The sequence below is a fragment of the Rutilus rutilus genome (genome assembly GCF_951802725.1).
Source record: "Rutilus rutilus genome assembly, chromosome: 11".
Classification (NCBI taxonomy): domain Eukaryota; kingdom Metazoa; phylum Chordata; class Actinopteri; order Cypriniformes; family Leuciscidae; genus Rutilus; species Rutilus rutilus.
This window is the reverse complement of record NC_140216.1, coordinates 13,812,460-13,873,407: the sequence shown is the minus strand read 5'-3', so window position 1 is coordinate 13,873,407 and position 60,948 is coordinate 13,812,460. Positions and strand designations below refer to the sequence as shown.

Genomic DNA, 60,948 nt, shown 5'->3' with positions numbered 1-60,948 from the left:
GTAGAAATCCTACCTGAGAGGCTTGCTGTGAAAATTCTGTCATCATTTTTTAAGAATATCCATAAATATTAAGAATGTACATTGACAGAAAAGGTATATTAAAGAAAATCTATTGTGTTTTTTACTTTTTCAACTTTCTTTAGTGTGGAATGTTGTTATTTGAGCATGAAAAAGTACAAGGCATAGTTGAGTTGCATTATAGTAGTGTTGAAACTTAGGGTTATGGTAAGGGGCGCGACATTTCCGGAACAAGCTCAAAGCGGTTGACCAATCACAACACACTGATCCAGCCGACCAATCAGAGCACATTGCACTTTTCAGAAGGAGGGGCTTCATTGAGACAGGAAATCAAAAGAGTGTTACTGACAGACTGAGCAGAGAGGTGCTGCAATAATGTAAAATATGTTAAAAAAAAAAAAAAAGAAGAGAAAAAAAAGAAGTGTTTTTTTGAACATTCAAGCATGATTCTAGTATACCCATTCATTGTAGGGCATAATATAGCCTTTTTAACATAAAAAACTACATTTTCACCTTAAAAAAATAATAATTTATAGAGGGACAGGCCTATATGGAGGAAATAAGCTCTATCTACAAAGGATGGGGTATTTTTCCATGAATTCTGTTGTTTACATTCACATTTGTGAATGAAAAGCATGCACTAGGTCACGATGACAAACTTCAAAAACAAGCCCCCACGTGCCAGATGAATCCGGTGACCCAGTCACAAATTAACCTGATTCATATTAGCTATCAGAGAAACTCAGTTTGCTGCCATGTGGTGTGGTTGAAGGCGAGTGTTGTTGCCGGGGGAATAGTTATTTTTGCCTGTGACTCGATCTGCTCTAGAAACATGACTAATGAGATTGAGGAAAACAAACACTGACCTAAAAAAAGAGCTTCTAAGACCCTTCGCTTTATTTTCAGACTCTGATTGACACTGGTTTTGGGTACTTTTCAACACTCTTAAGGGTTCTTCGGTGGATCTTTGGAGAGAGATAACCACATACTTTCATCAAGAACTTTACATCAGTGAACATTTTGAGATGTTTTCAAGCAGAAAGCGGCCCCACTACTCTTGATCATTGGATTCTTTAAAGCACTAGTTTTCCTAAAATGTTTTGCCATGTTGCCAAAATGTTCTTCTACATCAGGCTTTTGTTTCCAATAGGAACATTAACTTTTTTTTTTTTTTTGACAGTAGATAAAATGTCCATGCTTCATAGGTTTTAATGCTGCTTATATATTTATGTGCTGTAATTGCTTTCACCATTTTCTTTTTTTCTTCCTCACAATTTTAATGAAACTGTCTTGCAATTCACTTAAAAAGATTACTTTAATTCAATATATTTTTTTTAAAGTACAAACATCCCAGGCAATTTCGAAATTAAAATGAAATCATGTATGATAATTATATAAACCTGTCATTTGAAATAATTTTTGATGTAACAGAATGCCGTTGCTTGACGTTTCATGTCAAATACACAAAAAGTAAACTGACAACAGAGTAGAGAAAGTGAAAAAGTACATTTTTGGACATTCAATAACCATTGATTCTCATGACACATTGAGAAATAAACAGAGTTCAGTGTCAAAAGCAGACAGGTGCATGCAAAGTAGCATAAAAAAATCACAAAGACAAAAAATGAAAACACAAGGATGTCAGAACGGATGAAAGATGCTCGCAGCAGGGGAGTGGAAAGCAGGACAAAGAAAACAGTGACAGTAAGGCAACCTGTCACTATTGAGAATCTTCAGTGCCGAGAAAAACACACACACACACACACACACACACACACACACACACACACACACACACACACACACACACACACACACACACACACACACACACACACACACACACACACACACACACACACACACACACACACACACACACACACACACACACACACACACACACACACACACACACACACACCTTTGTGTAATGAGAGTCCAAACCATAAACAGTTTAAAAACTGCATTAAACACACTGCATAAAAAAACGATGCAAAAAAAAAAAAAAAAACACACAATCATTGCATGTAGCATTTAATATAACAATATCATAAAGCTCTCAAATTATTTGATTACAGCATACTTGCTGTTTTTAAGCAATTTAAAGATGACAGAGTTGAATAAGCATTAACACACTCCTCTGTGTATACATTTACTACTACAGCGCAGTAACAATTGTACGGTTTGATCTGAGGTGTTGTAAACCTTGGTTAAATACGTCTGTGTACCACGGAACTCAAATGAAAATACATTAATTTTCACACATGAAATACTCTTGGTTACATCTCCACAGTTAAATGTAGCCTACACCCTGTCCCAGTACACCTTGTCCCTGAGAAAATAAAATAAATTCATAATAAACGTAAAAATATACTCTACATATGTTATGAAAAGTGCAAAGGCCATATCAACAGAACGTTCCCTCTGAAATGTACATAAATAATAAAATAGCATTGTTACATGATCCAACTACAATTCAAAAAACATGACAACACTTTATGGCTAATTCATGTGCAAAAATAAAAACAGAGGAGGGACGGCAGAATCATTTATGCTGCGTATTTTCTTTTCAACCACATGATCTACACACTAACACTAACTAGTTTAGATGTTTCGTCACAGAGGACTATAGGATTTTTTTAAGGCCAATTCCTGTAAACAAGTTGCGCTTCAGGTTCTATCGTCCCAAAGTCAATAGGTTTTTGGTTAAATGCCAGAAACGAGGTCTTTGGTGAACACAAGCTCAAGATATTTTCATGTTTTAATCTACGACATAAAATAGATCACGCTAATCCCTCTTGTGATTTTTTTAAAGCTTTCACTTGTCTATCTCTGTAGTCCCATTTAGACACTTGTCTAACAAGTGTCTAAATGTGTCTAACAAGTGTCTAAATGGGACTAGAGATTGTCGGGAACATTAAACATCATCAGCCGAAGAGATGAAATCATTTACTCAACGTTGTGTTCATATTCTTGTTCTTGCAAACTTTCTTAACTCGAAGACAAAAATAGTTAACTGAAGCTTAATGGCGTGGACGTTGAAATCATGCAACCAATGTGTAGTTCGTTTACACCCTACATTTAGCTTTTTACTTCTGCAGATTACATTTAGTCTTCAAAATTCATAAAGCTTGTGTTAATTTGTGAAGATTATCATGACGAACAACACGAGCAAGAATCATAAACCTTTGTTGGTCACAGAGCTTATTTCTGCAATAATCCAAAAGCGAATAAAAACAATCGTATTGGGTTTTTGTCGAGGGAACCAGGGTGATTTATCTCACTGCAGCACTCTATTAAAACAACAAAGTGCATTGCTTAACAAGAAATTCTCTTCCACTTATATAGGCCTAATAAACAATCCAATCGTGTTTGATATGATGGGGAATCCATATGATATGAGTTTTTGATATGTGTTTGATATGGAAAAGATATCAATCTTCTTTGATAGATTTGACAAAATATCTAGATTTGTATCTCTGACTGAATGGGTGAATACTGTTTTATGTCATGTCCTGTGAAGCCTTGGCTTTACTGATGGGGCAGCAGTAAGGCGAATCCTGTTCGACTCTTCTTGAAGTCTGCGATGGTCTGGCCGGGTTTGGTCTCTACGGTGATACTCTTAGGTTTGCCGCTCATATGTACCTGGACTGCTGAGGGGCACACTTTCACCGACAGAGGGGTGTTCTTCACTCTGCAATAAACAGATGACATGACATAATTAGTCTTGATTCTAGACAATGCTGCTGAATACATCCCCAAAATAGCTTGTGACAGCTCCCTGTGGCCTATAAAAAGCAGGCAAAGATTAGCACTCAGTTGTGTTTAAGCTTGGTTTTTAGCGGTTCATGACGAGAATCCAATGTAGGAGCTTTATTATGGGTTCAGTATGTTACACAGCTGTACAGATACAGTGACTCAGCCCTGCCACATTAAACAATAAACCAACTCATCACTCCAGATGCCTTAATAAAATGGTCTCTGATAATAGATATTACATATGACAAGTAAGTTTTAAACGTACACTACCATTCAAATGTTTTTGTTTCTTATGTTCACCAATGCTGCATTTATTTAGTCAAAAATGCAATAAAAATAGTAATATTGTGAACTATTATTACAGTTTAAAATAACAGCATTTTTTTTTTTGTAACACTAGTTTTCACTATCACTTTTGATCAGTTTAATATGTTCATGCCGAATAAAAGTATTTCTGTCATGACAACTCTCAAAGTGTTTGGCATGTTAATAGATACAACAATGTTGATATGTTTGGTCTTGGCGGAATAGATCTGATACGCTGCATGGGACTTGCTACTGCCAATGCATACATAACACTCTGTAGTGAGCATGTAAGAAATGCTGCTGCTGTACAATATAGTGTACATGAATTACTCGTAGCAGATCTATACAGGTGGAGCTGGGGAAGGTGGAGGGTTTCTGAAAGTGCACTGCACTGCTACAGCAAATGCTGACCAAGTATTTGAAGGTTGAGCAGCCAGCTCATTGGCTAATGATACAGCAGGAAACAATCACCCTATAGAGAATGATGTGAGTGCAAACAGACTGAATTAAGGATCTATGAGCCTGCGCCATCTAGAGTTCCATGACAGAACTTTGTATTTATTTATTTCCAAAAAACAAAACTTTTGAATGGTAGTGTACTAAAAATAATCCTTCACAAAATGCACATTTTATGGAATGTAGAACTAACTTCTTATGCTCTATGACAAAAATGACAAATAATTATGTATGCAATACATAAAAGAAAAGAAAAGCTAAAGTATAGGCTATGTATTGTAGCTAATTACACCTAAAACATTGTTTTAAAGACATCCAGGATTCATCAGGCTATTATATAAGTGGTTCAGAGGCAGTAAAGTGGGGCTCAAAAAGTTTCATTTGATGGAGTCAAAAATAATGTTCTATGTAGGACAGAAAAGATGAGAAGGGACACCTTCGCTGTCTGATCCTGTCCCTGTTCCCTAAACGCACAGACGTCTCACTTCCTCAGAGTATTTAAAAATGATCACCAATTCTCAGAGTGAAAAGACAGCTATGGCACACAAAGTCTCTTTTATTCAGATGTCTATTAACACAAATTAAATGGTTCATAAATGCACATCAATTTAATATAGATATAAATGATCAAGGGGCCATATTACACACTTTTGTAGCATTTCATCTTTTCCACTTACTTTCCAAGTCCACTTATAACTTTTTTTGCACCCATGTTGAACTCACTCTCTGATCTCAGAATTAAACAGGCTGTTTTTGATATTGTACCTTTAAGACTTCTAGAAGTAAATGACCTCGGATATCCTTGTGCAACGGTGTAGTTTGAAATGTTGTTCAATTTGATGAATACTGCGAAGTTATTTTACTAATCAATAAGGTAGAAAAGGCAATGATATATTGTGAATTTGGTCACAGCTGAAAGGTGTGACATCATACATTCCCATTCAGAATTTTGGGGTTGGTAAGATGTTGTAATGGTTTTTTTTTTTGCATTTATTTGATCAAAAATACAGTAAAATTGTAATATTGTGCAAAAGCTGAATTTTCAGCATTCATTACTTTAGTCTTGAGTGTCACATGATCCTTCAGAAATCATTTTAATATGCTGATTTGCTGCTCAAGAAACATTACTTATTATTACCAATACTGAAACCAGTTGTGCTGCCAAATATTTTTGTAGAAACAGTGATGCTTTTTTTTCAGGATTCTTTGATAAATAAAAAGTTAAAAAGGACAGCATTTATTTGAAATAGAAATAGATTTTTTTTTATGTAAGTCACTTGCTGAATAAAAGTATTATTATTATTATTATTATTTTTTAAATACAGATCCCAAATTTTGAACAGTAATTTACCATAACCATGCTGATTTTTTTAATTACTAATTTTGCAGCTTAGGGCCTACATTTTTGCAAAATGAACACGTACAATTTATTTCAAAAGCAAAAAAAAAAATCCTATTTTCCATGATAAGCTTCCTTTAAAAATGGATTATATTTAGTTTTTGGTCTTTTTTAAACATATATTCCTGGTTGGCACCTACTATAGCATGGAGCAGAATCAGATGGTCTCAGGTTTTCTGTTTCCTACCCACTGCAAACCATGCGAACAACTCAAACTTCAACAGGTGGACGGCAGTCCGCCATGAAAAAGGCCGGTTGTGGGTCACGCAACTTATCACTTCTCTTGTTCCCTTTCCGCTCAGCTGTTCCCATCAGGGCTCAAAGCCATGCTCTGCACCCACCCATCAACCCACTGACCTGCTAATTCACCAACTCACCGAAAGAAGGTCAGTGAAACATGGCACTGGAGGGCATTAACCGCTATGAATCTATGATAAGATTTAAGTTAAAGAAACAGTTTACACCCCACCCCAAAAATGAAAATTGTGTCATCATTCTGTCATGAAGAAAAGCTGTTTGTGTAGAAAAGCTGTATAAAGAGTCGTAGGGCCAGATTTACCACAGCTTGTGCCAGCACAAACCCTCTGTCAGGATTCATTAAAGATGTGCAGTGAAAAATGAGCTAAGAAAAGGCGTGGACAGTTATTTTTGCGATTGACCTTATCGCATATGCATTTGTAGGAGTTTCCCTTTCAAACACAACATTTACGGGAAAAGCGCATTTAAATAAATTAGAAAGCAACTTGATTTACTAATGTGGTTTGCGGTAGTCAATTTACTGGTATTTGCGCCATTAACACAGAAAAAAAGCATCTGCATCCGAAACTGCACACTTCCCTGCTATATAGTAGGCGAAAAACAGTATGCGTCAAAAGAAGTATGTCCGAGTTCATAGTGCTCATAAAAGAGTAGGTAAAAAGTACCTGGATGACCTACCACTTCCAACAAGATTCTGAAGTGAATGTAAATCTGGCCCTTAAAGGTATAGTTTAGTCAAAAATGAAAATTCTGTCAGCTTTTACTTTCAGCTTTTTTCCAAACACATAAGACTTTGGTTAATCTTCGAAACACAAATTAAAATATTTTTAAAGTCCCTCCATTTAAAGTCCAGGTAACCAAAACTTAAAATGGTTATGTTCTATAAACAAAAAACAACATATTGGATTGGAATGTGGTAGTAAATTAGCCTGGGTGCCAGCCCGAACCCCGCCCACAATATTTTTTGGTCGGGAAGTTCGGTCTGGACTCGCTCCATTGAGGAGCTATTATGCCCGAACAAAAATTGTTCGGACCAATCAAATTGTCAGGGCGGGCTTTATACGATGATGGACAGATAAGCAACGGTAACGTCATCATCCACGTCATCAACGAGCGCTTGGGTTGAATTCAAATGACTGCCGCTGAAGAATTGAGATTTCACGAGTTCACGCTTACAAATAAGTCAGATAGAATAAATGCATATTTGGCGTGCTGTCTGAGGAGAGGCTTCGGGCTCGGTATTCGGCCCGAACCCAAAGTACTCCCCCCGTATTCCTGGCTGTGGAAGAACAAGCCAAGAGTGAGTGCAGGGATGCTGAAAACTGTCATGTTAGGTGAGTTGACCGAGTGAATAAATATATGCTTTCCTCTCATGCTGATAGACGGTTGATTGGATTGATTATTTGAATGTGCTCCTCCTGAAATTTGTTTATAAAACATCATGTGTAGATTCCGCCATCGCATCTGTTATAGAAGATATCGACAGCGCATTAATTTTAAAAGAGGAACAGAGAACCGCGATCGGAAACATGAATGAAAAACATACGTCACTTACTCCGTTGCTCTGATTGGTTGTAGGTCTATCCAATTGAGTGCAGAGGAATTTTTTTTCCTGGTTCGGTTGAAACACGCCCCATAATCAAAGCTCAATGGAGAAGTATCAGACTCACATTCTGACTAGAATTGAGTATGACGACGTCAGGCTAGTAGTAAATGATGACAGAATTTAAATGTTTAGGTGAACTTTAAATGTTTAGGAGTCAGTTTCTATTGGCTTAGACCAGTTGCATAAGTGATGCAGAACTTTTCGCAATTCCTTTAAAAACTTTGGGAGTTGTAGGTTTCCTAAATGGTGCAGGTTTGCGATTGAGTTGCCCTGTTTTTTCCAGGGACATGGCGTCCAAACCAATGAGAAGATGAAGCAGTTGGGCTGCATTATTTATTGCCATGGAAACCGTACGACAGAACTGGGACGCAGCAGCAGCTCCGTATGGTTCTTGTGTGCCCCGCCTTCCTTCCTCCATGAGAACTTCTTTTATTTCGCGTGTGACTGTACATCTCCATGTCATTAAAGTGAATCACTGACAACTCTTGTTTTGGGCCATGCCTGAAAAAAACACTTCATTACACATTCTAGTGCCTTCCAGATCCGTTATTCCTGCAAGCCAGTCCCTAAGAGTGGAAACCAACTCAAGAATACACATGCAACCACGGCAGTCTGCGTCCTCGGGGCTCGGCTGTCACTGCGCATAAATTTTGTTTACCATCACACCTTGAGTTTGGGCCCCTGTGGGCTCTGACTGCATGCGTTTGTTTGCAGTCTCCTCCTAATGGCTTGTTGAGTACATCACATGTAACAATGTTCCCATTCAGATACAACGTTCAATTTTGCATTATTTTTATTAGAAATATGTTTTTGTCCTTGTACAAATAAAGGTTCCAAAAGGCATTTTTTGCAGCTGTGCCATAGAACCCTCGTTGGTTCCAAAAGAACCTTACAGTGAACATTTCTTAAAAGAACCATTTTCTTCTTAGTGTGAAAAAGATTTTAATAATCTAAAGAACCTTTTTTTCATTATTAAGAACCTTTTGTGCAATGGAAAGGTTCCATGGATGTTAAATGTTCTTCGTGGAACCATAGATGCCAAAATTTTTAAAAGTGTATGGTGATGAAATTATGGTCACTTTAGATTAGGGTCCAGTTCTCACTATTAACTAACTATTAACTATGACTTTTGCCTCAATGAACTCCTAATTACTGCTTATTAAACGTTATTAAGGTAGTTCTTAAGTTTAGGAATTGGGATTAAGGGATGTACAATATGATCTTGCAGAATAAGGCATTAATATGTACTTTATAAGTACTAAAAAACAGCCAATATCCTAGTAATATGCATGCTAATAAGCAACTAGTTATTAGTGAGAATTGGACCCTAAACTAAAGTGTTACCAACTTTTATTCAGCAAGGACACATTTAATTGATCAAAAGTGACAGTAAATTCATTTTGAATGTTACAAAAGATTTCTATTTAAAAAAAAAAAAAACTTTCTATTTTTCAAAGAATCCTTAAAAAAGTTATTTTCTTTTTACATTCTTTTAAATCACAATAATATTTTACTATACTACTGTTTTTTTTGTTTTTTAACTGTATTTATGATCCAATAAATGCATCCTCGTAAGCATAAGAGACTTTGTAAAAAAAAACATTGGAAAATCTTACCAATGCCAAACTTTTGAACAGTAGTGTAAATATAATATAAAATATAAAAATAGTGTAAATATAATGCTTGTTGGTGAAGACTCACCATGACATAGCGTTATTAATAAACCATAAAGTGATAAAAAAGTGCAAAGGCATCTGAGGTCAGTGGAATCTAGCTCTCTTCCACCTTTCACTGTCACTTTTAGTCAGTTAGTTTCATCCTGAACTAAACAAACTTCTGCATCTTTGTTGCTAAAATCATTCTCAGCAATATCAGTAAACACAAAATCACTTCTTTCTCTCTCTCTCAAACTGTCAGCCATTTTCCCAAAGGCAAAGGGTCTCAGGGCAGGAGCTGAGAATGCACATCTGTCAACAACGAGACAGAAGTGACAAACTCTCTCAGAGAGACAAAAGGTGAAAGACAGATAGATACAGAAAGACTACAGGGACAGATATGAGATTGATAGAGAGAGAGAGAGAGAGAGAGAGAGAGAGAGAGAGAGAGAGAGAGAGAGAGAGAGAGAGAGAGAGAGAGACCTATTAATAATGGAAACCTATTAAATCATTATTCTTGCAATTTTGAAAATCACACATTTCACCGTTAAATGGCAACCTAGCATTCAAAGGTTTGAGGTCTGTAAGATTTATTTAGTCTTTTATACTCACCAAGGCTGCATTTATTTGATCAAAAATACAGTAAAACCTGTAATATTGTAGAATACAGTTAAAATTAAAATAATGGTTTTCTATTTTAATACATTATAAAATATAATTTATTCCTGTGATGTCAAAGATGAACTTTCAGCTGCCGTTACTCCAGTCTTCTAGGGATACTCCACTTTTTTTGGAAATAGGCTCATTTTACAACTCCCCCAGAGTTAAACAGTTGAGTTTTACCGTTTTCGAATCCATTAAGCCGAACTCCGGGTCTGGCGTTACCACTTTTAGCATAGCTTAGCATAGATCATTGAATCGGACATGACCATTAGCATCTCTCTCAAAAAAATGACGATAACGATATTTTTCCTATTTAAAACTTGACTCTTCTGTAGTTACATCGTGTACTAAGACCGACGGAAAATGTAAAGTTGAGATTTTCTAGGCTGATATGGCTAGGAACTATACTCTCATTCCTGCGTAATAATCAAGAAACTTTGCTGCCGTACCATGAGTTCAACTTTACATTTTCTGTCGGTCTTAGTACACGATGTAACTACAGAAGAGTCAAGTTTTAAATAGGAAAAATATCGAAACTCTTTGGTCATTTTTTTGAGAGAGATGCTAATGGTCTTGTGCGATTCAATGATCTATGCTAAGCTATGGTAAAAGTGGTACCGCCAGACCCGGAGATCGGCTGAATGAATTCAAAAACGATAAAACTCAACTGTTTAACTCTGGAGGAGTTGTAAAATGAGCCTATTTCCAAAAAAAGTGGAGTATCCCTTTCAGTGTCACATGATCCTTCATAAATCATTCTAATATGCTGATTTGGTGTGCAAGAAACATTTCTTATTTTTTTCAATGTTGAAAACAGTTGAGCTGAGTAATATTTTTATGGAAACCATAATAAAATAAATTCAGGATTCTTTGATGAATAGAAAGTTCAAAAGAACAATTATTTGAAATAGATTTTTTTTTTGCAACAATGTAAATGTATTTACTGTCACTTTTGATTAATTTAATTCACCTTCGTTGAATAAAAGCATTGATTTATGTAAAAATAAATCTTATTGTTTGAATGGTAGTCTATGCTAATAGGTAATGAGAGAATACTCACTTTTTGCTAAACTATCCAAGTCAAATTACAACCTGAAATCAACAGTACAGTGTATACAATATAGTATGTAATTGTGACAATATAGTTACAAATATACTGCATACAACTATACTTATTTATGCCAAAATTGAGTGCAATAACCTACTCTATAATCATAATTATTGTAGGGCGAGAATACCAAAGTTTCATTTAAACAGGCTGGTGTTTTTCTGTAATGCAGCTCTTTGTGTGCACAAACTAAAAGCCTTCAGGGCCCTCTAACAAAACACAGCAGTCATAAGACACCAGGAGGGACCATTACAAGTCCACAGATTAAAGCCCACTTAAAACACACTCAGCCAAATACACAATTAAACATGTACACACTCCTCCATCTCCACTACTCCCCATCATCTCTCCTGCAATCCTAATTAGCACTTCCTCAGCTGCTTGGCAACTATCGTCGGGGTAACAGCAGCCAGCATCTGCGTCCCACAGAGGTGTGGAGGAACAGGCTGTTTTTCTGACTGTGAGTGTGGAAAAAGCAGGCTAAACTGCTGGGCCAAAACGCATGCTGATGTGATGTGACAAATGACAACATCATTATCGACAAAAAAAGAATTAAAGGTAAAAAAATAAATAATAAAAAAAAAATTCTGCCATTATTTGACTTTATGCGAGGAACTAATTGAAATTTAAATCATTATTCACTGAAATTTGCACCCTACCCTTGTTGCTCACAAAATTCTTTATATGCAGTATTCGTACTTTCATTCAGACATTCATTTGGTGTCACTGACGTCACACCTGGTGGAAAACATTTTGAGAGTGTGAATATGCATAAATAAGAATGAAAAAGAGAAAGGTTTTCAGTTGGGCTGCGCAATTAATCAAAATAAAACGGAAATCGCAATATGGCTTAGTGCAATTATCAAAATGTAAAAGCTGCAATTAACTAAACAAATATATGCGCTGTGTGTTTCAGAGTGAAGCGCTGCACTGTGTTCATTTACACAAGGACAGCCCAGTATCCTCTGGTGTTTACAGCGTCTCGGTTCACAGTAAATGCTGGTTTGGGTCGCTTCAACATGCATTTGGAAATGCAACATGCACCAACAATCTTTCCAAACTTGTAATGAGAAGCACGTATCAACAAAAGACCAGCTTTAAGGGCTTACTGCAGTTTTTACAATAGTAATATTTCTTATTTTGGTTTTATTTAGCAAAAAATCTTAGCAAGGACAACAGTAGTTTTTATCATAAAATCATAATTAGAATTTCCAGTCATGCAGCCCTAGTTTTCAGTGAATAATAAATGATTACATTTAATCTGTTCCTCCTATAAAATGTATCATGAGACAACTCCTAATCACTTTATGCTTCATTGTATGGATTATCCATTGCAATTCAACATTACAATTTTAAATGGAAGACATACAGGTTCAGAATGACATGAGGGTGAGTTAATAATGACCATTTTCATTTTTAGATGAATTATCCCTGTAAATCCACTCAAACTATTGCTGCTCTACTGACTCTCTCATCAGCATTAAGTGCAATGCTTTGTTAATATGTGGAATTATAGTACTACATTGCTGGATTTTAAAATCTATTAGATAAACTTGAGGATGGAATTTATTCTGCAATTATTCAATAAATCAAGACTTAATGAATGCAGCAACACCTTGGGCCCTATCTTGCACCCAGCGCAATTGACTTTGTACACCGACGCATGTATCATTCCTATTTTGCACCCGCGCACAGCGGACTTTTCCCTCCACAGATGCACGTCGGTTAACTAAAAAATACACTTGCGCTCCCAGGGGCGGTTCAGCGCAAAGAGGAGGCGTGTTCCGGCGCAAACGTTCCCTCATGCTATTTTACAGGTTTAGAAAACAATTCCGCCACTGACCAGGAAAAACCTAGTCTAAAGTCAGTGGCGCGTTGCGCATGTAATTTATATTATGCTATTTTAAGGGCGCATGCTTGGCCATAATCAATGTAGCGTGTGCACAACATGCATACACTTTGATTCTCTCATCTACACAGAAGCAGCAGTTTTCATTTTTGCAAATCATACATTATTACAAGGAAAAATATTAACACACGAGGGAAATCATTGTTGTGTCTATGAAGATGTGAAAAAATAGGCATAAATCTAGCTTACACATTTACCCAAATTATTATACGCCTGTTTAACCGAAGCTAATTTGGGTGGGTTTCTCCCATCCCCAATGTCACCTCTCTGTCTTTTACGGCCCTGACGAGAACATCAGCTGTGAACCGCTCCTGGCAAATCCACCGTTATAATAGCCATCCGCCATGGAACAAGCGCGCCTGCTCTTAAAGGGAATGTGAGATGTCGCTCTGATTGGTTTATTTCACGTTACGCCCAAACCACACCTATGAATAATGAAGCTACTTCAGACCAACCCATTTTAGATTTGCGTCGGGCGCAAGAGTCATTTATCCCGCCAGTATAATAGCAACAGCGCCCAAGACCCGCCCACAAAGTTATTTGCGTTTCGCGCTTGATACTTGCGTTTCAGATCATTAAAATAGGGCCCAACGTGTAACAGTTATATAATCATAGTTCATCACATAGATTACTTCTAGTCTGATTAAGCCTCTGTGACACTAAAAGCACATCTTGGGAATGAAGGACGAGATAAGCTGCTCATCAACTCAGCCTGAGAAGATAGTTCCCTTATTGATACACGGCATCACACCATTGGAGGATTACGCAACAGGCTTTTCCTTCCTATGGGAGGGCAACACACAGACACACACACCCAACAGGGATGATGTCACGCATGGCAACAATAGAGCTGATTATTCTGGTCATAATGTCTGCAGATGACACAAACACAAACAATCGCAGTTAACCCTGCGGAGGGGCACAAACACACACTCAAGCACACACAACAGAACAAATGGTGTTTTGAGGACAGTTCATCTACACCACGATTCAAAAGTTTGGGGTTAGTTAGCGCGTTTTATATTTATAAATACTTCTATTCAGAAAGGATTTAAAATTTATCAAAAGTGATAATAAAGACATTTACAATGTTACAAAAGATTTGGATTTCAAATAAATGCTGTTCTTTTGAACTTATTTATCAAAGAATCCTAAAACTGTATCACATATAACAGGCACAAAAGACAAAACTAAAATAGAAAATATGAAGCTGTCTTCAGCAATGATAATAAGAAATGTTTCTTGAGCAGCAAATCATATTTGAATGATTTCTGAAGGATCATGTGACACTGAAGACTGGAGTAATGATGCTGAAAATTCAGCTTTGACATTTTAAAATATATTCAAATAGAAAACAGTAATATTTAACAATATTACGGTATTTACTGTATTTTTTTTAAATGCAGCCTTGGTGAGCATAAGATATTTATTTAAAAAACATAAAAAGAATCGTATAGACTCAAAACTTTTGAATGGTAGATTGCCATTTAAGGTAAAGTGTGTAATTTGTTTCCAAAACTGCAAAAATAATGACTTAATGACTTAAAGACTTAAAGGACTTATTTCTTCAACAAACATAAGTGCCTTTAATCAACTACTGTATTCTATCTTGAAATTCAGTAGATGCACAAAATAACGAAATAAGAAAATAAGAAAATGTTCTTCTCAAATGTATCTAATGAAAGTCACAATGACCTACCAATGGAAAAGCATAATTTCCTCCATAATTTGCAGTTAGACTGGATTGATTAAACCTGGGAAAAGCTTTTAAGCCTTTAGCACTGCCCACAGGCAGCTCTGCTAACTGTTACAACAGGAAGAGTGAAGAATTGGTGAGCAGATCAACAAACGACCAATATTATAATGCTTATATTCATAGTTATACCTTATTACAGTACACTCTATATCAGTGGTACCTCAATGGTGCACATTTTTGATGTCTCTAACACACATATTTGAGGTCTTGGAGACTTTATTAGCAAGCTGATGAATTGAATCGGGTATGTTTGATTAGGAAGACATCTAAACTGTGCAGAGCTGGGGTTCCTTCAGGGCCAGGGTTGGGAACCACTTATTATTATAATGTTTTTACCATGGCAATTATTACCATAATTAAAATGATTCATATGTCTATGCAATTGATTTTAATGTGTATTCGAAGTAGTGATTACTAGTTACATATTTGTCAGGCTGTAAAGATGTGACCCCTTACCAAAATATTAATGTGTACAGCACTGTAAATTAATTTCATTGCTTTTTATTTATGCCACATTTGTCTTCTTTAAATTGTATTACGGTATGATATAAGAATAATGATATAAGAATGATGAAGTCACTATGAAATTAAAATTGACAAATTCTTGTTTATTAAATATTGCAGTATTTATTATAAATGATTTATCCATCTAACCAAATCATTTTTTTTTTTTTTTTTTTAATCATGGGCCCTGGTAATCTTTAATCAAAATAACTACCCCTCCCTCTTGCAGCGTCATCTTTTCCCTTCTCTGACGATGTGTTTACTGGCACTACGTCGGACCACCTGCCAATTACAGCAATAGCAAACACAATGATCTAATGATCCAATCAATTCCTGATGGACAAAATCAAGTCTTACATTTTTTCTTGTTCGAGAAGCCGTTTCACTCGGATAAACTGTACATCACACTAGGGAAGAAAAGACTATCGCACCTTCAAGTATCGAACCCCACTATTGAAAAACAATCAGTCAACAAATATTTATATTTATATCAAGGGCTTGAGATTAACACCAGCCAAATCTGTGTGGATTTCAGCAGTGGCGTGTAACGCAGTCACTCCTACAAGCCACTTTGGTGGGTTGAATTTGATATAATATACATTTTTCAATCGTAGTCTTTTAATAAATATTCGTTCTGAAATAATAAACTAAGTGCAATGTATAGTGTTGTCAAAAATATAGATTTTTCTATATCGATACCGAAATATCTGAAACACTCCAAATACTCACTTACACGCTCTCTCATCTCTACGCCAGCAAACTGTCACACCCGCCTCCTCTCACTCACTCGTTTTATTTGCTCCGCCTCCTGATGAATATTGTTGCTGTTACAGGGCCTGAATTTGATTGCACGTATTGTGCATAATTGTACGCATCCCAAAGTGTGCGCACATAAAGCCAAATATATTTGCTATATAAAACAGTATAATGGGTCTGTGCGTCAGGTCTTAAAGTGACAGCAGCCTAATATAGTTCTTATTCGATCTACGTCATCAATGTTCGCGGCGGCCATGTTGTTGACATAGAAACCACGGCAACTGTCAGTCTGTCAATTGACAAGCAAGGCAGCGTTGGTATTATCCATGGTATTATCGCTGTGTTTTTTTTTTTTTAAACAGCGTGATGGTGTGTTGTGTAATACACGGCTGTTCTAACAACAGCAATGAGAACCCTGGAGTTAGTTTTTATGCGATACCGACTGTCAGAAAACGTGAAGGGAAGGAGACAGAGGAGTTGAGCCAGCGCAAGAGAGACTTGTGGCTAGCTAGGATAAATATAGGCTAAACTTTCAGCCAACAAGTCTGTTCCCATCATTTTACCACATGTTAGGGGGGATTGGGGGGATGTAAAAAAAAAATATTGCATCACAATAAATGTATTGTGATTGTCAAAACATTTTAGTAACTAAACTGAATTTTATTAGGTTTAGTGACAACATGTTTTTTAAATTATTTCAATTCAATTATTGTGATTTGATTTAATATTGACTCATTTGAATAAATATTGGGTATAGGCTACACAAGATAGGCATTAATTTTTCTCAAGAAAAAAACAACTCACCTAATGCTGTAAACACATACAGAGAGAGATAATGCGTTTTTTTATTATAATAACTTTATTTAATGATATAAGTAAAAAATATAATAAATATGTAATATAGTACACATATTTAGCAAAATACTCTATATAGCTATTTTTTCTAGCCAACTAACGTGCTATAGCCTATATATTATGGTCATCATGGCTTTCCTGAGGTAAATGTTACGTGACATAATTTTTCTCCAGCTGTTTGATTGACCCCTTTGTTTGTTTGATTGATTAGTCGATATGAGGAATATACATTTCGGTAAGTTGTACTGTATCTTTCAACATTGTTCATTCGTGTTTATTTACTAGCTAGAGATGATCGGTTCACTTGCCGCTAGGGATCTGACGCGTCACATTTACAAACACCAAAACGGTATTTATTGTTTGAATTTCGTAATAAAAGTGACAGAATCTGAGAGCTGAGATCTTTTTATATCATAAGTAACCTGCTCTGTCTAGTCTGTCGGTCTCCATGTCCTCTTTGCTTCGCGATTTTTCTGTGCGTGAGAAAATGGATGTGTGGCGTGAGAGCGTGTGAAAAGTGTCAATTGCGTGAGTCTCACGGTGAATGCGTAGAGTTGGCAGCTCTGATAAATATCCGGATAAGTTACGGCTGGCAATAAGGACGGATCTTTACTTAAGGCTATTGGGCCTATTTGATATGGGTCCACAATCAAGCTTATCTTCTCTTGATACCGATGAGATGAAGCCATTAGGCTACTGCTCCTCTCAACTCAAATCTGTGTGCGGGGGCAGGACAGATGTCATGTCAACAATATGGCCGCGGTTAGCTACTTCCGGTGTTTGCGAATAAGGCCTATACCGGCTGCAACATTATGAGATAATATTACAAATATCTATATGACAGTTTTTCCCCCATGGAATCTATGTCAAAATTGTGGCCACTGAAAATGCTGAGTGGCTAGTAACTTTGGAAAACCACTAGCCACAGTGGCTGGTGAGCAAAAACGTTAATGTCAAGCCCTGTTTATAATAACGTTCCTCTATACCTGAGACTATACCGCTGATGAAAGCAGCCATCATCATCTGATCATACTAATACTTTAAATTCTGGTCTCCATTTCTGTAACCCAACTATACTGCTTGATAAAGTAGACCTATTTAGATGAAAAAAAAATTCACAACTGGTAATTTTTGGAGGGTGGTTAAGAAGACAAACAATCTCTGCTAACCCCTTTGGCTCCAGAAGCTCTCACAGTCTCACACACCAGAGCTACAAAAAGCTCTAACCTAACACTGCCTTTGGCCAAGCCGTCACCAACACACACACACACACACACACACAGCTGTCTCAGCAGATGGCCAAAAAGGAGTTTAAACTACCCAACACACACACACACACATCCACACTGGCGCTGCCTTTCCACAAACAAACACACATGGCACAGTCATAATGTTGACTGCTTAAAGCTTAAGTCAGGTGAGGGTGCATGACCCAGAGGAAAGGTCACAGAGTTTAAAGAGGCATCATAACAGAAATGAATCACTGTTTGAATTGAGATGCAGACAAGAGCTCTCAACATGCATGCCAAGCAGAATGTGGAATGTAAATTCATTAAATTTTTACGAACTATATCCCAGTTCATGTGAGAGGTTTCATCAAACTTTAATGGACGATGGTCATAGTTAATGTGATTCTCTACAACACCTGTGGTTACTTTGATAGGACACTTGTGTGAACATGACTTCATACATCCACTAAAAATCACTTTGAGACCAGCAAGTTAAAAGTTTTGGTTAAATACTTTTTGAATTTTTTTCTAAAGTTCATACATATTTTGTGTACCCATTTGCTATATTACTCCTACAGGTCTTAGCACATTTGTCTGTTCTCTTAAAATTGAGTTGTAGATGAAAGCTAATGAGGAGCATGTTCATCTAATCCTGTCAGTCACAAAGCTTTTATTGTGACAAATCATCTGTGATTTCTCCAACACCCCAACACTTGCATCTATATTCATTTCCATTAATATCTGAATATGAAATATTGTATAATCGTTATTAAGTAGTCTGGGGGAAGATGTGGAGCGTACTCTTCATCAAGCAAATGATGTCTACCTTCATCTCACTCAATGATTACATGAATAAGTGAAATAGCATTAGGATGTTAACTGTGAGATGTCTAACGGATTCATTGTTATGAAAATGATGTTTTATACCGTATGCATTAATACTAATCAAAACCTTTATGTTTATTTGTCAGTTTCACAAAAGTTTTAAATGTACAACAGAAACATTAAGTACCGAAATCCACTGCCATATTTTACATTATAGAAACATTGGTCTGAAATGCATTGAAATAATAAAGCCATTAAAAATGTTTGTAATTTTACAGAAAAACTTCTTTTTTTTTTTTAAATTGGTTAAGTGTAAGTTATCTTACCTTATACTGTAACGGAATAGTGAAAAACAAGTAGTATGTAATAAAATATGTAAAAATCGTAATGTGTATTAAATGCAATTTTCTGGTTTTGGAAGTAAAATCTATGAATAGTCATCTAATTTACTGTGAAAGGATACTCCCAGAAGTCCCTGCATGACATCATATGAATATATATTATTTAAAAAACAGTACTTATCTGTAATGTACATTAAGGTGTTTTGTGTTACATTTTCTGTTGTTTAGTGAATTGCATTATTTTAGTGTTTCTATATACCATAAAATGAACAGGATATTTTTACTGTGAAGACACAATGCCAATGATCTTGGGTCTTTTTAAACATATGCACCTCACCTCTAATTATTCGTATAATTTTCCTACTTCTTATCTGGTTATATATTGGTTTAGGTCTATGCTAATTTGGAGGAATGTTGTTTCCCACTTGGAAAATTATGGTTACTTTCAATTTAGGGCTGGCGAAGGTTATTTTTACATCTGTTCAACTGAAACCTCACATATGCTTTAAATGAAGATAAGTCCATCTTGTCTTCTTTTTTGTGCTTATCCTTATGACGTTTATGAAAATGGAAAAATCCAACATATTTTATAAAGTAATAAAAGTCATACTGGGTGCTGCATCTCCGCTGTGGTCTTGGCGAGTGGGGATAGAGTGAAACGCACGTGTGTGCATGGTCATCTGTTCTCCCACCCACCCCCACGCACACATGCTCACACACTATTTGCCTTCCTCCACACTTCCACAGGCCCCTCTGACGTCTCCTTTTGATGATGTCGTGAAGGGGGCATGACCCCATGCATTGACTCGCAGATGGCAGCACAATGGGTTTAAAGCAGACGTGCAGGAGCAGTGATTGCAGACACCCAGTGACTTACACACCAGCCACACACACACACACACTTGAATATGTGATTTACGGGGATTTACTCTCCATAGGCGTAATGGTCTGTATACTGTACATTCTATTCCCCTACACTAACCCCTTAACACATCACAAAAAACTCTCAGCATTTTTTGAATTTCAATAAACACCATTTAGTATGTTTTGTTTTATTAAGCCATATGGTTCACGAGGACACAGGAAGTGTCCTCATAAACCATGTTTACATTTGTTCAGCGACAGCAATATAGCAAATCTTGTCCGCCAATAAATTCTGGTAAAATAATTCACTCTGGGAGTTGTCATGATTAAAATATTTTCAGAAATTTTTTGATGCATAGAAAGTTGAAAAGAACAGCATTTATTTGAAATAGAAATCTTTATTGTATTTTTTTTTTATGCGTCCTTGCTTAATAAATTATCAATTTCTTAAAGAAAAAAAATCTTTTTGATAATATTATACCTCATTGTAACATGTAGTGTTTTGGTTTCATTTTCAGTTTCCTCGTTAGTTTCCCTGGAAGTTAATTAATTTACGCACCTGTTCTGTTTTCCGTTGATTACTCCCGTGTATTTAAGACCTTGCTTCCTATGTTCATTGTTCGGTGTTGTTTCAAGTTTATGTGGATTGCATTTTCTACTACGTTTCCTTAGATATCTCCAGAGTGTTTATTATTCTAAATAAAGACTCTATCGTCGTGCTGCAGACCACCATCGTTACACTAATCAGCATGTGTATTTTCCATAAAGCAACACACACAGACAATAAACTTTTGAACTATATCAGTTTACGAAAACCTTTGTTTTATACGCTATTTAATGAATCCAAAGGAAATATTTAATTGTCCACCATTGTCACAACACAACCAAATACAGAAACACGCTGCAAATACTCACAATGCAACCAAATACAGAGACGGATTGCAAATTCAGGTCATCGACAAGTAGACATTGAACAATAAGCGGTCTCAGCCAGGTTTGTCACTTGTTGGGGTCCCCTTACAAGTACAGCGTGTTTCTGTATTTGGTTGCGTTGTGAGTATTTGCAGCACATGTGTTGTTAAACTGATGAAGATGTTTTCTTCATTTGCTTGTGTTTTTTCTATTTGCACGTGTTTTCTTTAGTTGCAGAGCATTGAGCTTTCCGGGCCACCGTAATTTTCAGCAAATGTTGAATGCAAATGTCTAAAAATGCCATGTGGTTTAACCATCAAGTAAAATATATTCCTTACACCTTGAATATATGGGTACGAGTATGCATACCTTAATACATTTTTATATTATTACAATTACATTATATACAAATCAAGGTAAAAAATAAATATTTTTTTTTTAACCTTGATTTTTATTTTATTTTATGAATAACATAAATTAATTTCACTACTTTATACAGTTTCTTTTAAAAAATGTCATTATAATAATGGTGCTTTTTCTTTATGAAAATGGAGAATTTTAGCACCACCATTTTTGGTGGACAAAAATTGTGGTATGACAGCATGTGATTTGGCCCTGTTTAAATCCGGAACACTAAGAATTGCAAAATTTCTAACGGAACCACTATTGTACCCGTATAACGGGTTGACTATTGTTAAATAGTTATAGTGATGCTCGCAGAAAGACTTGCACATCACTTGCAAAATGTGCAAGGTGGAGATTACTGACATGGACTCTTACCTTTTAAAGTGGTCTGTAAGGGCGCCCACCAACTCCCCTACGCGGTCTTGATTTGGATTCAGTTGACCCCTCTGCAAATGCACCAGAATGTCATCCTGAGTGGCAGTATGTAGCGCCACCATCTGGTCACTGCCACTTGTTACGCTTACACTAACCACCTGTGGGTTTGAAGAGAGTGTAAAACAGCAATACAAACACATGAAACCATGTTAACACGTTGTATAGCATGCGTTGGTGCACAATGAAGTCAAAGCATTTGTGTCCAATAAATCCATCTTTCCTGAGTCCAACAGATTAATTTGTCCACCAACTACTGGCATTCAGTCAACCTTTGCCTTTGCAAACCCACAGTAAAAAGCACACAAAAAAAAAAAAGCTTCCTGTGCTTCAGCACATGATTGACTCATTAACCTTCAGAATGAGTAATGTGCTGGAAATAATCCTGAATGAATGACTTGATTGTTTCAATTACTCAAAACGTGTGACCAATTGAAGTTGTGCGTCAGAAAACTGTGTGTGTGCCTGGCTGGTACACATGACTCTGAGAATAGAAACAGTCCTGGGGATGCTGTTTGAATGTTCGAGAGCATGAATATACAATAGTATTTATTTTGTGTATTTTTTTGTGTGCATTGGGTTCATTAAAGGCTAGTGTGTGTTTCTAAGTGTGCACAAACGTGAACGGTTATGAACAGCAGTAGGTGCGTCACCGCTGTGCCTGAAAGGAAGAGAGTGATCAGGCAGCGTTAAGCCTCTTTACTGCCACTCGGATGAACACACAGTAGCACACACAAACATGTGCGTACACACAAACACACTAACACAGGTTAAATCAGTTTGTGCCCTGTGGTACATGCAGCAGACCTTACTGTCTGAGATTTTGAGAAATAAGGGTGGGCCTGGAAACACTGCACTGTGTTCAAGTCAAACAGACACGCACACACACACACACACAGAATATAACAGATTACCATAAGATGTGTAAAAACACCATAAGATGTGTAAAGGCCCATTCACACCAAAGATGAAAACTCTAATGATAACTTAGACTATATCGTTTCATTCTTATTCTATGAGAATTATTTTTCTGAGAATAGGAGTCCATACCACAACTATACCGATAATGACACAGAGAAACAATATCGCTGGAATTACCTTCAGAATGTTTTTTTTTTCCAGCTGATGAACGATAAAAATATTGACAGCCAATCAGAATTGAAGTCAACTGAAGCATTTAAAGTGACAGATGACAGGCTTATAATAAACAGAGCGTTATTGTTCATTGGTGTAGATGCTTATTTATCATTATAGTTATTACTGTAAGTGTGCACAGGCCGTAAGGTTGCCCTGTCTGTGTCTGCTGCTCTAGAATATCAACTGACACAATCAGCCCCTGTGCTGTGCAGAGTCCTTGTGTGTGCGCGTCAGTCTATGGTGAAATGAGATTAAAACCACAATGTACTGTGCTGTCACAAAACAATATCCTTGTCTGGGACTGCATGAACCCATCCAGTGTGGTCTGGCCTGACCGGAGAGGGTTGGAAAAGTTCATAATATGCACTTGGATGGTGACCCATTAAGTGAAGGGCTGCCGGCAAGGCTGTGAGATTATAATAGAGTAAATCTCATAAAGCCTGTCAGGACATGTGCATTATATTGCAGTCCAAAATCAAAAGAAAGAAATATATTTTGTTTAACAAAACTGAAGCCTATTTTTAGATCGCAAAGATTTCTTTTGGATCGTGACATTAATTTCATGACAGTTAAGCACACTCTCTTCCATAGTCTCATTATTTAAATTGTATTTAAATTATTTAAATTTAATTTCTTATTAAAGCATTTATACATCGTGGTAGCATTAGGGTTATTATTGCTAAATGAAAAACATTTTAATTTATAAAATAAACGTTAACTGAAATAAAATGAAATATTAAAAAGCTGTAACTTATTTCATCATACAAAAATGATCATACATCATACAAAAAAGTGAAAAATCCAGACACATATTAAAGTAAAGAGAATTTGGGGGATAAACGTGTTCATTAGTCATGAAAAAATTTAACAATTATTATTATTAACCTTATTTAACCACTAAAGAGCTCTTATTTTCAACGACAGCCTGACAGGAGAATTAAAATCTCCTGAAAGACATACTAACATATTAAAATTTACACACACATATACATTCAATTAAAACATTCACAAGCTGTGATGAAAACACTCCCTAATAGTTTTTTTAAATGCAGTGACTGAAATAAATGACTCCAATTTCAATTACTAGCGAAAGCAAAAGCAGAGCAGAAATATCTTGCAGATATTTGGGTAATAGACCTAAAAGGACTTTATAAATAAAAATACACCAGTGTATTTCCCGTCTACTCCCGTAACAATCTTAATGCTCCTTAAAATAAACGTTATTTTCTTTATGCAAAATATAATTTCTTTGATTTTTAGAATTTGGTGTGAAATGTGATTCATGTTGTTGTCTACACATGTTTTTGAGTACACAAACGGCTATTTTGACTCAATGTATTTTTTTCTGGTGTTGATCTGGTATCTTTTGAATATTCAAATCTGTAAATATCACAATAACAGCTGTGAAGTGAAAACGGTGTGTTAAAGAGTATGTGTGCATAATTGTCATGATTCAGTATTATACTGCAGCTCTTGCTGAACTGCCCAATTGCTTCTCTCTATCTCTCTGAGACGTCTGGCCCTGCTTCCGCTAGAGACGTGTAAAACATACAGATATGGATAAAATAGCAGGTTTAATGTGTGTGTGTGTGAGTGTCTGTGAGTCTATGCTAAGGGGAGCTTAGACTGCAGTGCTGCAGTGTGTGACCAAATCCCTCTCTCACTATATTGCATCTGAGAACGTAGACAGAATGTAGGTCAGACACCTCACACACAGACTGTTCTGGTCCCTGAATTCACTCAGACGCAGCCAGAAGTTTGCGAATGACCCTGTTAAGCCATCTGACATCATGTCCGGTCATATGAAGTATTAGTGCTGTCATCTAATAAGAGAGACCAGTTGGTAGATGTAAACAAAAATCCAAAGAGAAAACGTGACTGCAGCAGACAGATGCATTGACCCACATTGCACGGTTGCATAAAAAAAAAAAAAAAAAAAAACCCAGACAATTACAGATACCAAGACGTGTCTGCTTTCTTTTGAGGGCTTCGTTTTAGTCTTTGCTGTTATATTATACGCATTTCTGCGTGCATGTAGAAGTGTAGGTGACCATGTGTGTGAAATACTTACTGAATCAAGAGATATTCGTTTTTGCACTTTGAAGTGTTTTTTGGGCTCCAGTCTGTAAATATGCTTGTCAGTGATGAGTAGAGCTCTGTCCTTTGTGTTGTTGAACCAGTTGAGCTGAAGAAAAGAGAGATCAGGAGAGAGAAAAATCAGAAATGGGGTAAACTGTCTGCCTCTGTCTGAGCTTGACTACAACAATATTTAGGGCTTAATGAAATTCATGAAATTCAACCTTTGCATTAGCACTGTTGATAGGTTTATGTACTGCTCTACTATTGTACTGCATGTTCCTGCCTTTAAAAATAGCCTGTGAAATTGGGTTGGTGGTGTGGTTGAGTCTCGCTGGGAAGGAAAGATAAACTGGACCAATGACAGCAAAACCCATAGCTGCAGCGCTATGATAGGGTGTGTATTTTACAGTCTTTGCTTAAAAGTGCTCTAAGCGATGTTGGGTGACGTCACTTCTTGTTGATGTTCGAAGTATTGTCAAACAAAACGGAGGCTCCTCATCCCGTCCCCTCCCCCTCCCTTCCGTGCGTCCTGAAACAGGCTTTTCCGACGTAAATTCGGGACTTCGCACGTTCCTTCTCCTTTTCCCTCTTCTTTGCTATTTGTTCATCGTAACGTCGTCTATTTGGTCGTGTGTCGGCCATATGAAAATTCAAGAGAATATAATTCTAATGTTAGTTGTTGACGTTGTCTAGGACATCTCTCATGTAGCTAACCTCCCTCTTCATGCTTTCTCTCTCCTCCACTCCCCACACCCCCCTCTTCATGTGCACGCGCACTAACCCCCCAACCCCAAATCATTCTTGTCGGTTATTGGCTGGAACACTGTTTGTTATGTTTCGTGGTCCAGACTGGGCCAGTTTGTTTTTGTTGCCGTTTGTGGAGCCTGGGGTGTCTGCAGAGACCGCGTTTTTTTACAGTGTGTTCAGGGGACAGGCAGCTAGCGGATAGTGAGGAGATGTTTGCTGTATGTGACAAAAACATTTTCAGCCTAAAAAACGCGTGACATCGCTTAGAGCACCTTTATGGCATTAAAACATTGAGAACTCTGCTGTGCTTGTGCCGCCCCACGTTGCTCTATGGTCAAAGCAGCTCAGGCGTGAGAAAATGAGAAAGTGAATGAGACTTGGTGACTTGGAGAAAGACTTTTCATGTCCAAGAATATTTTTGCCATGTTTACCCTATATAATACGGTAAACTTGTTCAATAACGGTTACTTTTTTGTTACTTCTTATTTGTATTATTGTTGTTCTTGTTGATAGTGCTTATTTTCTCCATTCACACTTATATTTCACTTTTTTAATATAGTTTTTTACTCCTTTGTAACCATTGTTATTTTATTTGCAAATATTGCTTGCATTCCATTGACACTGCTGTTATTTTAATTGATTTGCTAATATATCTTGTTTACCCCATTTGCACTATTGTTATATTATTTTATTTGATAATACTGGCCTGTTGTAATTTTACTTTATTTATTATTATAATTATTATGACATTATTATATGTATAGGCCTACTATATTATTACAATATTATAATTATTTTAATATTGTTTGTTTACAACCATTCACACTATTTTTATTTTATTTTATTTGCTAATATTGCTTGTTTACTCCATTCACACTATTGGTATTTGTATTATTTAATTTTGCTTGTTTACACCATTTGCGCTATTGTAATTTTACTTTATTTGTTAATATTGCTTGTTTACTCATAACATAATTCTTAATGTCATTGTTTACTCCTTTAGCACCATTGTTATTTTACATTATTTCTCAATTGAACTGTTTTCTCTTTTCACACTTAAGTTATTTGATTGTATTTTCTAATATTGTTTGTTCACTCTGTTAATGACACTATTGTTATTTTTTTTATTAGTTAATAATATATATATTAGTTATTAATTAATATTAGTTTTTTTTTTTTGCACTGTTATTATTTAAACATGCATTATTACTTTTATGCACTATTCTCTGCAAATGCTTTGGCAATACAAAATGCACAGTTTTTGTCATTTTATAACAGTGAAATATAATTTTAAAAAGCCTACCATCCTGACATAGCATGAAAAGAGGACCTGGGCGTATTGGTCTTTGTTCTTCAGCTCTTTAGTGATGCGCACAAAGTTGGTGCTTGTCAAAGGAGAGTCCTTCGCCTGCAATGGAGAGACACGTTGGATTTATGACAACATGAGAAGCTTAGTCACACAAGCAACACAAACAACATGCACACTTATGCTTCCATGGTTTCCTTGATGACAATTCAAATCAATCCATGACGGATTTAAAAACAGTCATCATCGTCACCAGCCCACTCGACTAATGCGTCAAACAGATATGACACCTTATCTGCAACAACAGATTCTCAACTGTGCTTCATGAATAAGCTTTTGACTCATTTAGATGATCTGAAAACTTCAAAGGTCTTTATAAGCTCATCTGTCATAGCCGATATACACTGTGGCGACAGGAGCGAGCATTCAGCATGCATCTTTTGAGCTTTAAAAATGTGTTATGAAATACAGAAATCACAATGAATCTCTTGCTGCTGAGGAAAAATTCTACAGAATTCTTAAAAAAAAAGAATACAATCCTTAATTTTTTTTATTTAACACAAGCTCAAGGACTCACTCTCTTCATTTCACTCCACTGGAGGGAGAATTAGATGAACCCCCAGGGCTCTTGACTTTATTTCAAGAGATATTTTTTTGCTTGTCCTTGAGCACACACACACACACAAAAAGGATTTGGTAAAAAAGAAAAAAGAAACTTGGTAACACTTTACAGTAAGGTCTCATTTGTTAATATTAGTGAATTAATTCATTAACAAGAACTAACAATTAACAATATATTTGGTCACACTTTAGATTAGGGTCCAATTCTCACTATTAACTATGACCTTTCCCTGCATAAACCCCTAATTACTGCTTATTAATAGTTAGTAAGGTAGTTGTTAAGTTTAGGAATTGGGTAGGATTGGGATGTAGAATATGGTTATGCAGAATAAGGCATTAAAATGTGCTTTAAAAGTACTAATAAACAGCCAATATCCAAGTAATATGCTAATAAGTGACTATTTAATAGTGAGAATTGGACCCTAAAATAGTTTTACCTATATTTTTAGAGCATTCATTAACCTTTTTTAATGTTAGTTAATAAAAATGATCATGTTAATTTTAGTTCGGTGAATTACCAGAAGTTAATATTATTTTAAAAAACCTTTTATAAATGCTGAAATTAACATTAACTAGGATTAGTAACTGCCGTAGAAGTATTGTTCATTGTTAGTTCATGTTAACTAATGTAAAGTGCATAATTCAGTGATCTTTAGAGCTTATAAAGGGAGGGCTCTTCTCTTGCTTTCTGTTTACTGTCCATCCACAATCTTAACACAATCTTCTGATAAGTACACTACAAAGTTTCTGGATTGACAGCCGCATTTAAATGCGCGATCAAATCAGAAACTGTGAAGATTGACAGTGATAACCAACAATAACGTCATATAGATTGTGGTCACATCATAATTTGTTGCCAAATCTTGGCCATGATTTAACTCAATTAAAACGAGGTAAACTAATTAACTTCAATCATTTTTTTTTTTTTTGCATGCCATGTGTGTGGCTCTGTAAAATACAACAATAATGAACATTAAAAATAGCTAAAAAAATTGTTTATGTGAATGTAAAAAGTAACTATTTCAGCGAAAATAAATGGACAAATTACATGAATTTACAAGTTTCGGTCAACGGGAGCAAACAGATTTTCTTCATATTTGAATATACATGAACATGAATTAGATTTTTAGCAAATAACAACATCAGTCTGTTTCTCACAGAAAGCTATACATTTTCATTTGTGGGTGAACTATTCTTTTAAGATTGTCAAAGATTCCTGGAGTCAATGGATTTACCACTGGGCTTAAGGCTTAATTAAACTGAAAACTTGAATAAGCTTAATCGATGTAAAAATCTAATGTAAAAGTGAAGGTTCTAAATGAGTAACCTAATGAAAAACTCACATTGGCCAAGTAGTCTCTCTCCCAGGCACGGCTGTATCCCCAGTCCACTCTCTCCCCGCTCAGGGCTGACAGAGCAGCTACTTTAGCTCTCACCTCCGCCATGTCAGATGGGGGGATGTTTTTGATCAGCTGCCTTGCCCACCATCTAAGCGACAGGCAGTGAAAGCATGAGAGGAAGGCCGAACAATAAAGAAAAAGACATGAAGATGGAAGCCAAGGTAATACCGGTGGTAGAGGTGTTGTGTGATTCTGTGGAACTGCACCAGGGCCGCAGGTGGTGCCGGCCACTCTACACTCTTCCCATAGTCGGCCATGTTTCGAACATTGGCGAAACGTCTCTCCACTTCCCAGAAGTGAGCCTTCACCTTATAGCATTTATAATATGCCATTATGGTATAGATTGCCCTTATTTTCCTACAGCGCATACGTGCTAATGCACCTCTCCATACCTGCAGAAAGACACAAATACAGGTTGAATGTGAGGGAAACCCTTCTGAAGACACCAAACACTGTAAACTGTGATGTGACTACAACACAGGTGAAACATGCTCTGTTCTAAAACCAAAACCTAAAGGCATCTAGGGCATGATCTTTAAAGTAATGATATAACAGATTTAATATTATAAATAAATACTTTTGTGTACTTTTTTGATCAATATAAAGGGCACCTATTATGCAAAATTCAAACAAAAATGTGTTGGCAGTGTGTACACAACCCTATAATGGTAAAAATCCACCCACTCCTCTTCTTTTAATCCCCATAAATCATAAGCAGTGTCTCAGAACAAGCCGTTTGAAGATGCAGCTTTTGTGACATCACAAATGTTTAGGTCCCGCCCACGACTGCTGACAGACTCTGCCCTATTAGCATAGACCCCGCCATGAGTATCTTCTCGCCAGAGCATTTAACAGGTAAGAAAAGTATTCTTATTAAAGCTATAAAAGTTAATTCAATCAAGTTTTCTGTTTTTCTTTTGTTTGATTCATATTAACAACATATATAGCAGTGGGTACTGTATATTACGCTGCTTTCACTTTAATTCACAGATCTAATATACACATGCGATTTCTTTACTTGCTGTTTATGTTCACAGACATAACCGACTGTGTTTATGAGAAATTTGTGTGTTTTTGACAGTTTAAAGGGATACTCCACTTTTTTTGGAAATAGGCTCATTTTACAACTCCCCCAGAGTTAAACAGTTGAGTTTTACCGTTTTCGAATCCATTCAGCCGATCTCCGGGTCTGGCGGTACCACTTTTAGCATAGCTTAGCATAGATCATTGAATCGGACAAGACCATTAGCATCTCTCTCAAAAAAATGACCAAAGAGTTTCGATATTTTTCCTATTTAAAACTTGACTCTTCTGTAGTTACATCGTGTACTAAGACCGACGGAAAATGTAAAGTTGCGATTTTTTAGGCTGATATGGCTAGGAACTATACTCTCATTCCTGCGTAATAATCAAGAAACTTTGCTGCTGTACCATGAGTGCAGCAGGCGTAATGATATGACACAGCGCCTGAAAATAGGTCTAATAGGTTAGACAAACTTAGTCCCGGTCACGTTGGAAGTTACCGAGCTGGGGACTATTTTCAGGCGCTGCGTCATATCAGTACGCCTGCTGGACTCATGGTACGGCAGCAAAGTTTCTTGATTATTACGCAGGAATGAGAGTATAGTTCCTAGCCATATCAACCTAGAAAATCGCAACTTTACATTTTCCGTCGGTCTTAGTACACGATGTAACTACAGAAGAGTCAAGTTTTAAATAGGAAAAATATCGAAACTCTTTGGTCATTTTTTTGAGAGAGATGCTAATGGTCTTGTCCGATTCAATGATCTATGCTAAGCTATGCTAAAAGTGGTACCGCCAGACCCAGAGATCGGCTGAATGGATTCGAAAAACGGTAAAACTCAACTGTTTAACTCTGGGGGAGTTGTAAAATGAGCCTATTTCCAAAAAAAAAGTGGAGTATCCCTTTAAGCACAATAAGACGTGAAAGAGAACTTAGTTTAATACTTACAGGACGCACCGTCTGACAGCCGGCTTTCTGTGCGCATACTTCGAATGTGTGCGCTCAGAAAACCATATATCAGAAGTTTAGACTGATATGGCTTTAAAGCGCATACAGATAAAAACAATTCATGATGACGAAGAACTGCAATGTCACTTGAGCGTGCCCGAGATAAAGACGACAATAAAAACCAAACAGATGTTTTAGTTTTTGGCAGAGTATCTGAGGCACGAGCTATAAAGGCTCCGCCGTCTTCTGGCAAGCGTGGTGGGGAGCAGTAGCTCATCTGCATTTAAAGATACATGCACGAAAACAGCATGTTTTTACTCAAAAATGGGCATTTACAACATTGTATAATAAAAGATCTGTTGGGTATTCTGAGCTGAAACTTAACAGACACATTCTAAGGACACCTGAGACTTATATTGCATCTTGTAAAAAGGGGCATAATAGGTCCTCTTTAATGGATCCTTGCAGAATGAAAGTAAGAATTTCTTAAAAAAAATTTAAATAAATAAACATACATGAATAAGGCAATCCCAGAATGCAGCTAAGATAAAAAATTTATGCAAGGTGGCAGATGGTGTTGAGGGAATTGCTTATAATATAATTTACATACTTGTATATATATAAATATAAAATATGCACATTTTGGATATAATATTTGTAGTACTGTTTAGGATTCGGAAAACAAAATAAAGGAGGAAAAAGAATGCGAATTGGGTGGGAAAGTATTTCAGTGTGACATATAACACAAATGAACAACTACTGTATAATAGATAGAGTGAAGCTTTCTAGATGCAATGAGATGCAAGGGTGAGAGAGAAAGAAGAGAGAATTAATTTCTTCATTCATTGTAATTTCCTCACACTACATAGTCAGTGAATGATGGAATGATTTAGTGAGCGAGCGAGTGAGTGACAGAGGGTCAGGTGGACAGAAACATGACAGCTGCTGGGTCATCTCATCTGCTGTGCCGTACTGAGTTTCCCTGCTGAGTTTTGACTCTAGTTTAAGTCAGGCAGCATTAAGTGGGACAGAAGTTAAATCAGGACAACTCGCACTGCAGATAAATAATTGAATGCAACTAGAATAATCCACCAATCACAAACATTATCACAATTACTGTTTTCAGACAGCCTACACACTGGATGAATGAGTGGGAAATAGAATATAATTAACTAGAAATAATGAGCATACCTATATTCATGTATGAGCCCAGTCTAATCATTCAAAGCAGATTTAAAACAATAGGAACATACATATAGATACTGGTTAAAAATGTTTAGATAAACATTGCTTTACATATATACAGCTACATTTTTATTTACATCTGCTTTGAAAAAAGAGAATGGATAAATAATAAAAAATGTAGACGAGAATGCAAATATAGATTTATGTTCCGCAAGTTCAAAACAGGTTATAAAGACTGACTGAAGTGGAGTTGCAGAGGGATCTACCGTCTAGGTGTTATGATCCCACTGAGCTTTCTTGTCACCTCTGAACACGTACATGAAAAAGTGAGCAAGTCAAAAATGATTAAGTGAGACAGCTAGAGAGCAAGAAAACAAAGAAATGAAAGAGGAGAAGGAAGAGAAAGACAGGAAGCAGAAGAGGTAAAGCCTCACGAACAACAATAAACAATACTGATAGACCGAGACCTAAAGTGCCCTAGGAAATTGACAGATAGAGAGAGAAAAGTGAAAAGAGAGTGTCTGTCACCTTCTGTAAGAACAGCACTAAAATGGGGATGAGCGCGGCTCTCTCTTGCTCCAGCGTGAAGAGCGTGCGAGGCGTTCGCACGAATAGCTTGGTGTGGCCATACGCTACATCATCCTCAAAGCCGTGTTGGTTCACAATGGCCTCCACAGCCTCCTGATCAGTGCTCATCAGGTGATTGGGCCACGTGTATTCACAGGTCATCTTGTACCTGAGCATAAAGATGCAGTCAAAATTTACTAAGAAAGAATTGCTGATGCCATTTAAGCATTTTGGACTGCAGGTGCCTAGTGAATATGATGCCGTTTACACTGAAATTACACATGCTATGTGGCACCACTGTTTAGTGAATCTTTATAGAACTACTAATTTAATTAAGTTCACCAACCAGACCAGCACTAAATTAGCATTTAGCTTTATTATTTTAGCACATCAGGCTAAACTAAATTAAAATGAGAAATGTTGATTTGAAACTAGCTGAAATAAAAAATACTTTACTTTTTCCCCCCAGTTAAACGTTTAGTACTGTATGTACGGAGCCCCACACATGACATGCGGGAAAATCTATTTTTTTTATACATTTTTATTTAAGTTTTATTATTTTAGAACATCAAGTTTAACTAAATTAAAGTGAGAAATAAAAAATAGTTTAGGTTTTTTATTTTATTTCATTTAATGTTTTGTATTTACAGAGCCCCGCACATGTATTGTGGTCACAAATGAACAATTCGTTCACACGACTTACTAATACTTCAGCACGTTTTACTAATTCGTTCCCTCGTTAAAAGTAAATCGTGCACATGATATAATAATTTGTTTCCTCTATTTACTAAATCATGGCCAGGTTATACAAATTAATTCCCTTTTAAATCAAAATGAGGGCGCAAATTAGTTCAATGTGGCCATGATTTTCTAAACCAAAGGAACAATTTATTAAATCATGGGAACAAACTTTCAATTTGTGGCCACGATTTACTAAAACGATGCATGTTATGTGCAGGGCACCATAAGTATTTTATTTCAAGCAACAAAAAAGTTGTTTTTTTTTAACTATAATTACCCTGGTATAAAAAAATACTTTCATAAACTGAAAATTCTGTTCTTGAAACAATTAAATTTTTAAAGGCCACTTCAAAAAGCTCTGAATTATAAATAATTGTATTTAATTGTATTACCAATCAGTAAAATAAAAGTTTGAAAACAAACAGCTTTGTCATAACAGCAGAAATATCAGAAATATCTTATCCTAAATGGGAGCTTTTGAATATTGTCTTGGACAATAGGGGACCTTGGGATCAAAAAGGTTGATGTTTTCAGCACTAGTGAATTTTAGTTCATTGAAAAGTAGTACATGTGACTTCTCACCTCTGCAGAAAGCGTGCATAAGGCTGTCTGTAGGCAAATCCAGCTCGGCGAACACGGACGTTCTCCAGCAGTCCCAGGTACGCCACTTGGTGCTGGCAGCGTCCGTCATCAAACAACAAGGGGGACTTCACCTCATTTGGCTTTATACAGCGCACATAGTAGGGCTCCTGTAAGACCAATTTCATTTCATTTCTATTGCAGAAATTGCTAAATGAAAGCATTTACCAAAAGTCTCAAAGGTGAGATATTGAACTGCCGCTGACTAATAAGTTAGCTTAGTGGCCAAAAAAGATGTAATAAAGGCAATTTGAAAGCTTATGATTATGGTTTGTAGTTGATAGTTGCTCTAATTATAACGGAAAGCCAACTGCAGCAATAATAGAAAGTATCATTATGTAAAGCACCACAATTTGCTGTGTGAAGAGAGAAGAATGAATCAAAGGGACCTTTTCTCGCTGACCTTTCCTGGAAACATACAGCTCACTTCATCAAGACTGCAGAGTGTTACAGTGATTACGTCAATTCTTAGAACTGTGAGTTTTCCATGTGAGTTGAGAGCAACATCGTTCCCTTTTTCTACCCAATGAGCTTTCACATAACAGCCTAGATCTATCTATCTATCTATCTATCTATCTATCTATCTATCTATCTATCTATCTATCTATCTATCTATCTATCTATCTATCTATCTATCTATCTATCTATCTATCTATCTATCTATCTATCTATCTATCTATCTATCTATCTATCTATCTGTCTGTCTGTCTATCTATCTATCTATCCATCCATCCGAGAGATTATTAGAGTAGGATCACAATATATATTTATATATATATATATATATTTTTTTTTTTACAGTGTAGAGAGCATGTGAAGACAGGATGGATGGGGTGAACGGTCAGATGAGGTACAGGTGTCCCCACAGGACCAGAGGGAGGGCAGCCAGTCCTTTAATGTGACCTAAAAAAACAGAAGCTGCCCCGAGTGCAGTCCCACTTTACCACGCAAGCACACGTGTATACACACACACGTGCAGCATGGCAGAGAAGAGGAGATGAGATTAGAGGAGAGGAGAGGAGAGGAGAGGAGAGGAGAGGAGAGGAGAGCCATCCAAACTAAAGCAGGATTTAGCAGGTGTTCCTCTGCTGTTAACTAACTGTTTTGATCAAATACAGACAGTCTCCATTAGAAAGATTGCATTTTTCAACACTTCTACATAAGAGATTACCTGAGCTATTCTGAGAGACCCCTATTTTATCTTTTCACAGCAAAGAGTATTAAATGGTAGTTGTGTAGATTAAGCCTAGATTAAATTCATGCTTATTTCTACATAAACAAATGCTCCTATCTACACCAATTTGTGATTAGATTTTAAAACTACAACCACAATGGACTCAGCTGAAATCCTAAGATAAGAATGTGCATACAAAATAATTGCCATGGATTATGATCAAAAAGATGAATGAAAAGGGTTAAGTGGAATCTAAATACAGTGACCCCAAAAACATGAATGCTTTTGCATTATATAATAATTATCAAACCAAGAAGCATTTATTTAAAGGAAACACACCTTTCTGAACTTCATACATCCATTAAAATACTCTGAGATTAGTTGCTTATAAGTCTGTGTAATAATGGCTCAGAAAGTGAAATTAGTTTGGAGAAAAGCTCCAGTTTTCTCCATTTGTGTGCCGATGCCACCTGGTTTGGCATTTGATTGAATGCAATGACATTTATACATATTTAAGTGTGGCTTAAGTGTCCAAATTATTTTCATTGGGGTCACTGTATGACATTTACAGTAGTCATTTCTTACCTTACAGGCCAATTTGTCCACTAGAGCAATAATAGAGTTTTTGAAGAGTGTAGCTGCAGTTAGAGGCCGTTTGGTCACCTCTGTGATACTCATTTTCCCATCAGGCCACATTTCTTTGAGGACGGGGTCAGAACTACAAGAAAAGATGTTTTCTTTTAGAAAAGAGGGTGATAAATAATGTGATAAAGTGGAGAAAAGAAGCAAGAGCATGCTAGTAAAAAAGAAATTAGAACAAACCAGAACAGGAATATAAAGAAGAATATTAAAACAAGTGCCCTACTTTAACAAGTCCTTGAACACACACAGTCTTTATGCATTATTTTAAAGAAATAGTTCACCATAAAATGAACGTTTTATCATCATTAAGGACTCATTTACTCTCATTTCAAATGACTGATTGGTTACAAGCGATTTTCATTTTCAGTCTGTTTGTCACAAAAACATCATATGGCTTCAGAAGACTTGTGTACTGCACAATATATAATATGAACAATTGTTCTGGTGTTTTGTTCCACACACAAAATAAATAAAAAAGTAAGTCAAATGGATTTTAAATTACATGAAAGGTGAGTAAATAAGGATGGAATGCTCTTTTTTTGGGTACATTGATTATTTAATTGAAAGAAAGTTTAAAGTCCACAAACCTGTTGTACATCAGTCGCTTGAAATCTTGGAAAAGCGGGTCCTTGTTTTTCTCAAGAAAACCCTCAACTGAGTACCTGAGAGGAACGTGGAAGAGAAATCAGTACAAGGCTTGAAATAGAAAGGGAAATTACATTAATTGACTGACTCAGTGGTTGAAGCACTCAATGAACAGTCCTTCATAACATGACTCAATTAAGACAGGTACAGATGACTCACACAGCACGCAGATAAACCTACACTTGGACCATTATCTTTTCAGCATGACATGAACAAAATGTTTCAGTAGGCTTAAAAGATCATTAAAAGGTACATTCTGGTTTGGCTTTTTGCCATTATAGACAGGAGAGTAGACACAGGACGGGAAATGATGTGGAGGGGAAGGTTGAGCAGGACATGGCGCGATTACACTTTCATGCCAAATGCAAAAATACTGAATCTCAATCTCAACTAAAATGCAAGACAAACTGCAACCTGGATTTAATACAGAAAGCAATTTAGTTTATATATGGGGCAATTGTGTATTATAAAAGACGAATGGCAATGCGCTAATCACTGGGCACATGCTAACCGCCTGGCATTAGTGCTAACCAGCTATATGACCATTACCCTTCCAAAAAAGCACTGTGGAAGTACCATGTTACAATGATGGCATCAGATGCTGATACAATGGTACTTATCCAGTGTGATGCTGAATGATAACCTTATTTGCATTCCTTGAAACGCTACCCTTCAAAAGTTTGGGGTCTGTAAGATGTTCTAATGTTTTTGAAAGAAGTCTCTTAAGATCATTAATGATGCATTTATTTGATCAAAAATAAAGTAAAACAGTAATATTGTGAAATAATATTTACAATTTAAAATAATTGTTTTCTATATAATTTATTCCTTTGAAGACAAAGCTTATTTTCAGCAGCCATTACTCCAGTTTTCAGTGTCACATGATCCTTCAGAAATCATTCTAATATGCTGATTTGCTGCTGAAGAAAAATGTCTTATAATTATCAATGTTGAAAAAAGCTTAATATTTTTGTGGAAACTGTCATTAAAAAAAAAAAGATTCTTTGATGAATAGATTGTTCAAACAAACACCACTTATTTGAAATAGAAATCATGTGTAAAATGATAAATGTCTTTACTGTAACTTTTCATCAACTTAATGCATCATCGCAGAATAAAAGTATGCAAAGTAATCCAAGAAACTTGGACCATGAATACCAAGAATACCATACCAAAAATCCTAAATATGTGTGAATGTGCCAAGAAAACAGAAACAACAAACAAAAGAATTAGCTATTTAGTGTGATTTGTTGGTTATGTAAGGTGTGAAATGCTTGAGAGAAAGTATTGCATGTGCTGGCCAGGTACAAAATCCATCCCGAGTCCACACAGGTCTGTGGACCGGATTAGCAAGCACAGATGTGCAACACCAATAGTCAGACCCACGTACGCAGACACGTGTTAATTCACTTAAGAAACAACACCGCATAATACATGCAAGCACTATTATTTTCTTACACATTTCCAAACACACGCACATGTATTCACACACACAGTCAAACATGTGCATGGCCACATGGCTGTGGAATAGCAATATCACTGGGGTAAAAGCAGTTCTGGGAGGACAGATGCTGCCCTATGGCCCTTCTGCAGTAGCCCGGGCAAATTCCAGAAAACAGGGCGAGAGTGAGGGTAGAACAGCAAGCCTGAGGGTTTCTGAGGGAGCAATCTGTGCTTATAACATACAAACCAAGTCAAAGACTGAGCATTTTCAAAGTCACAGTTATATAGAGGAAGTTATTTTGACAGCAGCTAATAATACTGGCTTAATAATGCATCTGCTTCTTTTTTTAAGCCTGTATGGTGAGGTCTGATGCTGCTTATTATAAAGTGTGAAATAGTCATATGATAAATGTGAGATGAGTTCGTGGAATGAATGATAGGAGAGAAAGAGGAAGTATACTAGCTCACAACATGCTGAAAAATAATACAACACTAATTTAAAGGGATACTCCACTTTTTTTGGAAATAGGCTCATTTTACAACTCCCCCAGAGTTAAACAGTTGAGTTTTACCGTTTTCGAATCCATTCAGCCGATCTCCGGGTCTGGCGGTACCACTTTTAGCATAGCTTAGCATAGATCATTGAATCGGACAGGACCATTAGCATCTCTCTCAAAAAAATGACCAAAGAGTTTAGATATTTTTCCTATTTAAAACTTGACTCTTCTGTAGTTACATCGTGTACTAAGACCGACGGAAAATGTAAAGTTGCGATTTTCTAGGCTGATATGAACTATACTCTCATTCCTGCGTAATAATCAAGAAACTTTGCTGCCGTACCATGAGTCCAGCAGGCGTAATGATATGACGCAGCGCTTGAAAATAGGTCTAATAGGTTAGACAAACTTAGTCCCGGTCACGTTGGAAGTTACCGAGCTGGGGACTATATTCAGGCGCTGCGTCATATCATTATGCCTGCTGGACTCATGGTACGGCAGCAAAGTTTCTTGATTATTACGCAGGAATGAGAGTATAGTTCCTAGCCATATCAGCCTAGAAAATCGCAACTTTACATTTTCCGTCGGTCTTAGTACACGATGTAACTACAGAAGAGTCAAGTTTTAAATAGGAAAAATATCGAAACTCTTTGGTCATTTTTTTGAGAGATGCTAATGGTCTTGTCCAATTCAATGATCTATGCTAAGCTATGCTAAAAGTGGTACCGCCAGACCCGGAGATCGGCTGAATGGATTCGAAAACGGTAAAACTCAACTGTTTAACTCTGGAGGAGTTGTAAAATGAGCCTATTTCCAAAAAAAGTGGAGTATCCCTTTAAGAGTAATTTTGGCATGAAGTGAAAAGTAATTTTTTTTTAAACACATGTAATCTATCTTCTTATGAACGATTCATCCATGTACGTATTTGCTTTTTTACCTTGTAATGTTTAATTAAAGTCATACCTGTCATTCTGGTGAAACTGTTCTCTCTGATCTGATGACATTTGCAGGACTTTTAGTCATTTCAAAATAATTTAGTCCTCTTAAATCCCACACTTTTGAGTGCCACACCCACATCTCAAAATCCAATCAACAACCGATGCACAGAACCTCAATGTCCCTGCCCAACATTTTTTCATTTTTCAATAATGTTACACTTATTTTTCAATAATCTGTGTCACAATAAGGAATATCTGTCGCTACTTACATTTCATTGCTACTTTCAAATAGTATATAAAATAGTATTGCCTTGTGCAACAACAGAAGTCTCAAAAAGTAATACTGTATGCTACATTGTTGTCACATGACATCATCACATTGCATGTGAGTGGCAGCCAGTTATTATGTTATCATTTTTAATTCAATTATGCTTAAGAAATTCTTAAATAAGCAATAACAGAGATAAACATGATGCCACTTAGTTTGATATTTTGTTAATTCGAAAAAGTCTCGGTACAGTATATTTTCATGTCAATGTGGTCCAATGTTGTTTTGGACTCCAATGACATTCACTGTAAACAGCTGTAAACAAGTTAAAATATTTTTGGGGGGGCACTGTACAGCAGAAGCATTCCGGACATAGCCAAAAAAGGACACTGCATAAAAGGAGAGATATAGCGGAAGTAGAAAAAAAAAGGGGAAAAAGACAGCAAGGGGAAGAGAGAGACAGAAGCTAAGGGAAATAGGTCATGGTTTGAGGGGGTCTGATAAGGGGTTGGTCATGTGTATATTTAGCGAGACCTCCCTCCATTACTGACACAGCTGAGCCTAAGGGATCTCACAGATTTTATTTTGTAAGTGTGACTGAGGGGTTGACATCCCAGTTCTGACAGTCTTCATCCTAAGGGAACTTCCTAGTGTGTGTGTCTGCATGAGAGAGAGAGACATCCATCTAGGAGATCTGTGTTGCCAATGCATTCTCAGACAGATCCAAAGCGATTGTCACAGAAATGTGAGCGTGCTCGGAGGTTTAACTGCAGGGTTCTCATAATAGTGCCATTCTGTACTAAGGACTGAGTCCTCTGCACTCTTGACCCAATTATCAAGCATGTGACACATGGCTGCCGACACAGTTCATCCCATTTCTCAGACTAGTCGCCAAAGAAACGCTGAATTTACAGTTCGCTCCTTGGCTTCTCCTACCGGCTTTCACGAGAAACAGATCTGAGAACAGTTTCAACATGAAAGTAGATTGCGGAGATGCACTATGAGAATTCACTTCTCACAAGACAATTTAGCTTTAATCAGTTACTTCCGCAGTTACACTTGAGCACATGCTCATTAAGGAACGAAAAGGAAACCAAAGTGAAAAATGTGCCATCTATTTTCAGAGCTAAGCCCTCCAGTAGCTTCTATCTGCTCCCCTTTCCTCAATGAGAAAAGGTTTGCTATTTTCTAAATGAGGACACAGCCTTTGCTGAGGTACAGCAAACTGCAGACATCTGCACTAGCAGCAAATCGTATATTTATAAAATTGTATCCTCCAACCTTTAAAGAAACTTCACCTTAAGACACACACCTTAAGTCGACATAAATCAAAACTTACCCTAGTCCTAGTTCTCTATTCTGTTATGTTGAAGGGCTTATGCCCCAGGCCATGCAATGTCAAAATAACATAATCACAAGATGACAACTCAGAGGTTGTACTGGTCACATCCTAAACTTGTTCACAAAGAAACGTTCATAATACCAAAAATTATTATAATTTTTTTTTTTGAATGATTATCAATGCTATGCATTGGTATCGCAAAACCACAAAGTTTCTAATTTACGTTTTATTTTATTTGATCTTATCACAGAAGCTGTCATGACCAACAACAAATCTAGGTTATATACGAATGTTTACAGAAAACATATTATCTCTAGTTCTATGGACCAAAAACTGATCTACAGCAGTTATAGCTGACATATAGCACATTTCTAAGGAATATGAACATATAGACAAGTTATGAACATGAACATATATTTAAGTTAAAATGTTTGATCAAGATTGCTCAAAGTTCCACTTTTTAGTGTGAATTTACAATGGGAGGCTTTTAAGTCCTTAATGTTTTTTTTTTTAATGTTTTTTTAGTATAGTGTCCATGCAGAGCATTTAAGATTTTAGACTTTTTATGGGGGTGAAAAGTTTTTTTTAAAACACTGCTCTTGTTTGGGTATCTCTGTTGGGGGACAGATAGGAAACTGGGGCCTCATTTATAAATACATGTAATTATCCTAAATGTGAACATACGAAATATGTTCCATCAACTCCACCAACAGAATGCTCACAAAAATACTTTTATGTTTCAGAGGAAGTATGACACTCATCATTGGGCAAGGAAATCCAAGCGTGCTCTTGGAAAAATGTGCGGTAGGCATGGCCCAGTTTCTGTACAACGTGTCTGTGTGTGTGTAGGCTTATATTATAATTATTATTTTTAGAAAATGAATTAGTTTCAGCACTGTAATTGTCACAAAGCAGTTAAAATGTTGCTCATTTGTACATTTAATTATATTAATGCATATTGTAATTGCCTATTTATCTTTAAATTTGTATAAACAACATTGGATTAATCTAATTACTGGCATAAGAGCACTAAAACTCAAATCCAACTCAAATCCAAACTCAAACTTCCACATCAGTTTCTGCCTTTATTAATCCAAATTTGTCCCTCACTTAATGGAGTATAAATGTAATTTAGAATCAAATCCGATTGTATGCCGTTTTATAAATGAGGCCCAAGAAATTTTCAATTATGAGTTTCAGATTTCAATGGTTACATAGCAAGGGCTAGTAGAAAGGATTTAATAGCTTATTTAGGAGTTATTATGGTAATTAATTGTTCTTTTTTTATTGATATTTTTTTATCAAATTAACCAATAAAATAATATCCCACTTTTCATGATCCAATCAAATCCAGATGGATAAAATCAAGCCCTGTCCTTTTTAAAAAAAAAAACTTTTTTATATTGTTTTGTTTTTGTTGTTGTCACATTATTAAATTAAATTGTGTTGTCAATTCTCAATTCGTCTTTACGGACTGAATGACAGATCATTGTGGTACAATACAGTTGATCTCTTTTTATGTGTCAACTTATTTACTGTAGCTGTTATGTGTTCTTCACAATACACAAGTTGAGTGCTGACATTTTCTTCACTGCACACTTGCTTGAGAAAGCTGTTGTCACAGCTGTAGAAGTGAGTAGTACTAGTAGTATTTCAAGCTCCCCATCATCAACTGCACTTGTCATATGAAGGACTTTAAAACACTCACGTAACGTCTCCCGCGTAGTGTCGGATACGGAAATCTCGATTGAACTCCATGGTCTTGTCTGCGGGACAGAGCTGAGAGAAAAGACTCGTCTGAGTTTCATGGCATCAACAGGTATCAAACTCCATGTGTTTTTGTTTCTATGTGCATGTATTGTGAAACAGTACTGCCCCCTTCTGACCCTGCTGCCAAACTGCAGCAGTGCAGTTCAAGACAGACAACTACAAGTCAGGTTAAATGAGGTTGCAGTTTTGTTCCATAATTCATCACAGGCCTAAAACTGTCTGCTTATGTGATGTGATTGAGGATTGCTGAGGCATGAAGGAATGGATGACTGTTCTGAGTGCTTACTTTCCGGGACGTGTAGTGAGGATGCTGGCCCAGCTTTTTGTTCATGCTTTCCAGGCAAACGGTATCTGTGACTTTCCCTGCAGTGAGACAGGCTTCATCCAGGACCGAGATGATCCCCTTATGAGGCTGCTCCACTAAATCCACTATGATCTGATTGTTAAAGTATTCAATCTGAGAAGGAAAAGTCAAATTTAGAGGAGAAGGAAAAGTCCAATTTAGAGAAAATGTGCATGGATTTTATTTTAGGTTCAATATGTTTTATTGTTGTGCATTATGCTCACGTGTTGCCATGTGATACCCTCTCTCTGATACTCGTCCTGCTCCTGTCGTAGAATAAGCTCAATGAAGAGCTGCTGTAGCTTCTCATTGCAGTAGTTAATGCAAAACTGCTCAAAGCTGCGGCCATGACATGGATACGAAAAAAAATTAACCACTAAAACCACTCAAAAAAGTAACATTTGCATTAATTTTCCTGCAAAGCCTGACATACTTTACATATATGTATATATACACTGACATACTGACATATATCTATATATATATAAAAATTTGGCCAAAAAGAAAGATGAAATTCTGATGGCTTGTAATGTAAATCAATGAGATCTTTATAACAGCATGGCAGAGTACTTACTTAAAGGGATACTCCACTTTAAAATGAACATTCTGTCATCATATACTCACCCTCATGTTGTTTCAGACCTGTATGAATTTCTTTCTTCTGCTGAACAGAAAGGAAGATATTTAGAAGAATATCAGTAACCAGACAGTTTCTGGTCTCATTGACTTCCATAGTAGGAAAAAAATATACTATGGAAGTCAATGAGACCAGAAACTGTCTGGTTACTGATATTCTTCTAAATATCTTCCTTTATGTTCAGCAGAAGAAAGAAATTAATACAGGTCTGAAACAACATGAGGGTGAGTATGATGACAGAATTTTCATTTTAAAGTGGAGTATCCCTTTAAAACGCATATAAATATAATTGATATTATCTCTCAATAATATGTTTTAGTAAGATGATAGTTTTATGATCAAAGCTCTGTAACTTTAATTGTGGGGCAAAATATATAATGCAATGCAATACAATGATAACTGAATGATGTACAAATAAACATTCCTCAAAAGCCTGTATCATATTTGATTCCCACATTTTAACATTATTTGTCTAAAAAATGATTTTATAGATAATCAAGTAAACCTAAGTTGCTTCATTCCTGTAATTGTTCATCTCAAAATATATTACTAACAAAATAAAAGTTATTATTACGTTTGATTTATAAAAATCAGTTAAGATTTCACAGCTAAAAGACACATGCACCACAATCTGAATGGTTTTAGATGAAAATGCCTTTTACTTGCTTAAAAAGTATAAGAAATCAATCGGACGTCAGAAGCAGATTTTTCAGGAAAATTTATGATGCTGACAATTTAGGGGCCTTAAAAATGTGTGTATCAAATATGATAGATACAGTACGCTTTACAGGGTTAATAACTACACAATGCATAAATTATACTGACCTGTTGTTGTCAAAGATCTCAAAGCCATAGATGTCCAGCACACCTATAACAGTGTTTTTGCCATGCAGGGCAGGATTGTAGTCCTTCACTTCAATAACAGCGTTGATACGACCCACTATCCACGCAAATAATCTCTCATATAAAGCCTAAAAATGAAAACCATGCCAGAATGACAACATAATATATGTACATATAATACAGCAGACATATTAAAGAGGTCATCATACCAACATTTATAATTTTATTTTCCCCCAAGGACCACTTCAAGTGGAAAAGTTTGACATTTTCCACCCTGGCATTGAACAGATATTGTTGATGTAATGTGGGAGTTCATGTGTGAATATATTCATCCCTTTGATGTCAGATGAAGTTTTGTACTGAGCTGTTTCTGCTGCAATACATACCACATTAAACTGGTATATTTCAAAGGAAAATTTGAATTTTTACAATTAAAAATAATTAGATGATGGATGAGTCACAAACAAGGAAACCTTTTTGCAGGAAAGAGGACAATACCTTGGCAAACGCATCTCTTCCATAGTTAGCTTCCTGCTCGTTGTGCCCTTTTTCGATGACCTCACCACCCCCAGTAGCCACTGTGCGGTACAGAAATGCTTTTATGGCATTCTCAGACTCTGTGGATGTCAACTCAGAAATGTGCTTCACTGTTTCTTCTCCGACAAGTACGACATGTTCACCATCACTAGAAAACTGAAGGTTACCCTGAAACAATAACATTGCAAGGCCATTAAACCAGTGGTTCTCAACTAGGGGTCCAGGGCCACTTCCAAGACTTAAAATCAATCAATCTATCTATCTATCTATCTATCTATCTATCTATCTATCTATCTATCTATCTATCTATCTATATATCTATCTATCTATCTATCTATCTATCTATCTATCTATCTATCTATCTATCTTAGAAGTAGAATATGTAATGATCATGAATTATTTTTAAACTATTATTTAAGTTATACGAGATTCAACTCATTTTTTTTACTTCAGTTTAATGTCATTTAAGTTGAAATGACTTACACAGCTAAGTTGATTGTACTTAAAAATGTAAGGCAGGAAGGTTTTTTTTTTTTTTTTTTACAGTGAAATGTTAATACAAAACCCTGTAGTCACAAACTAGAAAAGTCATGTAAATTCATTGGCTATAAATAAGTAGAAATGAAAAGCATTCAGTTATTGGAATTATGAAAATGTACTATTTATTATTATTTTATTTTATGATTTGACTATATTCTGCCTTCAGAATTTTTTTTTTACAACAGGGAGCCTTGGAGTCAAAAACATTGAGAACCACTACTTTAAATGTTGACTTACTACAGCAAATTATAAACTACAATCAGAAAAACAGTAGAAAACAATCTTCCACAGCATGCAGTGTGGGACTGACCAGGTGTAGGATGGTACTGAGGATCTTGTAGATGGAGCTGATCTCTTCGGCAGCGAAGCCAATCACTTTTAGAGCTGCCATCACAGCTTTGTGACATAAGGAGTCATTATTGGATGCCTGTGAAGATGATTTGGAAAAACAAAGAGACAGAAAAAGAGAGACTTAGATACATTAAAACAAAGTGAATAATACAAATGTAAAAAAAAAAAAAGTGTTTGGCATATTTCACAATAGCAATTCATGGGTTAACAGAAAAAAAACTACTAAAAACTCTATAGAAGAGCTATAGTACGTGGGATAAGTACGTACAAGTGTGACAGAGGCTCCTTGACTGGTGTAGATATATCCTGCGGGATCTCTCTGCAGATACAAGGACTTCAGCAAATCATCAGACCCTCCCCGTAACACCTGCATAAACACATCAAATATGCTCAGTTCAGTTCAGTTTTATTCATCCCTTTGGAAATTTGGTTTGCACAGGTGCCACACATCACGTTAACACATATCTTAATACTCCATAAACATTTATGACTAAGACATTATGTTGATCTACAAGTCTGTTGAAGATTTAAAAACAGTTCTAGCTGCAGTTGGCACCTGGCAGAAGACCTCACCTGATAAAATGAGTGGAAGTTTCTTTCTCCCTCCTGCTGTTGAACAACTCTTGACTGTAAATAGAGCACAGTATTTGTGTTAATTGCCTTTTCTGCATTACATAGTATTGGTGACCCACATAATCTCTAAAAATACAACGCCTTCCAGAGTGACATCAGTTGAACATAATCTGATAGCAAAAACTTATTTTCATTTTTAAATAATCTTTTTTTTTGTAAATGCAGCATTGTATTTGTGTTACAACCCTTCAAAGACCAAAAAGAGTACACTTTTAATATAAATAGCAGACAAAAAGCAGTTTTATTTAGACACACTATGTTGAATGTTACACTGAATATGTTGCATACTGTTTTATAATATACTAAAATATACGGAGATGCAAATAGTATCTCAAATAGTATCTATAAATAATATAAATAGCAACAAAATGTAATGCCATTTACTTAGTGCAAAGACAATAATTTTTTTGTTGCCATTTAGCCACTGCCTTATTATAAATTATTTCGTTTTTTTTTTGAGTATCGCGATACGTACCGTGAGTGCATGGTCTATTGCGGTTTTTCGGTTCGGTTTGAATACCGTTACAACCCTACGTTTCACTCAGATATGCATCACAATAGGGAAGAAAAGACTATTGAAACTTCTGTTTCACATTTCACATCCCGTTCGCACATGGGATGAACTTTAACAGGATGAATAGTATAAACCAGGCAAAGGTCAACAATAATCTGCACATTATAACACAGCCCTAGACCTTGCAAAACGAACAATTTATCTTTTATTATTTTAAGTGTCAATGTCAAGTTCCATGTTCAGATGTCATTTTCATGATGAGCTTTAATTTGTTCTAATACAATACTGATGTGTTCTTACCTTCTCCAGCAGGTAGTTGTTGATGTGTCCTCCTGTGGGGTCTCCGTTAAAGTTGAAGTTAATGTCCATGTATTTCCCAAAGCGGCTGGAGTTGTCATTGCGGTTGGTCTTTGCATTTCCAAAGGCCTCTAACACACAGTTTGATTTCAGGAGCACATTCTTCACACTGTGGTGGGATGCAAATACAGTAAAATACAAAAATCATTTATGTATAAAAAAGTCTGCGTGTTTGTCAGTGCACATAAGAGTACAATAATACGAAATATTTGTATTTCCACAAAATAGTCTGTAAACATGAACATTTGAAAGCCTATTATCTCTTCAAATAATCTGTCATACAAATCTGAATAGGTAATAAAAGCCATACAATTATTTTATATGTAATTAAATGCAAAACCTATTGGGGTGTGTTTCCCAAAAGCATTGTTTGCCCACTATGGTCACAAGTTCCATTGAATTGTGTTGGTAACGACATTACTTGCAATCACAGTTGGCACGGGAAACGCGCCCCAGAGCATTAGCCCTGAAAATCCAGCTCTGTCAATGTCTCCAGGAAACTGACCTCTCGACCTCTGCCCTCTGGTTAGGGTTGGTGATAGCTGCAATGTACTGCATAATGTACTTGCTTGCCTCAGTCTTGCCTGCTCCACTCTCACCTGAAACACATGGAGATTTGAATGAAACGGTAAAGTCTTTGTTTATCAGATTTATTCTTCCCCATCAGAGGCACTCGAGACAAACTTTCTGACATGGTTCATCACACAGTATAACTTCTGATCATAACAGTGCTATAGGTGTGTTTAAGCATCATGGAAGTAGTATGAATGAAATGAAAGCAACAATACAATAGTATATTAGTCTAAAAATAAGATTTTATATAGGCCCGTCTAGGTGTCTGACTTAAATGATAGTGTAGCTACTAAGTGGTCTACTAATTAAAAACAATATACTAGAGCAGTGGTTCTAAAACTGGGTTCAAAATGGGTTTTGCAATTCATTCAGAGGTGTAAAAAGTACTCAAAAATGTTACTCAAGTGAAAGTGCAAGTACTGAGGGAAAATGTTACTCAAGTGAAAGTACAAGTAGCTACTGAGGGAAAATTTTACTCAAGTGAAAGTACAAGTACTGAGGGAAAATTTTACTCAATTAAAAGTAAAAGTATCTGGCCAGAATCGTACTTGAGTAAAAGTAAAAAAGTAGCTACCACATTAAAATTGTACTTGAGTATTAAAGAAGTAAAAGTAACAGCAAGAATGAAAACTAGAGATTCTTGTTTAAGCTTTTAATCTCTAAAACCATGAAGTGAATAAACCACTTACACGGTTTTATCCTGCTTTAGAACTGTATGTATTTAATTGTATAATTATCAAACTATAAGACTACTATCTAATGCCAGTATTCAACATGCTTTAAAACAAGCCACTAAACATGCTTTTGCCACTAAAAGAAAAGAATTCGCTAAGGTACGGCCACGGGTGCTCTTGATCCTATGGCTGATTTTGGACTGAGTTCACCGCTGAATCACGTTCTTCCTCCATTTTCTTCCACTGACTGACTGTTATAATTTCTCTAATTTCCAGGTCAAGGTGCTGTGCATTGTGGTAATAGAAGCGACATGACGTCACTTCCAAAGGACCAATGAACATGTCTGACCAATTTCATGGAATGTGAAAACGAATCTCATTGGCAGAATAAATAACATTTAAATTAAACTGGGCATCAGCGCAATTCAATTGGTTTGGTAATAGCAAGGGAAAATAGAATGAAGTGATCTCCAAAAAGAAGTACTTTTTGAATGTAAATAAAATTTGTAAGGCGTAAAGAGTACTTTTTTTTCTTAAAAAATGTAATGAAGTAAAAGTATTGATTTTTAATTGTACTCAAGTAAAGTAAAAATCCCCCAAAATAATACTTAAGTACAGTAATCAAGTCAAATTACTCAAGTATTTTACACCTCTGCGTTCATTTAATTGTACCCCACCTTACTGCACAGTGTTGCCATATGGCAACATACCCTTTCTTTGGACATTTCTTGAAATTTGAAAATAAACATGAGGTCTGTTTGGTCTTAAATTCATGGTAGAACCTGGTCGTAACCAATGATATGCTTTGATGACATCAAATGACACTACACACCCTTGCACTGTCATTCTTTTCACACACTTTTGATGACTCCAGTTGCTGAAGAAGTGCTCATGAATATGTGAAGATTTTCCTCAATTTTTCATATTTCTTCAGAATTTAAAATTACATCAAGCATCTAGGATAAGTTCTAATCTTTTTTCAATCATTGTCACATTGTTTTGATGCTACTATTACCTTTTTATTCAATAAAATAGGTATGTTGCCATATGGCAACATTGTGCGGTAATGGAACAATATTTTGCCCATGCTAATGCAGAGTAGCTTTGTATGAATGACAATGTATGGATGCACTGATATAGTTGGATGGTTGTATTCTACTCATATTTATATATATTTGTATATATTTATAAAGTAAAGTAAAAGTAAAGTATAAAAGTCAAATATATATATACGCTTATTTTGTTTAGAAAATGAAGCCGTCAGTGTTCTATGGTAAGGCTGAGAGGAGGGCTGAAATGTACAGGGTACAAGTGGTTATACCATCTCATGAAAGTGAGGATGAGCTAGGGATCAGTGACGAGGAGTATGAGAGGCAGGCAGAATTACGCCTAGTAGACTCAATATGTAGTAGACTAAATGTTGTTGAAATAATCGTTTCACATTGAGTAGTTTCACTTGAACAGTTCTTATGAGTTTGCGTCAGATGTTTTGTAAATGTTGTTGAAATAATACTTTGAAAATTAGTTTCATATTTTGTACACAAAGCTCTTGAAAACATTTTAAATAATAAAAACTATTTCATTTCTAAAAGACAGGTCTGTAATCATCTATGAATTTCATGTCATTTTGGGAGAAAACACATCAGGCTGTTCCATTGTTGCACAATGTTGCCATATGGCAACGCACCCAAAAGTTTTGTTCACAAGTTTTTTTTGTGAACAAATCTGCGGCTTTGAACAAATGGTGTGAGTCAATGATTCATTCATAATTACAGCCACTTGCTTCATTAGGCTACTGATGAATGAATGACTCGCTCATAAAGAAAGTGACTTGTCGCCACCTACTGGCGGTTTTTATTTAATATTTAAAAGCATCACTTCGTTTTTACCATCATCGCATATTTCTTTATTGAACATTTTTTTATTTAAAGCATTTTTTTTTTTTTTTATGCTCTGGAAAAATCGATTTAAGGGGGCAAATATTGTCCCTTACTGAAAAAGGTGTAACTGTAGAGAGGGTGGATGTTAAAAGCCTCTGGGGGTAACACCACTCTAAAAAGTTTAAGAACCACTGAGAGTCTTGCATGTTGTTTTTAATGATGGTTTAGGTAAATAGCCTACTTTTAAAACCTGTTTTATATGTTCAAATTAGGGCTGGGGGAATTAACGCGTTAATCTTTGCAATTAATTTGAAATGTTTAACGCGTTAAAAAAGAATAACGCAATTAACGCAGCAAAAAAAACATTTTTTGCCTCGTTTTAATGATTTCCTGTTGCGGCTGCTTTTGAAAAGGCCGAAAATATGCCGTCCCGCCCCTCCGTGTTCGGCAATCAGGTTTCATTCTCGCGCAGCTTTCATGAGCGGGTCTTTTCCGCTTCGTGTGTGCGCCGCGCTCTCGGTTCAGTGTGTATGTGTGTGTGTGTCGGCGCGCTGCACTCTGCTCTGTAGTTAACGGCCCAAACGCTCCAATCATGTAGGCTACCGATCATGCACTGGAAAAGCAAAGTCCGCTCAAATAACGTGAAATTTCTCAGTAGTAGACTTCTGTTTGCTGAGCTGGTATAGCCATGCTGGGCAACAATGGTAAAATGACCTGCTCTGATCACATGCTCTGGTAATAATATAATAGCTTTGTAGGACTATATTTTATTTTGATAATTAGTAAAAAATAAAATAAAATAAAAAGTAAAAAAAAAATCTGTTAAATTGATTATGTTGATTGATTATTAAAAAAGAATAATAATTGATATATTGATGTTTAATATTATTTTAATATAGGGCTATTTTCTGTTCCTTTTTTTTCCTGTGTTGTTTAATTTAATTAGGTGATTCTAAGTTGAAATATTACAAGCTTGGGGGAAATGCAATTAATTGGAATTAATTACAGCAAATTCTGCAATTAATTAGTAATTTTTTTAATCGATTCCCAGCCCTAGTTCAAATATATGTAATAACTGAAAAGAATAATTTACCCCTATAAAGCATACTGTATAATATTTGATACTTTAATGAAAAAAACCTGTTGTACACAATCTACTACATGTAGAATACATGTCTACCCTCTGTCGTCTGATTGATAAATTATACTTTTTTAGTAAGTAAAAGGCCTTTTAGTATAATTGTAAGAATGTCCCCTGTATATACACTACTTTTTTTAAATAAAGTAAACATAAGAATAACTTTTATATTATTAGTAATATTTCAAGATGAACACTTACTGGACTAAAGCAACTTAACTTTACCTGATGAGGCATACATCATGTTTTAGAAAAATCATGTTAAAATTTTAGTATCAAATATATGATACATCAGACTTTTGTACATCTCTCAATCATCATTGAATTGCATTGCATTATATGTTTTGCCACCCACATAAACTCTACATAGTTTTGATCATAAAACTAAGCATTTGAATATCATCTTATTACGATGACAAGGGTGCTATGCTGGTTAGAGCTGGCATAGTGTTGGTCTAGCTGGTGAACCATCATGTTTTTCTCAAGCAAAACTAACCTGGTGTAGCTGGTCCACCAGCACTTTTGCTTCCCATGTTAGTGACAAGCAAACCAGCAACCATCCCATACAGGTCCCAGCATGCAAAACATATCTTGCAGGGTTATTTTATATATTATATTTTATATTTTCACTGTGCATTGTGTTGGGCTTGGGTCTATTTTGTCCTGTTTAGCTATTTTGATCATGGTAACATTTTGAAAAGGATGAATGACCTCAGCTGCCAACTCTCACGCATTCACCGTGAGACACACGCAATCGACACGTTTCACACGCTTTCACGCCACACATCCATTTTCTCACGCACAGAAAAAACGCGAAGCAAAGAGGACACGGAGACCGACAGACTAGACAGAGCAGGTTATACTTATGATATAAAAAAAATCTCAGCTCTCAGATTATGTCACTTTTATTACGAAATTCAGACAATAAATAGCCTACCGTTTTGGCGCTTGTAAATGTGACGCGACAGATGTGAACCTATCAACTCTAGCTAATAGTAAATAAACACGAATGAACACTGTTGAAAGATACAGTACAACTTACCGAAATGTATATTCCTCATACATAATATCGACCAATCAATCAAACAAAGGGGTCAATAAAACAGCTGGAGAACAATTATGTCACAGAACATTTACCTCAGGAAAGCCATTTGATGACCATAATAGGCTATGTTAGTTGGCTAGAAAAAAAGAGCTAGAGAGTATTTTGCTAAATATGTGTACTATATTACATATTTATTATATTTTTATTATATTTTTTACTTATATCATTAAATAAAGTTATTATATAAAAAAAAACGCATTATATTTAATTCAGCTGATATGGCTCTCTGTATGTTTACAGCATTAGGTGAGTTGTTTTTTTCTTGAGAAAAATGTATGCCTATCTTGTGTAGCCTACCTAATATTTATCCAAATGAGTCAATATTAAATCAAATCACAATAATTGAATTGAATTGAAATAATAAAAAAGCGTAGCTTACCAGAAATTGTACCATGTAAACATTGTAACATGTTGTCACTAAACCTAATAAAATTCAGTTTAGTTACTAAAAAGTTACAATATACTTATTGTGATGCAATAAAAAAAAATTACACCCCAGCAGTGTGTGTGTTTAGTCGCTGCTGTACCTGAAATGACGATACATGTGTCTTTGGCTCGTCTCTTCATGGCTTTATAAGCGGCATCTGCGACAGCAAACAGGTGAGGTGGGTTCTCATACAGTTCTCTGCCCCTGTAGTCCTCAATGACCTCCTTCCCATAGATATCTAACTGTTTGTACGGATTGACTGACACCACTACTTCTCCAATGAAAGTGTAGATACGGCCCTTCTCAAACCTGAAAACAACAAACAATACTGTGAAAAATATGCAGGTGTCAAATAGAACAGTCAGAAATAGCTTTAACAAGACTCATTGTTAGCATCATATGTGCTGGTTTGGTTTAGTTCCTGGTGTCCGAACAGACAAATTAAAGAACAAACGATGAATGCGTTGAGTATTACTGTAAGGTGAGGTGGGATTCAATTAATCATAAATCATACCAAGAGGTTTAAGAAAAACATACACTGATGAATGTCCCTTACAGTTTAATTGGAATTTTACTTGGAATAACATGTAATGTAATAATACAAATAATGATGATATATGCCCATATGATAAACTTTAATGCTGTGAAAATTACTAATATAATATAATATAATATAATATAATATAATATAATATAATATAATATAATATAATATAATATAATATAATATTTACTTCCTCCCAGATTATGACATTTGATGGCATTTCTTAACCGTGTCATAACCGTGATTATATCGAATAAGCTCCATTAGACAATCAATAATTGTGACAGTTTCTGCGTCAGGATTAACATATTAAAACATCATAAACCACATCTCATTTTATAACCTTGATATCAAATGCCATAATACAATTCCCCTGGTGATGAATTTAAATTTTATACAAGTCACTGACGTTTGCCTACAGAACAACCACTGGCTCTGCTCCCTTTTACCTAAACTCATTACTTCAGACTTATGTGCCATCCAGAAACTTGTGCTCTGCAAGCGAAAGACGTCTTGTGGTACCATCTCAAAGAGGCACAAAATCTCTTTTTCTCAGACCTTTACCATGACTGTTCCCTGCTGGTGGAATGATCTGCCTAACTCAACCAGGGCTGCTGAGTCCATAGCCACTTTCAAGAAACGTCTGAAGACGCATCTTTTTTGGCAGCACTTGATCCAGTAATGCTAACACTTTCTCTTCTCTTCTATTTTTTTTAATAAAAAAATAAAAAAATAATTACATGGATTAAACTGAGAAGGGTCATAGCACTTGCATATTGTCGTTCTACTGTTAGTTTAACTGCTTCTATTGTTCTCATTTGTAAGTCGCTTTGGATTAAAGCGTCTGCTAAATGAATGTAAATATAAATGTAAGGGGAAACAAGTGTCATAACTTGTATGTTTCTCAATGTAATGCACGCCCATATTCAGCAGGAAGTGATACAGGGCTGGGAAGTGAGAACAGGAAGTGCAATGGGGCTCAAGATGACTCACTTTATGTATTTCCAACAAAAAATACAGTGTGATCTCGGTTAAGCATATCAACTAAAACATTTATCTTTCCTGGTGTACAGCTAAAATACATAGATATCTGTCCGTAGTTAAAATGCACTGGTCAGGCTTATAAATTCTATATAAAAAACAAGCATATTCAACACAAAAATCAAATAGTTCAGACAAAGTAGTGTTATATCTAAGGATTCAATTGGTAGGATGCCTTTCCTCAGCACATTGTGAACATATTAGTATTTTGTTTTTTTGACTTTTTGTGGAACAGTCACATGAGGCATGGCCATAAAGCTGATAAAACACACAAAAGGACAAGGAATGGACAAGGTTTTGTTTTTTTTCCAGAGGCATAAGAATCTGTGACAGACAACACAAGTCTGCAACACTCATCAAGAGTCTTGTGAAAAGGTCATCTGATTCTACCCAGTTTAACCAATGACATCACAGATCACAGATGGAGCAAATGCTGCATGTTAAAGGAAAGGAGAACTAGAAACTTTTGATTTCATCATCAGAACTGCTAAGATTCAACTGGCTGGTCATGATCAGCTGTTGTAAGACAAGATAAGATGTATTATTTTCTTGTTATGTCTCTTAAGCTGCTGTTGGCGACTTGATATCTCAGCTATGAGCGGGAAAGTCAAAAGTAACGTGACGCATTCTTTCCTCTCCACTTTTTTTTCTTATAAAAATATTTTCTTGTCACAGCATTTTTTTCTACCAAGAAGGGAGTGGTCAAAATCAAAGACTCTAAAACCATACAAAAAGACTTCAATTACTCACTTTTGACAGTGAAACATACTTACTGTAATGGGCAAGTTCTACAAACAAAAATGACTTTATCACAGCTTCAGAGCTCCCAAAATGAGTTAACACTTAAAACACTCAATGTCAAAACCACTTTTTGAAGGCCTTGTTTACTGTTGTCTTATCAGGTTCTTTGTAATATAAGCTGTAATGTCCATTGAGTCTCTTTACACACCACAACTTAGTGTAAAAACTGTTCACTCTTACCTTAACTTCAAATTCTCCATAAACTGCTCCATAGTGACCTCGTCTAGAAGCACAAAGTCTGACTTCCCGAACTCCAAGCCCTCGAGCTCCGCCATCCCTGCAGGAGTCTATCTAAAGGACAAATGGATGGAGAGGAAAGTGGAAGGTGATGAGAAAGGCACAGAAACCGAGCATTGACTGTCAACCTCTCGAAGCCGGTAGAGGAGACAAATGTGCCGGGGGTGTGGCCTACGTTTTGGTCTTTGCATGATCTGAGGCTGTGGTAAGTGAAGTCAGTGACAACTGCGGTCTGCAGGCTTCAGCATGTCATCCTGTTCAAGACAACTTCTGCGTGTGTATGTGTTTATTTTTGTTCACGTGGGGGAAGGAATTATCTTTAAACACAAGTCTTTTTCGCATCTTCCTGAGCTACCACAGGCCCTGACAGTAGACACAGTAAAACCTTAACTGAATTTAACTCCTTTTTATTTACCTTCACCATGTGTTTTAGAGTCATTGCAGAGTGCAAATGATGTATAAAGACAAAACACACTGTTTGGCCTTTTAAACTTTACAATGTTGTTTAGTTTAATATTGTGTATTCGTTCAAATAAGCTGTAAGACATTATAGATCACTATCTTATAAGAGGATGAGTGGTATTTCCAAAAGCCCACCCTCTTGCTCTGGGGGAGTGTGGATCATAGGCTACTGTCAAGAACTAGATCTTTCACATAGTCTGAGTTTATGCGGCCCACACACTCTAATCTAGGATCTGTTCCATTCTTGCAAAACCCTCTCACAACTATAAACACCAGGACCAAACAAGATACAGACAGACAGGACAGGATACACAGCATGCCATTTATGGTGAAATAAAGGGATGCCGGGAGAGGTTGTGATACCAATCAGCAGCGAAACAATCCAAATTAACATGTTGTTCACAGTCTTACAAATTGCATGCTATTAAAGCCATGTAATAACTAAAAATTCTGTTCATTTTATATGGTAGTGTATAATTGGTGACCATAGCACTGTAGGGCTGAGCAAATATGGGCAGAACTCTTTACTGCCCTCGTACTTCAAAAAGCCTTTTAAAGGTGAATTAAACGTGGCACAGTGGCCTTCATCACAGTATGCTAATGCCTATCTAGTGCAAGGGATTTCATCAATATGCTGATTGAGGACTGTTGGGACACTCCAGGCACAGGATGGTTCTGTCGGGAGAGAAAGAGTCTTTTGCACCTCAATGACACGTCTTAACCATTTGCTTCACAGGACATATGCTTTCAACTATTTCTAGAGTGTTCTAATATGTAACTATGCCATGTTTGGTCTCATCTGACAGCTTATAAACTGAAATGAATGGTGGTGAACTTAGAGATATTAAAGTATCCTAATGTACAATCTAGGTATATTGGTTAAACATGCATTGAGGAGAAGATGTTAATGTTCTTCTCCCCCTCTTGATCACCGCCCATTTGCCTCATCTTTTGGTTTCCTGTCGGTCGGTTTCGGTGTTGGTTTAACAATGCTTTGCTGCAGGATATAAGAAGGAAAGGTAACTGTTGAGGCTTTAACCCTGCCACACCGTTGCGCAACCTCATACTAGGAGAAAGACTTTAACCCTGCCACTCCCACACACCGTTGCGTAACCTCATACTATGAGAAAGGCTTGTACGGCCTCGTTTGCAGAACAGTGTATTATTTGTTACAACTAAGTTTTCTATACAGTATGTTGTTCCATTCTTCTGTCTGTATATTTAAACATGTAACTTAATAAATAACTTTGCCTGCTTTAAAGGCTTTGAGAATCATTCCTTTTATCACTGATGATGTTTAAAGCTAAAGTGATTATAACTTGTTATCTAAACGTTCAGGTTAAATCCTACGTTTTCCCATCAAGAAAGACCTTTAAAGAATAAGAGGTTAAAGAATAACAACAACTTTAATGGAGTCAGATTAATTATATTGGAGTCAGATAAATATTTGAATTATACATGTCATCCTTTAACTGCCTTTTGTTACGATTATTGGTTCAAATAGCAGCTTCAGCTCAAAGTTCAAAGTTTTACAGCACTGAAGAATCTACAGTAAATGTATTTCACGAGTTCACTTACATCAATTAAACAGAGCAAAGACTATTCGAGCTCCAAATTTTTTGCCCGAACCCAGAGTACTCCCCCTGTTGTTGTAAGCATATTTAGGACTAGAAGTGAGGAGATGGGGTGGTGGAGGGATGCTTCTAAACTGTCGACAAACAGAGGCAAGTTTGCTGTATATATACACCTCTTAACCTGTTGATTGGGTTGATTAACAGAGTGTGCTCCACTCGTGTCTAATTAGGTTTGATTATCTGAATGTGCTCCACATGTGTTTAATTAGGTTTAATTATCTGAACGTGCTCCTCCCAAACTTTGTTAATAAAACATCATTTAATTTTAAAGGTTGGACATTTGAGAGCTGAAAGTTCAGACCCATGACAAAACTTTGTTTATTGCTCTGAAGCCAAAATGTATGTCTGTTTATCCCACTTTTATACATTAAACAATTATAGACCTTATAAAAAATTATATTTGAGGTGATGTTGAGCAATTCCGTTTATTGTAAGGTATGTTTATGCAATTACAATAGTTTGAGAACAGTAATCAGATAAGGAGCTGAGATTAGTCAGTAGTCACAATACTTAATGTATAACTATTACAAAGTTTACAGATACTTTATCCATATTTGTCCACATTACAGTAATGCCTAAAATAATCATTTAAAGGCCTAAAATATTGACAACCAATGAATCATAATGATTGCTGTGGAATTTTATAAATGGCAGACCACAGGTAAAGAAAAAAACACAAGGGGGATTTTTGTATGACAGAAAACTCCTTCTAAGAGAAATACTCGAAAAAAACATTCTCAATTAATACTATAAAACTAGCCAAATCAAAACCAGTGCTTTATAAATCATATGGAAAAAACAAAGGAACTCTGCACATTAGTGTATTTCTTACATTTTTGACACAAAAGATAAAAAAAAGGTTCTTCCTGACGGAGGTGCTCAGCCCCTAAGTCAACCACAAGGCCTGCTTACTTCCTGTTCAATGCAGAAAAAGACACTTCCTCATTGAGTCTCCATGGTAATGACACTAAGAATGGAAATACCGCAAATATATTAGACATGCAAAAATATATATAGATATGATGTAGGACAGGAAATACTGGAGGTTACATTGCTCATTGCTCATTTTCTTTATCACATGAGGCAATAATTACAAAGTAATCAATGTGATTTTGAGAGAGTATAATTTAGAGGGGGAACTCAGGGGTTCAATACACACATCATTATTTTGCGGAGTTAGATGCGTTCATGGGTCAACATATTTAGTGGATCCTGGAACAACATTCCTGTCCTAAAATTTAATCTATCCCTATCCCTACCCATAAACCTAACCCTACCCATAACTTATCCCCAAAATCAGAGGGAAATGATAGGTGAATAACACTGATGTAGAAGCACCTAACCGTGTTTGTAAGCATAAACTTGACATTAATTGTGAACTTGTCCCTTAAATCTGATTGTTTGATTGGAATGTTGTTCCAGGATCAACAAAGATGTTGATCCAGGAACATGTTGCACTTGGTGAAATTCATTTTCATGGTAATCGATTTTGTACTGAACCCAGAATATATATGTGAATACATGTGATTAGAAATAGAACCATCAGTACAGAGCAGTCCCGTCACTTTCTTAAAAGTGCCTGACCAATTTAATTCTAAAAAGTCTTAAAGTGTGTTCTTAAAGTATGTTTTACAATGAGGGCAGAATTACTGATTTAATGGATTCTGTAGTTTTAATTTTTGATTTTGAATTTAATTTTTTCAGGCATTAGAGTAGCTTTAAATTTAGGAAATAACCCTTGTTTAGCTGTCTGAACTCTACTAGAGGGTGTCAAATCCTGCTGAACATAAGTTGATGGTTCTTGGTTTGGATTTTTGTGTTGTATTCGAGAGCTGCTCTGTGACCTGCGTTGCGCAGTGGATTTAGAGGGCTGGCGACCTCTTTCCTGTTGAACCTCTCGCTGCAATTGATAGTCCTTTTGGGAATGTGAGGCAGACGAGCTACTGACAGTAGTAGAGTGCACAGCAGGAATCTGATCTATGTCAAGGTTCTCCATTCTGGCCCTTGTTTTTTGTCTTGGCAAAGAGCTGCTGCGTCGTAATATGTTCCTCTCCATGCCTTTAGGTGGTGCAATGTCAACATCCAGTCCAAGAAGCTTTTGCTTTGCGTCATAACTGTCTTTTGATGACCCCACTACTTTAATAATGTTATCTTCCTTTCTAATTAAAACATTATAAGTCTTTTGGAATGTGTAAGCATTCTGGATAATGTTTCTCCTCTGCATTTTGTCACATCCATTCAGGTTTATTTCTTGTGTGCGTAGAGAATCAGTGATTTCCTCCATCAATTCAGACAATTCTTTAGCTGTTTCCCTAAAGTTTCCTCCTGAGAGTTTGACCATAACAACCCCTGATTCTTCTTTATGATTAATATGAGTGTGGTGATCTAATTTTTTTTTTTTTAATAAATCTTTCTTAAAGTGCATTATGTATTCCCACACATCTAGTTCCACAGGGATGGAAACCTCAGTTTGCCTGGGAGACGAGGGATCCCACTGCTGAACGCTTGTTCGGGAATCCTCAGAGATCCTGGAGGGACTGCTTAA

At 36.2% G+C, this 60,948-nt stretch overlaps 2 protein-coding genes across 3 annotated transcripts in view; both read right to left on the bottom strand.

Annotated features, from left to right (window-relative positions):
- Positions 1-2,042: 2,042 nt before the first annotated feature.
- Positions 2,043-56,464, bottom strand: myo1g (myosin IG). The gene is made up of 22 exons (XM_084422630.1): positions 56,251-56,464; positions 53,785-53,993; positions 48,393-48,486; positions 47,831-47,996; positions 46,957-47,010; positions 46,652-46,750; positions 46,343-46,459; positions 45,454-45,660; positions 44,938-45,083; positions 43,700-43,814; positions 43,419-43,589; positions 43,071-43,141; positions 36,817-36,891; positions 36,173-36,305; positions 34,357-34,523; positions 32,995-33,202; positions 29,478-29,701; positions 29,253-29,397; positions 27,286-27,390; positions 25,228-25,341; positions 21,963-22,120; positions 2,043-3,715 (listed from the first exon to the last, which is right to left on the bottom strand). The coding sequence occupies exons 1-22, from the start codon at positions 56,343-56,345 to the stop codon at positions 3,553-3,555; spliced, it is 3,036 nt and encodes a 1,011-aa protein (XP_084278756.1). The 5' UTR covers positions 56,346-56,464; the 3' UTR covers positions 2,043-3,552.
- A 2,345-nt stretch (positions 56,465-58,809) lies between these two features.
- Positions 58,810-60,948, bottom strand: part of rbm43 (RNA binding motif protein 43) — a 4,177-nt gene continuing 2,038 nt past the window's right edge. For both annotated transcript variants that reach the window (XM_084422902.1, XM_084422903.1), the window contains exon 5: positions 58,810-60,948. This exon is cut by the window's right edge and continues 426 nt beyond it. In XM_084422902.1, the coding sequence (XP_084279028.1) occupies positions 60,076-60,948 (873 nt within the window). In that variant the 3' untranslated portion in view covers positions 58,810-60,075.

Excerpts from the sequence above, each read along its gene's own strand:
- myo1g (XM_084422630.1), bottom strand. The coding sequence starts at position 56,345 with ATGGCGGAGCTCGAGGGCTTGGAGTTCGGGAAGTCAGACTTTGTGCTT. Across the intron at positions 25,342-27,285 it reads TTTCATGCTATGTCAGGATG|CTCAACTGGTTCAACAACAC; the intron begins GTAGGCTTTTTA and ends TCTTTTCTTCAG. Across the intron at positions 22,121-25,227 it reads AACGAATATCTCTTGATTCA|GTGGTTAGTGTAAGCGTAAC; the intron begins GTAAGTATTTCA and ends TCAAACCCACAG.